This window comes from Eucyclogobius newberryi, unplaced genomic scaffold (genome assembly GCF_026437365.1).
Source record: "Eucyclogobius newberryi isolate DKJ021-1_F unplaced genomic scaffold, fEucNew1.0.hap1 SCAF_37, whole genome shotgun sequence".
Lineage (NCBI taxonomy): Eukaryota > Metazoa > Chordata > Actinopteri > Gobiiformes > Gobiidae > Eucyclogobius > Eucyclogobius newberryi.
Window position 1 is genome coordinate 506765 of NW_027316023.1, and position 61362 is coordinate 568126.

At 41.9% G+C, this 61362-nt stretch overlaps 12 protein-coding genes and 1 long non-coding RNA gene across 13 annotated transcripts; 2 read left to right on the forward strand and 11 right to left on the reverse strand.

Moving 5' to 3' along the window:
• Positions 1-8380: 8380 nt before the first annotated feature.
• Positions 8381-8713, reverse strand: LOC140376616 (histone H4). The gene has a single exon (XM_072462100.1). It carries the CDS (start codon positions 8707-8709, stop codon positions 8398-8400), a length of 312 nt encoding a protein of 103 aa, XP_072318201.1. The 5' UTR covers positions 8710-8713; the 3' UTR covers positions 8381-8397.
• Positions 8714-9396: 683 nt separating this feature from the next.
• On the reverse strand, positions 9397-9844 carry LOC140376578 (histone H2B 1/2). The gene has a single exon (XM_072462056.1). The coding sequence runs from the start codon at positions 9825-9827 to the stop codon at positions 9453-9455; it is 375 nt and encodes a 124-aa protein (XP_072318157.1). The 5' UTR covers positions 9828-9844; the 3' UTR covers positions 9397-9452.
• Positions 9845-12357: 2513 nt separating this feature from the next.
• LOC140376575 (histone H2A-like) lies at positions 12358-12842 on the reverse strand. Its single transcript, XM_072462052.1, has one exon. It carries the CDS (start codon positions 12809-12811, stop codon positions 12434-12436), a length of 378 nt encoding a protein of 125 aa, XP_072318153.1. The 5' UTR covers positions 12812-12842; the 3' UTR covers positions 12358-12433.
• A 1174-nt stretch (positions 12843-14016) lies between these two features.
• On the reverse strand, positions 14017-14464 carry LOC140376573 (histone H3). The gene has a single exon (XM_072462051.1). The coding sequence runs from the start codon at positions 14441-14443 to the stop codon at positions 14033-14035; it is 411 nt and encodes a 136-aa protein (XP_072318152.1). The 5' UTR covers positions 14444-14464; the 3' UTR covers positions 14017-14032.
• Positions 14465-15780: 1316 nt separating this feature from the next.
• Positions 15781-16487, reverse strand: LOC140376572 (histone H1-like). Its single transcript, XM_072462050.1, has one exon. The coding sequence runs from the start codon at positions 16393-16395 to the stop codon at positions 15781-15783; it is 615 nt and encodes a 204-aa protein (XP_072318151.1). The 5' UTR covers positions 16396-16487.
• A 2864-nt stretch (positions 16488-19351) lies between these two features.
• Positions 19352-19696, reverse strand: LOC140376608 (histone H4). The gene has a single exon (XM_072462091.1). The coding sequence runs from the start codon at positions 19686-19688 to the stop codon at positions 19377-19379; it is 312 nt and encodes a 103-aa protein (XP_072318192.1). The 5' UTR covers positions 19689-19696; the 3' UTR covers positions 19352-19376.
• A 335-nt stretch (positions 19697-20031) lies between these two features.
• Positions 20032-21634, forward strand: LOC140376633 (uncharacterized). Its single transcript, XM_072462119.1, has 4 exons — positions 20032-20277; positions 20348-20767; positions 20872-21026; positions 21138-21634. Exons 2-4 carry the CDS (start codon positions 20348-20350, stop codon positions 21400-21402), a joined length of 840 nt encoding a protein of 279 aa, XP_072318220.1. The 5' UTR covers positions 20032-20277; the 3' UTR covers positions 21403-21634.
• Positions 21635-41070: 19436 nt separating this feature from the next.
• Positions 41071-41639, reverse strand: LOC140376560 (histone H2B 1/2). The gene has a single exon (XM_072462038.1). The coding sequence runs from the start codon at positions 41620-41622 to the stop codon at positions 41248-41250; it is 375 nt and encodes a 124-aa protein (XP_072318139.1). The 5' UTR covers positions 41623-41639; the 3' UTR covers positions 41071-41247.
• A 2084-nt stretch (positions 41640-43723) lies between these two features.
• Positions 43724-44191, reverse strand: LOC140376559 (histone H2A-like). The gene has a single exon (XM_072462037.1). It carries the CDS (start codon positions 44158-44160, stop codon positions 43783-43785), a length of 378 nt encoding a protein of 125 aa, XP_072318138.1. The 5' UTR covers positions 44161-44191; the 3' UTR covers positions 43724-43782.
• A 1206-nt stretch (positions 44192-45397) lies between these two features.
• Positions 45398-45845, reverse strand: LOC140376557 (histone H3). Its single transcript, XM_072462035.1, has one exon. The coding sequence runs from the start codon at positions 45822-45824 to the stop codon at positions 45414-45416; it is 411 nt and encodes a 136-aa protein (XP_072318136.1). The 5' UTR covers positions 45825-45845; the 3' UTR covers positions 45398-45413.
• A 1294-nt stretch (positions 45846-47139) lies between these two features.
• LOC140376555 (histone H1-like) lies at positions 47140-47836 on the reverse strand. The gene has a single exon (XM_072462032.1). It carries the CDS (start codon positions 47774-47776, stop codon positions 47162-47164), a length of 615 nt encoding a protein of 204 aa, XP_072318133.1. The 5' UTR covers positions 47777-47836; the 3' UTR covers positions 47140-47161.
• Positions 47837-50819: 2983 nt separating this feature from the next.
• Positions 50820-51139, reverse strand: LOC140376617 (histone H4). The gene has a single exon (XM_072462101.1). The coding sequence runs from the start codon at positions 51129-51131 to the stop codon at positions 50820-50822; it is 312 nt and encodes a 103-aa protein (XP_072318202.1). The 5' UTR covers positions 51132-51139.
• Positions 51140-51474: 335 nt separating this feature from the next.
• LOC140376639 (uncharacterized) lies at positions 51475-52874 on the forward strand. Its single transcript, XR_011929837.1, has 3 exons — positions 51475-51720; positions 51791-52210; positions 52411-52874. It is a non-coding gene; the product is annotated as an uncharacterized lncRNA (long non-coding RNA).
• Positions 52875-61362: the final 8488 nt, after the last annotated feature.

Sequence of the window (61362 nt, forward strand, 5' to 3'; positions counted from 1 at the left end):
ACCTGGTTTTGACCTGGTTTAGTCCTGGTTTAGTCCTGGTTTAGACCTGGTTTAGACCTGGTTTAGACCTGGTTTAGTCCTGGTTTAGTCCTGGTTTAGTCCTGGTTTAGACCTGGTTTAGTCCTGGTTTAGACCTGGTTTAGTCCTGGTTTGGACCTGGTTTATACCTGGTTTAGTCCTGGTTTAGTCCTGGTTTAGACCTGCTTTAGTCCTGGTTTAGTCCTGGTTTAGACCTGGTTTAGACCTGGTTTAGACCTGGTTTAGTCCTGGTTTAGACCTGCTTTAGTCCTGGTTTAGTCCTGGTTTAGACCTGGTTTAGACCTGGTTTAGACCTGGTTTAGTCCTGGTTTAGTTCTGGTTTAGTCCTGGTTTAGTCCTGGTTTAGACCTGCTTTAGTCCTGGTTTAGTCCTGGTTTAGTCCTGGTTTAGACCTGGTTTAGTCCTGGTTTAGTCCTGGTTTAGTCCTGGTTTAGTCCTGGTTTAGACCTGGTTTAGAGCTCCTTCTGAACATCACTCACATGGAAGTACAAGGCCTGTGATGTGGCTCTCTGTCATTTTGGACAGAAACTGTTGTAGCACAAATAGAAAAACGCCTGTGGATTTAGCAACTTTTTATTGTAAATAGTTGTTTATTGCTTGTATATATCACAAGAATACTTTTATATGTTCATATTTGCACCTTGTGGTTCACTTTGAACCTTTTTAAACGCTTGGTTGAGCATGTTTGAGGGTTTTATAATGAAAAAAACATAATTTTTCTAGACTTTGTGTTTTCTGTGTGTGTTTAGGTCCAGTATGTTGAAATAGTATGTCAAAGTGAAAAACTAACTGAACATATTGATGAGGTTGTGCTGGAAAAAAGATACCCAACATTGGTCTGGTAAACATTTCTTAATGTAGTATATCAGGGCAAAATTGAAGGTACCCAAGAACGGCCAAAAAAGCTTCGGACCCCGAAGGGTTAAAGTATATTTAGCAACGGTAACTGAAAAAATACACTAAATGTCAGGAAAACTATTTAATGACAACAATGAAGAAGCACTGCAGACATACAAACCGTGTAAGAGAAGGCAGGTAAATAACACAACAGTTATGGTAAAATAACACAACAGTTATGTTAAAACAACACAACAGTTATGTTAAAATAACACAACAGTTATGTTAAAATAACACAACAGTTATGTTAAAATAACACAACAGTTATGTTAAAACAACACAACAGTTATGTTAAAATAACACAACAGTTAAGTTAAAATAACACAACAGTTATGTTAAAATAACACAACAGTTATGTTAAAATAACACAACAGTTATGTTAAAATAACACAACAGTTATGTTAAAATAACACAACAGTTATGTTAAAATAACACAACAGTTATCCTTAACACAGACAATAACAGTAGAGAACAAACCTGGAAGTGTGAGCTAAAGCTGGTACATTCTACATCACAATTATCTCTAACACAGATACTGTACTGCTCTCAGATCTGCTCTCTACGCGTTGAATAGTTGTGTATTTGAAACGCAGATCAAGACAGCTTACAATGATTTACAATTGTGGTGTGAAAAGTTCGAATGAAACTGAAAAACAAACATAAATAAGTCTACATTAGCATCATAAGTGTATCGACAAATACACCAGGAAGTAGCCAGCGCCACAAAATGCTAAACATGATGCTTATTATGTCGTAAATACGTGTGAATAAAGTTATGGTCGGCACCAGATCATCATGCATGGATCTATTATAATATCTGGATAGGGCGTGGCTCGCTGCAGCATGTCGCAGACTCCCCCAGTGGCCATTTTGTATTGTTTTATTTTGTACATAATATTTGGCCCACGATTTGAGAAAGAGTTTGGTTTGATGGAAACTGTGGCTCATGCAAATTATTCTATATTTTCAAGGCCTGAGGCGAAACTTAACCTCCTTAAACGCTCCACGTGTGTTTGTGTTTAATGGTGAGTCAGTTCAGGTGTAAAGAGAACTACAGAGAACTACAGAGAACTACAGAGGACTACAGAGGACTACAGATGACTACAGAGAACTACAGAGAACTACAGAGAACTACAGATGACTACAGAGAACTACAGAGAACTACAGAGAACTACAGATGACTACAGAGAACTACAGAGGACTACAGAGAACTACAGATAACTACAGAGAACTACAGAGGACTACAGAGAACTACAGAGGACTACAGAGAACTACAGAGAACTACAGATGACTACAGAGAACTACAGAGGACTACAGAGGACTACAGATGACTACAGAGAACTACAGAGAACTACAGAGAACTACAGAGAACTACAGAGGAATACAGAGAACTACAGAGAACTACAGAGGACTACAGAGAACTACAGAGGACTACAGAGAACTACAGAGAACTACAGAGGACTACAGAGACCTACAGATAACTACAGAGAACTACAGAGAACTACAGAGGACTACAGAGAACTACAGAGACCTACAGAGAACTACAGAGAACTACAGAGGACTACAGAGACCTACAGAGAACTACAGAGAACTACAGAGAACTACAGAGGACTACAGAGAACTACAGAGACCTACAGAGAACTACAGAAAACTACAGAGAACTACAGAGAACTACAGAGAACTACAGAGAACTACTGAGACCTACAGAGAACTACAGAGAACTACAGAGAACTACAGAGAACTACAGAGAACTAAAGAGGACTACAGAGGACTACAGATGACTACAGAGAACTACAGAGAACTACAGAGAACTACAGAGAACTACAGAGAACTACAGAGGACTACAGATGACTACAGAGAACTATAGATGATACAGAGAACTACAGAGAACTACAGAGGACTACAGATGACTACAGAGAACTACAGAGAACTACAGAGGACTACAGAGAACTACAGAGGACTACAGAGAACTACAGAGAACTACAGATAACTACAGAGGACTACAGAGAACTACAGAGAACTACAGAGAACTACAGAGGACTACAGAGAACTACAGAGAACTACAGAGAACTACAGATGACTACAGAGAACTACAGAGAACTACAGAGAACTACATATGACTACAGAGAACTACAGAGGACTACAGAGAACTACAGAGGACTACAGAGGACTACAGAGAACTACAGAGGACTACAGAGAACTACAGAGAACTACATAGGACTACAGATGACTACAGAGAACTACAGAGGACTACAGAGAACTACAGAGGACTACAGAGAACTACAGAGAACTACAGAGAACTACAGATGACTACAGAGAACTACAGAGGACTAGAGAGAACTACAGAGAACTACAGAGGACTACAGAGAACTACAGAGGACTACAGATGACTACAGAGGACTACAGAGAACTACAGAGAACTACAGAGAACTACAGATGACTACAGAGAACTACAGAGGACTACAGATGACTACAGAGAACTACAGATGACTACAGAGAACTACAGAGAACTACGGAGGACTACAGAGGACTACAGATGACTACAGAGAACTACAGAGGACTACAGATGACTACAGAGAACTACAGAGGACTACAGAGGACTACAGAGGACTACAGAGAACTACAGAGAACTACAGATGACTACAGAGAACTACAGAGAACTACAGATGACTACAGAGAACTACAGAGAACTACAGATGACTACAGAGAACTACAGAGAACTACAGAGAACTACAGAGAACTACAGATGACTACAGAGAACTACAGAGGACTACAGAGGACTACAGAGAACTACAGAGGACTACAGAGAACTACAGATAACTACAGAGAACTACAGAGGACTACAGAGAACTACAGAGGACTACAGAGGACTACAGAGAACTACAGAGAACTACAGATGACTACAGAGAACTACAGAGGACTACAGAGGACTACAGAGGACTACAGAGAACTACAGAGAACTACAGAGAACTACAGAGAACTACAGAGGAATACAGAGAACTACAGAGAACTACAGAGGACTACAGAGAACTACAGAGGACTACAGAGAACTACAGAGAACTACAGAGGACTACAGAGACCTACAGATAACTACAGAGAACTACAGAGAACTACAGAGGACTACAGAGAACTACAGAGACCTACAGAGAACTACAGAGAACTACAGAGGACTACAGATGACTACAGAGAACTACAGAAAACTACAGAGAACTACAGAGAACTACAGAGGACTACAGAGGACTACAGATGACTACAGAGAACTACAGAGAACTACAGAGAACTACAGAGGACTACAGAGAACTACAAAGGACTACAGATGATACAGAGAACTACAGAGAACTACAGAGGACTACAGATGACTACAGAGAACTACAGAGAACTACAGAGGACTACAGAGAACTACAGAGGACTACAGAGAACTACAGAGAACTACAGAGAACTACAGAGGACTACAGAGAACTACAGAGAACTACAGAGAACTACAGAGGACTACAGAGAACTACAGAGAACTACAGATGACTACAGAGAACTACAGAGAACTACAGAGAACTACAGAGAACTACATATGACTACAGAGAACTACAGAGGACTACAGAGAACTACAGAGGACTACAGAGGACTACAGAGAACTGCAGAGGACTACAGAGAACTACAGAGAACTACATAGGACTACAGATGACTACAGAGAACTACAGAGGACTACAGAGAACTACAGAGGACTACAGACAACTACAGAGAACTACAGAGAACTACAGATGACTACAGAGAACTACAGAGAACTACATATGACTACAGAGAACTACAGAGGACTACAGATGACTACAGAGAACTACAGAGAACTACAGAGAACTACAGAGAACTACATATGACTACAGAGAACTACAGAGGACTACAGAGAACTACAGAGGACTACAGAGGACTACAGAGAACTGCAGAGGACTACAGAGAACTACAGAGAACTACATAGGACTACAGATGACTACAGAGAACTACAGAGGACTACAGAGAACTACAGATGACTACAGAGAACTACAGAGAACTACATATGACTACAGAGAACTACAGAGGACTACAGATGACTACAGAGAACTACAGAGGACTACAGAGAACTACAGAGAACTACAGAGAACTACAGATGACTACAGAGAACTACAGAGAACTACATATGACTACAGAGAACTACAGAGGACTACAGATGACTACAGAGAACTACAGAGGACTAGAGAGAACTACAGAGAACTACAGAGAACTACAGAGAACTACAGAGAACTACAGAGGACTACAGAGAACTACAGAGAACTACAGAGAACTACAGAGGACTACAGAGAACTACAGAGAACTACAGAGAACTACAGAGGACTACAGAGAACTACAGAGAACTACAGATGACTACAGAGAACTACAGAGAACTACAGAGAACTACATATGACTACAGAGAACTACAGAGGACTACAGAGAACTACAGAGGACTACAGAGGACTACAGAGAACTGCAGAGGACTACAGAGAACTACAGAGAACTACATAGGACTACAGATGACTACAGAGAACTACAGAGGACTACAGAGAACTACAGAGGACTACAGAGAACTACAGAGAACTACAGAGAACTACAGATGACTACAGAGAACTACAGAGAACTACATATGACTACAGAGAACTACAGAGGACTACAGATGACTACAGAGAACTACAGAGAACTACAGAGAACTACAGAGAACTACATATGACTACAGAGAACTACAGAGGACTACAGAGAACTACAGAGGACTACAGAGGACTACAGAGAACTGCAGAGGACTACAGAGAACTACAGAGAACTACATAGGACTACAGATGACTACAGAGAACTACAGAGGACTACAGAGAACTACAGAGGACTACAGAGAACTACAGAGAACTACAGAGAACTACAGATGACTACAGAGAACTACAGAGAACTACATATGACTACAGAGAACTACAGAGGACTACAGATGACTACAGAGAACTACAGAGGACTAGAGAGAACTACAGAGAACTACAGAGAACTACAGAGAACTACAGAGAACTACAGAGAACTACAGAGAACTACAGATGACTACAGATAACTACAGAGAACTACATATGACTACAGAGAACTACAGAGGACTACAGATGACTACAGAGAACTACAGAGGACTACAGAGAACTACAGAGAACTACAGAGGACTACAGAGAACTACAGAGGACTACAGATGACTACAGAGGACTACAGAGAACTACAGAGAACTACAGATGACTACAGAGAACTACAGAGGACTACAGATGACTACAGAGAACTACAGATGACTACAGAGAACTACAGAGAACTACAGAGGACTACAGAGGACTACAGATGACTACAGAGAACTACAGAGGACTACAGATGACTACAGAGAACTACAGAGGACTACAGAGGACTACAGAGGACTACAGAGGACTACAGATGACTACAGAGAACTACAGAGAACTACAGAGGACTACAGAGGACTACAGAGGACTACAGAGGACTACAGATGACTACAGAGAACTACAGAGAACTACAGAGAACTACAGAGAACTACAGAGGACTACAGATGACTACAGAGAACTACAGATGACTACAGAGAACTACAGATGACTACAGAGAACTACAGAGGACTACAGAGAACTACAGATGACTACAGAGAACTACAGAGAACTACAGAGAACTACAGATGACTACAGAGAACTACAGAGAACTACAGAGAACTACAGAGGACTACAGATGACTACAGAGAACTACAGAGAACTACAGATGACTACAGAGAACTACAGAGGACTACAGATGACTACAGAGAACTACAGAGAACTACAGAGAACTACACAGAAGTGGAAATGTTACTTAGTACTTTTAAAAGTTTTTTTTTAGATCTTGAGAAGTTTATTTTGTTAATTCAAATACAATATTTAACTATATTTAACAATAGACTAAATGTTTATCTCTGTAGATCAACTCTGAAGTTGTGATGCTCATAAACTGAAGCTCAGAGTTGGTGAAATGACACTTGTTTTTCTAAATACATTTCAGTTTATGAGAACAAACGTGTTTGTAATTTCTTTTAATTGATCCAGTAATTGCTTGAAAAACAGCGTAGGCTTTATAAAGCTATTTATTTCTTATATTTTGTATTGTTTTAATTTTTACGTTGTGTTCGGCCCGCGACCCAATTGAGTTTGACCCCCCTGGTCTAGACCAATCAGAGCGCGTGTAGGTGACGTGAACGGGCGAGGTGCCGTGGGTGAGCCCAAATGCCTCGAATAACCTACAGGCGTAAAACTATGATCCATGAGTTTAATAACTGAACATATCATCAAACTGATGACCACCACGGGCCTGAGGGCCGTGGGTCTGAGGGCCTCTGAGGGCCTCTGAGGGCCGTGGGTCTGAGGGCCTCTGAGGGCCGTGGGTCTGAGGGCCTCTGAGGGCCTCTGAGGGCCTCTGAGGGCCGTGGGTCTGAGGGCCGTGGATCTGAGGGCCGTGTAATAAATGCTATGGAAATGGAATGTTTTGCCAGGTATAAACTAATCGATGTTACGTCCCGTGCTCCACACTCTCTGCTCGCCCGTCCTCAGGTCTTTTACTCGGCTCCCTGAGCTTGGACTATACAGGCCTCTAGTGGCCGGTTGTAAACTCTGCATCCTCACAGTCTGCAAACATATAAACATGATCGATTGACGGACTCAGGCCCGTATCCAACGGCCAGTCTCAGGTTCATAACGTTTGGGCGGGTTCATACTTCCCAACTTATTTACCATCCCGGGGGGAGATAATGCATAAAGAAGCAGAAGATTGTTTTGAGCAGAGGGGGTTGTCTGGGCTGTGACAGCTCTGGATGTGGACTAAAGACAACAGAAAGATGTTACAATGTCTTGGACTCATTTTGGGCCCAAGACATCCAGGGACGAAGTTATGATTTTGTTCTAATACATTTAGTTGACCAGTACATTCAATATTACCTCCAAGTGCCCATTTTCAGGTTCACTGCTAAAGTTGGTCTTTTCATTTTGTAAATGTCCAGTTACTTCAGTTCAGTCCATTTCATCCATATAATCACCATATAAATGATAAAGGGCTGTGATTTCAGGTACTCTTGAGTCTTGTTTTGTCTTTATATCCAGAAGTTAAAACTGTCTAAATCCAGTTAAATCCCATATTATCTTCACTCTCTGGTGGTGGATGTGATCACTGGTCATTTATCTGTGAATTTAAGTCACAGATAGAGCTCCCATTTATATATATATATATATATATAAAATACAATATATATCTGAGACAGTTCATAGCCACGCTGTAGATCTAAGGTTTTATTCTACTTTTTCCAGGTTTAATAATTTAGGATCAAACGAGGTGCAACCATGAGAAAAGATAATGCTCTTCTGCACATGTGTGTGGCTCTTAAAAGAGCCGTTGTTGTTGTTGTCGTGTTCAGTCAAGTGTCGTTTAACCTCCGAAGCCGTACAGAGTGCGGCCCTGTCTCTTCAGGGCGTACACCACGTCCATGGCGGTCACGGTCTTCCTCTTGGCGTGCTCGGTGTAGGTGACGGCGTCACGGATCACGTTCTCCAGGAAAACCTTGAGCACTCCGCGGGTCTCCTCGTAGATCAGACCGGAGATACGCTTCACGCCGCCGCGGCGAGCCAGACGGCGGATAGCGGGCTTGGTGATGCCCTGGATGTTGTCACGGAGAACTTTGCGGTGGCGCTTGGCGCCTCCTTTACCGAGTCCTTTTCCTCCTTTGCCGCGTCCACTCATGTTTACTGTTTCTTGGTGGAAGAGTCAGATGTGGCTCTAACGGCCGCTCCAATGGTGTTTATCCTGCTTTTGCGGACGCAGGTGAAGACAGTCTGTGGGCGTGGCCGTTCTTCCACCAATAGGAACGTGCCTCCCAAAGGTCGTTTACGCAGAACAATACTTTTGCTTTTTTTAGTCTTAAAAGAAAAAAACGTACACATTTCTCACGATATTAACAAACTGAAAAACGATGCCCTTTCACTTAAATGAAAATACTGTTCATTCACAGCATACAATTAACTCCACAATAAAGTGCGTAAGTGCTCATCTTTCCACTTTTGAAACATTTCACAAAAATCTAAGTATATACATTATTAATAATATGGGCCTACATTAAATATGCTCATCTACGAGGTTGTAACATTTGTGAATGAATACTTAACATTTCCATTTACAATAGAGTATAACACTCCAGTAACTAACTTTACATATTTAGTTTACTGCTTTATTCAGAGCATGATTCATTTCAAGTCCGTCAAACAATCTTTGAATTTAACTAGACGTTGCAAATTTAGAGCGGTTTAACCAACCTAATTTTACGCTGGGTGGAGACCTTATATATATATATATATAATATATATAATATATATATATATATATTATATAAAAATAAATAAATAAAAGCAAGTGGTAGACGTTAATCTTTGTCAGATGTGGGTGGCCCTGAGAAGGGCCGTTGTTGAAAGGTTGGAGCACACTGGGGTTTACTTGGAGCTGGTGTACTTGGTCACGGCCTTGGTGCCCTCGGACACGGCGTGCTTGGCCAGCTCTCCGGGCAGCAGGAGGCGCACGGCGGTCTGGATCTCTCTGGAGGTGATGGTGGAGCGCTTGTTGTAGTGCGCCAGGCGGGAGGCCTCTCCGCCGATCCTCTCGAAGATGTCGTTGACGAAAGAGTTCATGATGCCCATGGCCTTGGAGGAGATGCCGGTGTCGGGGTGGACCTGCTTCAGCACCTTGTACACGTAGATGGCGTAGCTCTCCTTCCTGGACTTTCTCCTCTTCTTGCCGCCTTTCCCAGCGGTCTTGGTCACGGCTTTCTTGGAGCCCTTCTTGGGCGCGGCCTTGGCGGGTTCAGGCATCGTGAGCTGTTCTGAGGACAGACGGACGAATGACTTGAGAGCGCGCCGCCCCGCGGTTTAAAGCAAGCCTCATGCAGATAAGCTGTGCTGTTCCTCGAAGCTGATTGGTGGATTATAAGAAGTGGTGTTTTCTCTTTTACAATTCCTCTGGGAAATATTGAAATAAAGAACTAAAGGATTTCTAAAATATCTAAATAAAAAAAAAGAAAAGAAAATCTCAGATGAAACTACTAAATTCAGAACTATCATTTAATAAAACCAAAAGTACACATATTGATAATAATGCTCAATTCTTACTAAATCACAAGAAATAATTACAAGGTAAATTCATAGCTTCAATCCAGTTGTTTGTAAATACAAAATATTATGCATTCCCTTTTTCATATATTTTACATTGTATGTTGCACCTTTGATGCCAAAGCATTTCCCAGTCTGTGAATTCTGTAATTGACCCTAACCCTTTCTTAGTTAGAACACGTGTTTATTTTGTTTTCTGATACAGTAAATGTATTTTCAAAGCAGTTGATCTCATCACTGATGGTACTTTACTGTGTATTAAACAACTCAACAAAAATAACTGCAAACCACACAATTAACAAACACAGTTCTTTCACAGAAGTGCTTGTGGGATCTACAAACTTTAACTAATATTATAGTTGTTTTTACTATTGAATAAACACTAAAATCTAAAGTTTAGCCCAATTATCAAAACCTTACAGTCAAGGAGCAAAACTGGGCCTCAGATCTGCACCACTGTAACACAAAAAGTCAGTTCACACTTTGTGCAAAACAACACACACAGTGATTTACAACACTGAACACACTTGTATGTATTTAAGACACAGAAGTTTATCAAAATGTCACTTCTTTGCAATGCTAAAGCACTGACTGTCAAATGACCACACCCATGTGCCAAATGACCACACCCATGAGCCAAATGACCACACCCATCTGGTGTGTAACTGGTGTGTAACTGGTGTGTAACTGGAGTGTATCTGGTGTGTAACTGGAGTGTATCTGGTGTGTAACTGGTGTGTAACTGGTGTGTATCTGGTGTGTAACTGGTGTGTAACTGGTGTGTAACTGGAGTGTATCTGGTGTGTAACTGGTGTGTAACTGGTGTGTAACTGGTGTGTATCTGGAGTGTAACTGGTGTGTAACTGGTGTGTATCTGGTGTGTAACTGGTGTGTAACTGGTGTGTATCTGGTGTGTAACTGGTGTGTAACTGGTGTGTAACTGGTGTGTATCTGGTGTGTAACTGGTGTGTAACTGGAGTGTATCTGGTGTGTAACTGGTGTGTATCTGGAGTGTAACTGGTGTGTATCTGGTGTGTATCTGGTGTGTAACTGGTGTGTAACTGGAGTGTATCTGGTGTGTAACTGGTGTGTATCTGGTGTGTAACTGGTGTGTAACTGGTGTGTAACTGGAGTGTATCTGGTGTGTAACTGGTGTGTAACTGGTGTGTATCTGGTGTGTAACTGGTGTGTAACTGGTGTGTAACTGGAGTGTATCTGGTGTGTAACTGGTGTGTAACTTGTGTGTATCTGGTGTGTATCTGGTGTGTATCTGGTGTGTATCTGGTGTGTATCTGGTGTGTAACTGGTGTGTATCTGGTGTGTATCTGGTGTGTAACTGGTGTGTAACTGGTGTGTATCTGGTGTGTAACTGGTGTGTAACTTGTGTGTATCTGGTGTGTAACTGGTGTGTATCTGGTGTGTATCTGGTGTGTAACTGGTGTGTAACTGGTGTGTATCTGGTGTGTAACTGGTGTGTAACTGGTGTGTATCTGGTGTGTATCTGGTGTGTAACTGGTGTGTAACTGGTGTGTATCTGGTGTGTAACTGGTGTGTAACTGGTGTGTATCTGGTGTGTAACTTGTGTGTAACTTGTGTGTATCTGGTGTGTAACTGGTGTGTAACTGGTGCAAACATAGATAAGTCATATGCAACATGTGTGTTTCATATGGTAAAAAAATATGGTTTTGATCAATTAGTGAAGAGTTTTTACAAGAGTGGTTCATTTTGCAAAGGAGCTAAGGTGTTTTGCTAATTGGGTTTGTGGTTGTGCTAATTGTGTGTAGGGTTTTGCTAAATGAAACAAAACAATCAAAATTGTGTTTATTTAATCGTAAAAAAATGTAATATATATATATATATATATATAAATGGGAGCTTTGTCTGTGACTTGAATACACAGTTAAATGACCGTCAGTGATCAAATCCACCACTAGAGAGCGAAGATAATATGGCATTTAACTGGATTTAGACAAGTTTTAACTTTTGGATAGACAAAGCAAAACAAGACTCAAGAGTACCTGAAATCACAGCACTTTATAATTTATATGGTTTAATTCAATTCGGTTGTTGGAACAGGCTTTTAGTTTTGGGATTTGACCAATTCATCACTGTTAGTTTTGACCAGTGAGACGTTTGACAATTATTTTCTTTGCCATGTTTGACATATTCTCACCCATTTGTAAGTCACTAAAATGTGGACAAGTTGACCTGCAAACAAGTTTCAGTTAGAAATCAGGCAACAGTTTTGTTTCCTTCTCTGGAGTGGGTGGCTCTTAAAAGAGCCGTTGTGTTGTTATCCGGGTCTGGCTTTACTTGGCCTTCTCGGTCTTCTTGGGCAGGAGCACGGCCTGGATGTTGGGCAGCACGCCTCCCTGGGCGATGGTCACTCCTCCCAGCAGCTTGTTCAGCTCCTCGTCGTTGCGGACGGCCAGCTGCAGGTGGCGGGGGATGATCCTGGTCTTCTTGTTGTCTCTGGCGGCGTTACCGGCCAACTCCAGGATCTCAGCGGTCAGGTACTCGAGCACCGCGGCCAGGTAGACGGGAGCTCCGGCTCCGACGCGCTGGGCGTAGTTACCCTTCCTCAGCAGCCTGTGCACACGGCCCACGGGGAACTGCAGCCCGGCTCTGGAGGAGCGGCTCTTTGCCTTTGCTCTGGCTTTACCGGCGCCCTTTCCTCTTCCAGACATGTTTGTAGTATCAGATGATTTCACACGAGGGAGAAACTGTTCTCTGTGGCCGCTCACAGGCGGTATATATAGCAGCAGTGCTGACTTCTGATTGGTCGGCTGAGCGTTAGTTTGATTCTCCAATCAGAGCACGGACATCCTCTCCGCTTTACCAAAGTAACAATACATGAAACAATACATTCAAGTTCACGACTGTACATTTAGGACAAGAGAACTTACAATGGGGAACAACACTGTGGCTATAACACTACTACTAAATTGTAATGTTGATAATTGTATCCTGTAGCAGATTAGAATTGTTTTTCGTTTTGAGTTTATAAAAGTTGTTTTATCATTGTACATTTTTGTTTCATTTATTTTTTTACTTTTGTTAAGAATATAAGGTTTTTCTTTTTTTCCTTTTGTAAGGGCTCCTCTATTTGCACATGAATTGCAATTACTGTGAAATGCATGTGTAGTCTATGTGCTGTCGTGACACATATGCATGTGCAATTACTGTCGTGATCACATGCAATGGTATTTATGTATTTATTTATTTGTCTATGGGAGTTTTTATTTATTTATAGGAGATCTTCTACTGAAAGTGTTTTTCAGACTTCCTATAAGTGATCTGTATCTACCAACGTTGCACCAATGAAATTTCCCCATGTGGGACAATAAAGGAATATCTTAACTATTAAAAGTGTAAGTTATCTGATGTCTCACTTCTGTACCTATGTTGTAACACTGACATTTCCCCACTGTGTGGATTATTAAAGGTTTATCTTAATCTTATGTTCGTGAATTCAGTTCATTGGCAATGGCAAAAAAAAAAAATGTCTTATAAATATATGATATAACATACGTGTTAGGCTGAATTAACTTTAGGAAGTATGAGAAAAAAAACTTCTTATAGAACAAAACTCCTCTCATATCTTAATAGGGAATGGAGGAAAACCATAAATAAAAGTAAAGTAAAACTAGCTAGAATAAGACTAAATACTAATACAGTTACGTACACTCTTATTTACATCAGTTATAGGCACATGAACTTGGCCTTAATTGCTTGAGAGTATAATTGCACATGAACATGACAGTTTCACATAATTGAGTTGGTATTTAATATGTTTTTTAAAGGTGGCCCTATTTAGGATTCCAAGCAATGTTCTGGTCAAGTGTGGCTCTTAGAATGTGTTGGTGGCTCTTAAAAGAGCCGTTGCTTTGGGTTCACTCGGGGTCAGTTTAAGCCCTCTCTCCGCGGATGCGTCGGGCCAGCTGGATGTCCTTGGGCATGATGGTCACTCTCTTGGCGTGGATGGCGCACAGGTTGGTGTCCTCGAACAGACCCACCAGGTAGGCCTCGCTGGCCTCCTGCAGAGCCATGACGGCAGAGCTCTGGAAGCGCAGGTCGGTCTTGAAGTCCTGGGCGATCTCCCTGACGAGGCGCTGGAAGGGCAGCTTGCGGATGAGCAGCTCGGTGGACTTCTGGTAGCGGCGGATCTCCCTCAGGGCCACGGTGCCGGGCCTGTAACGGTGAGGCTTCTTGACGCCGCCGGTGGCCGGGGCGCTCTTGCGGGCCGCCTTGGTGGCGAGCTGCTTCCTGGGAGCCTTTCCTCCGGTGGATTTACGCGCTGTCTGCTTCGTTCTGGCCATTTTCTCTGCTCTTGGGTCAGTGTCAAACCTGAAACTCTTTGCTCTCTCAGCCAGCGGCAGCGGGCTTTATACAACCAGGGCGAAGCCGATTGGCTGAGCTGGGCTCGCGCTCTGAATTCAAACATTAACCACGCCTCTGTCCCACGCGCCCCGTGTTCTGTCCCTTTCATTCTATAACTTCATAAATAACGTGATCAGATTTTAGTTTGAGTTTCTTCAAGGCTTTTGAAACTGTAACAGTTCATTTTGAGTTGTCCTCATCAAACATATTAAACACTTTGTTCGTCAAAAACGTCACAATGCGTCCATGTTTCAGGATCACATAGAATAATATATTGTAGTGATATAAGATCACAAGCCTTTATTTGTCCCACAATGTGGAAATTCCACTGTTGCAACACAAAGTAGGTACAGAAGTGAAAAATAACGGATGAAAACAACTCGAAAAGCTCTTATAAAAAAAGCTCTTATACTATATAATAACAATAGTGACACTCTTATTTACAGCTGTTTCATGGACAGAGAATATTGAAAACATAATAATAAAAAATACAAAATATATACTATTTTTATAAATGTATAAAAACGTGAAACTGATGAAATAAAGCAAGACAACGTGCCTATTGCACTGCCTTGTAAAGTACTATAGTATTGTATTATAATTCTGTTCTTCTGTGGGTGAGTCTCACAGAAGAACCGTTTTGTGTCAATGTTGTGCTATTTACGTTCACAGAAATGACCAGCACAATCAAAAAGGAGCAGAGAAGAAAACAAATATATAAAAACAACAACAAAACAAGATGGTTTTGAACACATTTTGTTTAAGACAACTTGTTTAACGTTTCACATTTACGACATGCCACACTTCAATGGTTCAGTCATTTTTTTTCCCTTTTCAAATTAATATGATTTTGTTGTTGCTTTAAACTGATAAATATAGAGAGCTTAGGTGATGTTTTTGAGTGACAATCCAATGAGTCCCAAAGTTTTACCCGAGCCACAGATATTGTCATTGTGGCGCCCCCTGCAATCCCTGTAATTGTCTTCAATGAATATGGTCTATGGTTTGGAAGTTCTTTTTGAGGTCGATATAAACTGCTAGAGCGCTGTTTATTTTCAATTGCTGTGGTGATATGTTCTGTTTTCTGTGGAAGTGCTAAAGATGTAGGTCGTTCTTTCCTGAAACCAAACTGACTCTCCCAGTAATAAACATAATGTGTTTCATGATTACTGTGATTGTGATTCTGCAACATTGATATTCAAGGGAAGAGCTGCTCTTTAGAGAGAGTGGTGGCTCTTAAAAGAGCCTTTTGAGGGTCGTGGTGGTCGCTGTGACTTTACTTCTTGGCCTTCCTTGCCGGGGCCTTCTTTGCGGGGGCCTTCTTCGCGGGGCTCTTCTTCACTGCCTTGGCGGCCTTCTTGGGCGCAGCTTTCTTGGGGCTCTTGGCGGGCTTCTTGGCTGCCACTTTCTTGGGGCTCTTGGCGGGCTTCTTCGCCGCTTTCTTGGCCGGGGACTTGGCCTTCTTGGCGGGCGCCTTCTTCACCACCTTCTTCTTGGGGGAAGCTGCCTTCTTCGCCGCCGCCGCGGGCTTCTTGGCTTTAACGGGGCTCTTCTTCTTCGCTGCGGTCTTGGACTTGGCCTCCTTCGTGGCCAGTTTGAAGGAGCCGGAGGCCCCCGTGCCCTTGGTCTGGCTCACGGTGCCTGAGGCCACCATCTTCTTCAGAGTGGTGTTGATGCGCTTGTTGGCTTTCGCCACATCGACGCCCTTTGCCGCCAGCGCCTTCTTCACCGCGGCCACGGAAGTGCCCTTGCGCTCCTTGGACTCGGCGATGGCGTCGGTGATCAGCTTCGTGAGGCTGGGGCCCGCGTCCTTCTTCTTGGCCGCGGCCTTCTTCTTGGGGGCCTTGGCTTTGGCCGGAGCCGGGGCTGCTGCGGGAGCGGTCTCTGCCATGATTCGTGTCGGTTAGATCTGTGTCTGGAGCCGGGGCGCGCGCGGAGGATCCTTATAACGGACATGAGAACCGTAGAGACTCAACCCTCTCTGCTGAGCGGCGCCGGCTCCGCTTTGTGTTTTCTCTTCGCAGTTTAGAGTTAAAAATACAGTAACGTGACTAATTTTTTGCAAACTATTTGACACGAATCTTTAGAACAAAGTCACATCTAGTTGTCTAATGCAGTCATAGACTGACAGAGTCTTGTGTTTTTAAGAACGAGCCATCAAACCCTGGCCATGTCCACACCAGCGAGACACTCGGCATCGACTTTTTCCTACATTTAGCTTTAAAGTGGACTAAACTTTGATACATAAGAAACTATTTGTATTTAGACAAACAAAAGAGATGTCAAGGAGTAAATACACAAACTAAACTTGTAGTGTGGCTTCAGTGTTTAGTTGTAATTAACCGAGTTTGTGGCGGTAGTAAACACAAAGCTGAGGAGCCTTTCTGTGTCAGTCTGCGCTGGGGCAATGGTATAATTCTGTTCATGTACATAACTATATGTGTTTACACGAGTGTGATGTGTGGAAACTGTGTGGAGAAAGGTTTTGGAACAAATTAAGGAATATCAGAAATCAACATGTACATTTCAAACCATGGCGACTTGGTTAATTGCTGAATTTGTGTTAGAAGGATATAATGTATTTGATGTACACAGGCATTGTAAGTACAAGCACAATATTGTAGGTAAATCACTGATGGCTCAGTTATACATTAAGTAATGGAACATTTGCCTTAAAAACAGATGACAGTCAAAGTATACGTCCATGCCCGGGCACATTTTATACATGAGTTACCAACGGTGCATGACAAATTAAGTATTAAGATGTAAAGTGAGATGTTCAGTTTTGGATTAAAACCCAAACCAACACAAATAAGTGGAGATTGTGCTATAATATAATAGGATCATATATTTTACAAACAGTTATGATACGACCATAAGTGATCATATGTTAATGATCATTTCCTGGTGTCAAATTGTCAAAATAAAAAAAACAAAAAGTGTTAAAAATATATACCGCTCCATTGTCTAAGGACAGCTGTAACAATCGAGGCCTTTTAAACAGAAGTATTAAATATTGATTGAAGGTGTTTTTGATGATGATCCAAATGAAGCCAACGTGGCTTTTATAATTGTCCAATTCTGGTTTATCATCAAAAAGACAAAGGCATAAGAAAAACTTAGATGACGCTTGAAAGTGAATATAAACTTTAAAAAAACTAAGTTCCTCAATATTAAAAAAGCAGCAACAACTTTATGTGTTCACTGCCATCAGCCTAAGGTCAGGAAACGTATTTAGACGCTTGATTACGTTTGTAGCTCCTCAGAAACAACGCTGCACATGGATCTCGAGATATTTATTAGCCTTTTTGATAGTAAAACGCCGTGAAAATTACAGACAGAACAAAAACAGTACATTTAGACACTCCCCATAATCATTGTTAAACACAGTATAATACAAACAGCTACCTCGTGGCCGCCTGTCACTGCGGAGGTCTTTTACGTGCTGGTACCATATAAGTGCATTTCATGCTGTTTATGACTTGATATAGTTAACATGACACAAATTCGCAATCACATCATTTTTTCATACAAAAGGTTCCTTGATCATTGGGCTGGGCTATTGCTTGTGCTGCCTTCAGCGTGGCACTGGTTCTGCCTTTCCTGCATGTGCGTGATAATCAATCCCATCTATGAAACAAAAATGCATTAACTATTTACTGACAGTTACAACGTTTATAGATGAATTTTTCAGCACCATAAATTGCCTCTATTATTAGTTTGTATAGCATTTCAGAAGTTAAGCCTCTGTAAATCCAGTTTATGTTAATGAGTAAAATCACCATATATAAGTTTGTCCCTGCCCACCATCTTTTTCCAGAGTTTGAGGTTCCCCACCCAAGGAGTTCTTAAAGTTTCATGTCTAAATTAATTAATGTAGAAAAATATTCAGTTGTAGTCATCTAGACTCGGATGAGTCGAAACGTATCAGAGTCAGAACTACAATGGAACACTCCTGGACGAATGAGGGACACACCCACATGTTTCTGATTTTGATGAAATGTACAGATTGAACATAACAAATTAGTTTTGAAAACAAAAATAAAATATAATTATTCTTAATTGCAAAGTTATTTGTCCGTTTTCCCATTTATTAAATAATGTTGTATTGTGTCATTTACAGTTCCTGAGGTCTTTGTTTTCCTCTGATCCAGACGCTTCAGTTTTGAATTTGAAGCATTTTCATAAATAAACTGCAGATAAGCAACAATATTCATATTATAGACTTGTTGGAGGTAATGCAATATTTTACTTAAGACATTAAATTTATAAAGAATTATATACTATGTTTCCCCTGTAAAGCAGGATTAGTGTCTCATTCGGACCAGAAGGTTTCTCTTCATGTTCTGTGTGTGGCTCTTAGATCCATTAATAAGCAGAAGATTTAAGATGAGATAAGATATTCCGTTATTGTCCCACATGGGGAAATTTCATTGATGCAACGCAGGACGATACAGAGGAAGAGAACAGATCACTTATAGGAAGTTTGAAAAGCACTGAAAAAATAAAGATAAAAATAAATACCATTGCATTTGATGTTAGAGAACTGAGATGACTTTTGAAAGTTTACCTTCATCATACACAAGATGGCGACATCAACCAGATCGTCTGCTGACGGTTTTAGTGAATTCAGTAAAGTAGCTTTGTTAAGCACAAAACACTCAGTTTTTGTCAAGTGAGAAACGACTCGCGCGTGATTTAGAGAATGGTTTAATGACACGATTATTTCTAGATTTGCTTTAAGAGATTCGTTTACATTGATGTGACAATTCTGCGGGTGGAAACGCGAAAGTCTAGAAGTTGCTCTTCTGCACATGTGTGTGGCTCTTAAAAGAGCCGTTGTTGTTGTTGTCGTGTTCAGTCAAGTGTCGTTTAACCTCCGAAGCCGTACAGAGTGCGGCCCTGTCTCTTCAGGGCGTACACCACGTCCATGGCGGTCACGGTCTTCCTCTTGGCGTGCTCGGTGTAGGTGACGGCGTCACGGATCACGTTCTCCAGGAAAACCTTGAGCACTCCGCGGGTCTCCTCGTAGATCAGACCGGAGATACGCTTCACGCCGCCGCGGCGAGCCAGACGGCGGATAGCGGGCTTGGTGATGCCCTGGATGTTGTCACGGAGAACTTTGCGGTGGCGCTTGGCGCCTCCTTTACCGAGTCCTTTTCCTCCTTTGCCGCGTCCACTCATGTTTACTGTTTCGTAGTAGAAGAGTCGGATGTGGCACCAGTGGCCGCTCCATGGAATTTAAACTGCTTTTCCGGACGTAGGTGAAGACAGTCTGTGGCGGGGCAGTTCTTCCACCAATAGGAACGGGCGAAGGGGAGATGTCCCGGAAAAAACAATACTTTTGCTTTTTTCGACAATGCTTTTATGACTTTTATGACAATAAAGCTGTATTTATCTAAGTATGCACTGTTCACAGCATAAATATACTCCACATTAATATTAATATGCTGAACTGTGTTACCGGCCTGGCTGACCCTTTAAGAGAGAGCGGGGCATTGTGGGTAACCGGAAGTGTGCTGTTGTTTTTGGTCGTGTTTTTCGGCGCGCGTATTACTATCACAGTGTACGCCTCATTATAAACGTGTTACCTAATTTCCATATGAACTGCTGCAGCGCTTTTGTTATTTTTCGACCAATCAGCTGCACAAAGCGATACACATGGCTACTTATTCTGGCTCACGCTCTGGCTTTAGCACTACTGTAGAAGCATTGAACCGAGTCGCAGAATAATAGTGCAAATGCAGAATCACAACTATATTAGACAGTTACTGTATGAATAAACACAAATGTCTTAATCAAATGTCACATGTCTTAATCTAATCTCTCTCTGTCTTCTACAGATGCACTTTCCCTCAAACCCTCTGCAGCCGGGGCCAATGTATTTCCTGTCTCCACGACAATGTGGCCTTTTTGGTGTCTCCTGTGAAGGGATGCAGAAGCAGGTCAATTTCCTGATCGATGAAGGCATGTCGTCAAGTAAGGGAAGCAATGAAGTCATAAGCTACATGCATCATTTCTTCAACAACTTTGGTGTTGGAGAAAAATACGTGGATCTTCATTGTGACAACTGCAGTGGCCAAAACAAAAACAGTTTCATGTTGTGGTATGCTGCCTGGCGTGTTGGACACAAGCTTCACCACACAATGGACATCCACTTCCCCATTGCTGGACACACCAAATTCTCCCCTGATTGTGGCTTTGGACTTATCAAGCGAGCATACATGAAGACCAGGGTCGACACTCTGGAAGACATCGCTCAGGTTAGTTTATATTATTTGACTACTATAATGTGTAAACATTAGCCTGGCAAAACTTATTTTTCTTCTGTTCTCATTTTTTTTACATTTGTCGCTCTTGTCATCAGGTAGTGGAAAACAGCTCTCCTGAGTCTCACCTCAATATCCCACAGCTTGTTGGAACGGCGGATGGCAAAGTGTTTGTCAAGAACTTGGACTGGCAGAAGCATCTGAGTCCCTTCTTCAGACGGCTTCCAAAGATCAAGAGTTATCAGCACTTCAGGTGTTTATATTGAAACTCTCATATTGTGTTCATATAAAATTAATTGGTTAATGATGGTGTTTTATGATAAATAGTTTGCTATTTCTTAAATGTCCTGTTAATTGTTTACAGCTTTGATGCCGAGAGACCAGGTGTGGTGCTTGCAAAAAGTCACTGTGAAGCAGAACCTGTGGAATTTCAGCTACTGCGCAATTCAGCTGATCTGCCTCCGGTTGACTGTCTTCCTGTCCTGGTCCCACCTGGACTGAACTTTGACAGGCAGACCTATCTGCATGAAAAAATCAGGCCTTTCTGTGCTGACCAGGCTAAAGACATCACATGCCCAGCTCCAAGAGTCACTACAGAGAAGAATATGCGGAAGAGGATGCGGATGTGATCTCTGATGTAATTGGACTCTCCTTCACAACCTCTTGCTTGCTATGTTAGCCCTTATGCACAGCCTCTCCCTCCAACAGCCTGGACTAAATTCACTTTACTCTAGTTCTGACTTATTGTGTTGCCTCCAAAGTCTACTGACTTAAAACTGCACTGTGTATTAATGCATGTTATTCAATCAAAGCATTTCCATTTTAATAAAGTACCTTGTAATTCTGATTCAAGTCCTAATGAAAATAACACTACATCAATATTAACAACACTACAATTCTTGAGTCTTCAGTGACACCTGTAGAGGGAAGAACTACAGATACCAGATGTCAGTGTGACTAATGACAGTAGTCACAGTTTACACTGACTAACTGTTCAAACCTATAATGTACTCACGGTCTTCAGAGGTGGAACAAACTTCTCTGGCCACTAGGAGTTTGAGTCTTTGGTAGTGACTGTGCTTGGATGAATGCCTCTGTATTTGTACTTTATCACCCAGAGAATCACTGGCTCTATCACTGCTGCCCTGGTCCTTTCACCTGCACAGAGCCTTTTGCTTGGAACATGTTGCAGAAAAACTGAACATGGACAGTATTCCTGTCCATTAGAGACGGCCTCGATCATGTCCAGAATATGAATAATCTGTGATCGATCAAATTATTAATTTAAAGTAATCCCAAGGGACCCCTCAAATAAAGATGAAGAAATAGAATAAGAAGCTTTGTGTTACGTGTACGTGGCCCATTCTGAGCAGTATATTTAGAGTCCTGTATATTCTATTTATTCTAGACTTAGTAATTTGAATTGAAAAAAAATAATTCTAGCTATTTTGATCAATTAAACAGTTCTCTAAAAAAACGTCAGTCAAATCCTCTGAGATCACTTTTAAAAGTTTACCTTCATCATTATCAATCTTATACATTCAAGTCTGCAGCGTGTGTGAAACTTACTCTGTTCTGCCACAAGAGGGCGACATCCACCAGACCCTCTGCAAATGTCCTCAATAAGACCACAAAATATGACAATCACCATTTGATTCGGCACAATTATCAAATCGCAAAGGCTGACATTATTTAGATGGAATTTTATCTTCAAACAACAAAATGTCTCAATCTACAGTCAAATCTGAATCTAACTTACTGCAGCGAAACAACAATAGAACAGACATTTCTGATTCAAACCACAAGGAGGCGCAGACAGAAGGTGAAGATGTTTTTGAGGAGCACGATCCAGATCTCATGTTTTAGACCTAAACTGTCTCTTCTGCTGTAAACATATTCTAAATTATATGTGTGAGTGAATTCAGCAAATTCAAAGTCGACAAAAAATATCCCTTTTTCCCTCCAATAAAGGGATAAAACAATCAACTTCATTAAATACATTTTAATTGTTTCGGATTTGAGTGACACTATTGAATCACTGAAAATGTGCAGTATAGAAATAAACACATGGCATAAGAAAAAAAAAAACTTTTTGGCGTACAGCTCCTACCAATAAATCCACCTTTACAAAAATATATATAAAATATAGCCGCAAGCGGCAATGATCGGCCCTCGCCACGCCGCCGCCACACCGCCGCCACGCCGCAAGAGGAGGGGGCGCTAACGCGCCCCAATTGTCCTTTTATTACGCCTACTGCTGAATCTGTGACGCTGTCACATCTTCTCCCCTTTGTTTTACCATCAAAAAGCAATTTTATTTTGAATTCTTGGCAAAATGTGCGGCTTTGCCGCACAGACACCGTGACTCTTTGAATGAAAATGTGGATAACTTTTGATGGTCCACCCCTGAAGATGAGTCTCACCAAATTTCAGGTTAATAGGGCTGACGCCCTGGGAGGAGTTTGTGAAAGTCTAAAGTGTAAACATGTTCTGGCGATTTCCCCATTGGAATAACATGAAAGGTTTCGGTCATCGTTACGGCAACGCCATAACAATTATGACATGGGTCTCATTGACTTTTTTGATGGGGATGCTAAAATTGAGTTGTGTGTCAAATTTCATATAATTTCGCAAAACTAAACATTTAACCTCCATATAAAATCTGTAGGGGGCGCTGTGGCGCCAAATGAATTTATTTCACTTCAAGTAGGTTTAGGGCAAAGAGTTTAACAACTGATTCTAATTTGACGCAATTCGGACTTTATCTGCGCAAACGGCAGAAATTTTAAATATGGGAGATTTCTGAAATTCTAGCTACAGTTTGCGGCTTCGCCGCACAGAGACCGTGAGAGGTATCAATGTAATTTGGATAACTTTTGATGTCCCACTCCTCAGTAGCATTTTCACCAAATTTCAGCTTTTTAGGGCCAACGCCCTGGGAGGAGTTCGTAAAAGTACGACGTTTGGAAAAACTCCGAAGTCATGTTTAGCCATTTTTGAAGCAATATGGCCGACATTTGGTTGGGCGGACGGCGTTGCCGTAATAATATTTTTTACTTCTCTTGTCACCATCTACCTCGGCGCCAAATTTCATGATTCTACGATCAGATTTTTTTTGGGTCATTTCCCATCTCTCAATGCATTTTTGGTACATTTGGGGGCGCTGACGCGCCAATTTTTTTTATTTTAGAAAAGGGAAATAGCCAGAATGTAGAGAGGCACGATTTTTAGAGGTGTGAACATTTTTGTGACTTTTCGTCAATGTTCACTGGGTGAAAAATAGGGGGGTTGGTCCCGAGAAGAAAGAATAATATTCCGATGCGAAAACAATGTTTCCCATTTTTCAAATATCATAAACTATACATTTTCGGAAAGCGCTCGCGCTTTCCTACCTCATGGTGTGGGTCCCTGGTCACTGACGGGTACTTTCGTTAATTTTGAGTGGGCTCCGCCCACTTTGTGTTTTTGGCCCTCTATACAGTAATAATGTTCAATTTTTGCATTACATGCTTATATGCACGGAACATGCAAGAGATGGGGAACGTATTCGTGAGCTACTTAGCGCAAATGAGTGCTTTATATGGGGATGACGACCGCTTCGCGGTCGTCATCTCAATGTAAAGTGCTCGTTTAGTGCGCACTTTTGCACGGGCTTCGCCCGTTTACAACGGTAATGTTCCATTTTCCTACTACTAATTAGTATGCACGGGGCGTGCATGAGTGAAGGAGTGTGTTAGTGAGTGTTTGGAAGTGGGCGAGCGCTTCGCGCTCGATTTCGTGCGCACTACGTGCGCACTTTCGCAGCCGTGCTTCGCACGGCCTTACGAGATTAATAGGCCTCTCGCCAGCTTGTGGCGCTCGGGCCTAACTAGATATTGTGCAATGGTTGAAGCCATTGAGAGTGTCTGCATTCTTGCATAAAAGTACTACATGTGTAGTAAAGACTTTATTCTTGTTCGGCTCGAGCCATGGAATGAGCATTGAGGATGAGGAGGAAGAGGATGTTATAACGTGCTTTGAACTCATGGGCTTTGAAACACCAAAGTAATGGAAGGCGATGTAACGCTTGGAAACCAACCGCCATAAAACAACAACAACAACACAAAGTCTGAGGAATAAAGTCTGGCGGTAATGCAACACTTGGATGCCAACCGCCATAAAACAACAACAACAACATAAACCTTGCTCAACACCCGGTCTGGAGAGACGGGAGATGGCGGAGGAGAGTGGATCGGGGATGGAAGACATTCTGGACGGCGTGGAGGAGCAGCCTTTTCTGCCTGCACGTGCCCGGAAACGTAAAAAGTCCTTTAGCTCGTCCGAGGGTTCTGGGAATGAGCAGCAGGATGAGGCTGAAGCTATTGATATCCGGGGTGAGAGCAGAGACTGTAAGGTGATCATAAAGCTTGCACAGGATAGTGCATCCTTTAAGGAGTGGAATTCAGTGGCATTGTCAAAGAGCCTAACTGTAGCTGTGGGAGTGATCAAGAGTGCGAGTGTCCTTAGAGATGGCTCGCTGCTGGTCGTGTGCAAGGACGCGGCTCAGCAACGGAAGGCGATTGGAACTAAACGTCTGGGTGGAAAGGACATTCTTGTGTCTGATGCTGAAAGAAACACGGTCAGAGGAGTTATCGTAGGTGTCCCTACGGCGACGTCTGTGGATGAAGTTAAGGAGAATTTGACTGGAGTTACGGTGGTGGACGCTAGGCGTTTGAAGGTGACCCGGTTTGGGGTAAGATGTGACAGCTTGTCGGTAATGGTAACACTTGAAGGGAGGTGCCTGCCTAGTAAGGTGTTCATTGGGTACATGTGCTATAGCGTCAGGCCATATGTTCCGCCGCCCCTGCGTTGCTTTAAGTGCCAGCGCTTTGGGCATATTGCAGCGGTCTGTAGAGGGAAGCAAAGATGTGGTAAATGTGCAGGAGATCATGAGTATGGGAAGTGTGACGTGGGTGCAAAACTGAAGTGCTGTAACTGTGGGGAAGAACATAGCTCTGCCTATGGGGGATGCAGGTTTAGCAAAAGAGCTGCTGAGGTGCAGAAAATAAAGGTCTCTCAAGATATATCCTATGCAGATGCAGTCAAGAAAGTTTCAAGTAACGAGTTTAGAGTAAATACAGAGAGAGGAGCCAGCGCTGCTCCCAGCCAGGGCGAAATGAGAAAGGCCAGCGTGGCTCCCAAGAAGTGTGAAGGTTTCAAGAGTGGAGGTCCCAAGTGTGCAGGTTCCAGAATTAATGAGAATACCCTGGTTGTGGATAGAGAGGATTTTGTACTCTTTATGGTGGATGTTGTAAACTGTGCTGCTCAGGCTCAAAGCAGAACTGAAAGGATCAGGATCATTGCTAAAGCTGCAGGAAGATTCCTTGGAACAAAGGAGCTTGATTGGGCAGATATAGAAAACAGGCTAAAGGCGCTAAATGGGAGTCGGAGTGATGGGGGTCTGCTTTTGGGGAGTCAGAGTGATCAGAGTGACGAGATGGGGGTGGGGGTGGTCTCCTGGTTTAGACCTGGTTTGGTCCTGGTTTAGTCCTGGTTTAGTCCTGGTTTAGTCCTGGTTTTGACCTGGTTTAGTCCTGGTTTAGTCCTGGTTTAGAACTGGTTTAGTCCTGGTTTAGTCCTGGTTTAGTCCTGGTTTAGACCTGGTTTAGACCTGGTTTAGTCCTGGTTTAGTCCTGGTTTAGTCCTGGTTTAGACCTGGTTTTGACCTGGTTTAGTCCTGGTTTAGTCCTGGTTTAGTCCTGGTTTAGACCTGGTTTAGACCTGGTTTAGTCCTGGTTTAGTCCTGGTTTAGACCTGGTTTAGTCCTGGTTTAGACCTGGTTTAGTCCTGGTTTAGACCTGGTTTAGTCCTTGTTTAGACCTGGTTTAGTCCTGGTTTAGTCCTGGTTTAGACCTGGTTTAGACCTGGTTTAGACCTGGTTTAGTCCTGGTTTAGTCCTGGTTTAGACCTGGTTTAGTCCTGGTTTAGACCTGGTTTAGTCCTGGTTTAGACCTGGTTTAGACCTGGTTTAGTCCTGGTTTAGTCCTGGTTTAGTCCTGGTTTAGTCCTGGTTTAGACCTGGTTTAGAGCTCCTTCTGAACATCACTCACATGGAAGTACAAGGCCTGTGATGTGGCTCTCTGTCATTTTGGACAGAAACTGTTGTAGCACAAATAGAAAAACGCCTGTGGATTTAGCAACTTTTTATTGTAAATAGTTGTTTATTGCTTGTATATATCACAAGAATACTTTTATATGTTCATATTTGCACCTTGTGGTTCACTTTGAACCTTTTTAAACGCTTGGTTGAGCATGTTTGAGGGTTTTATAATGAAAAAAACATAATTTTTCTAGACTTTGTGTTTTCTGTGTGTGTTTAGGTCCAGTATGTTGAAATAGTATGTCAAAGTGAAAAACTAACTGAACATATTGATGAGGTTGTGCTGGAAAAAAGATACCCAACATTGGTCTGGTAAACATTTCTTAATGTAGTATATCAGGGCAAAATTGAAGGTACCCAAGAACGGCCAAAAAAGCTTCGGACCCCGAAGGGTTAAAGTATATTTAGCAACGGTAACTGAAAAAATACACTAAATGTCAGGAAAACTATTTAATGACAACAATGAAGAAGCACTGCAGACATACAAACCGTGTAAGAGAAGGCAGGTAAATAACACAACAGTTATGGTAAAATAACACAACAGTTATGTTAAAACAACACAACAGTTATGTTAAAATAACACAACAGTTAAGTTAAAATAACACAACAGTTATGTTAAAATAACACAACAGTTATGTTAAAATAACACAACAGTTATGTTAAAATAACACAACAGTTATGTTAAAATAACACAACAGTTATGTTAAAATAACACAACCGTTATGTTAAAATAACACAACAGTTATCCTTAACACAGACAATAACAGTAGAGAACAAACCTGGAAGTGTGAGCTAAAGCTGGTACATTCTACATCACAATTATCTCTAACACAGATACTGTACTGCTCTCAGATCTGCTCTCTACGCGTTGAATAGTTGTGTATTTGAAACGCAGATCAAGACAGCTTACAATGATTTACAATTGTGGTGTGAAAAGTTCGAATGAAACTGAAAAACAAACATAAATAAGTCTACATTAGCATCATAAGTGTATCGACAAATACACCAGGAAGAAGCCAGCGCCACAAAATGCTAAACATGATGCTTATTATGTCGTAAATACGTGTGAATAAAGTTATGGTCGGCACCAGATCATCATGCATGGATCTATTATAATATCTGGATAGGGCGTGGCTCGCTGCAGCATGTCGCAGACTCCCCCAGTGGCCATTTTGTATTGTTTTATTTTGTACATAATATTTGGCCCACGATTTGAGAAAGAGTTTGGTTTGATGGAAACTGTGGCTCATGCAACTTATTCTATATTTTCAAGGCCTGAGGCGAAACTTAACCTCCTTAAACGCTCCACGTGTGTTTGTGTTTAATGGTGAGTCAGTTCAGGTGTAAAGAGAACTACAGAGAACTACAGAGAACTACAGATGACTACAGAGAACTACAGAGAACTACAGAGAACTACAGATGACTACAGAGAACTACAGAGAACTACAGAGAACTACAGAGAACTACAGAGGAATACAGAGAACTACAGAGAACTACAGAGGACTACAGAGAACTACAGAGAACTACAGAGGACTACAGAGACCTACAGATAACTACAGAGAACTACAGAGAACTACAGAGAACTACAGATGACTACAGAGAACTACAGAGAACTACAGATGACTACAGAGAACTACAGAGAACTACAGAGAACTACAGATGACTACAGAGAACTACAGAGAACTACAGATGACTACAGAGAACTACAGAGAACTACAGATGACTACAGAGAACTACAGAGAACTACAGAGAACTACAGATGACTACAGAGAACTACAGAGGACTACAGAGGACTACAGAGAACTACAGAGGACTACAGAGAACTACAGATAACTACAGAGAACTACAGAGGACTACAGAGAACTACAGAGGACTACAGAGGACTACAGAGAACTACAGAGAACTACAGATGACTACAGAGAACTACAGAGGACTACAGAGGACTACAGATGACTACAGAGAACTACAGAGAACTACAGAGAACTACAGAGAACTACAGAGGAATACAGAGAACTACAGAGAACTACAGAGGACTACAGAGAACTACAGAGAACAACAGAGGACTACAGAGACCTACAGATAACTACAGAGAACTACAGAGAACTACAGAGGACTACAGAGAACTACAGAGACCTACAGAGAACTACAGAGAACTACAGAGGACTACAGATGACTACAGAAAACTACAGAGAACTACAGAGAACTACAGAGACCTACAGAGAACTACAGAGAACTACAGAGACCTACAGAGAACTACAGAGAACTACAGAGGACTACAGAGGACTACAGATGACTACAGAGAACTAGAGAGAACTACAGAGAACTACAGAGAACTACAGAGGACTACAGATGACTACAGAGAACTACAGAGGACTACAGAGAACTACAGAGAACTACAGAGGACTACAGAGAACTACAAAGGACTACAGATGATACAGAGAACTACAGAGAACTACAGAGGACTACAGATGACTACAGAGAACTACAGAGAACTACAGAGGACTACAGAGAACTACAGAGGACTACAGAGAACTACAGAGAACTACAGAGAACTACAGAGAACTACAGAGAACTACAGAGAACTACAGAGGACTACAGAGAACTACAGAGAACTAAATATGACTACAGAGAACTACAGAGGACTACAGAGAACTACAGAGGACTACAGAGGACTACAGAGAACTACAGAGGACTACAGAGAACTACAGAGAACTACATAGGACTACAGATGACTACAGAGAACTACAGATGACTACAGAGAACTACAGAGGACTACAGAGAACTACAGAGAACTACAGAGAACTACAGATGACTACAGAGAACTACAGAGAACTACATATGACTACAGAGAACTACAGAGGACTACAGATGACTACAGAGAACTACAGAGGACTAGAGAGAACTACAGAGAACTACAGAGAACTACAGAGAACTACAGAGGACTACAGAGAACTACAGAGAACTACAGAGAACTACAGATGACTACAGATAACTACAGAGAACTACATATGACTACAGAGAACTACAGAGGACTACAGATGACTACAGAGAACTACAGAGGACTACAGAGAACTACAGTGAACTACAGAGGACTACAGAGAACTACAGAGGACTACAGATGACTACAGAGGACTACAGAGAACTACAGAGAACTACAGATGACTACAGAGAACTACAGAGGACTACAGATGACTACAGAGAACTACAGATGACTACAGAGAACTACAGAGAACTACAGAGGACTACAGAGGACTACAGATGACTACAGAGAACTACAGAGGACTACAGATGACTACAGAGAACTACAGAGGACTACAGAGGACTACAGATGACTACAGAGAACTACAGAGAACTACAGATGACTACAGAGAACTACAGAGGACTACAGATGACTACAGAGAACTACAGATGACTACAGAGAACTACAGAGAACTACAGATGACTACAGAGAACTACAGAGGACTACAGATGACTACAGAGAACTACAGAGAACTACAGAGAACTACAGAGGACTACAGAGGACTACAGATGACTACAGAGAACTACAGAGAACTACAGAGAACTACAGAGAACTACAGAGAACTACAGAGGACTACAGAGAACTACAGAGAACTACAGATGACTACAGAGAACTACAGAGAACTACAGAGAACTACAGAGAACTACAGATGACTACAGAGAACTACAGAGGACTACAGATGACTACAGAGAACTACAGAGGACTACAGAGAACTACAGATAACTACAGAGAACTACAGAGGACTACAGAGAACTACAGAGGACTACAGAGAACTACAGAGAACTACAGATGACTACAGAGAACTACAGAGGACTACAGAGGACTACAGATGACTACAGAGAACTACAGAGAACTACAGAGAACTACAGAGAACTACAGAGGAATACAGAGAACTACAGAGAACTACAGAGGACTACAGAGAACTACAGAGGACTACAGAGAACTACAGAGAACTACAGAGGACTACAGAGACCTACAGATAACTACAGAGAACTACAGAGAACTACAGAGGACTACAGAGAACTACAGAGACCTACAGAGAACTACAGAGAACTACAGAGGACTACAGATGACTACAGAGAACTACAGAAAACTACAGAGAACTACAGAGAACTACAGAGAACTACAGAGAACTACTGAGACCTACAGAGAACTACAGAGAACTACAGAGAACTACAGAGAACTACAGAGAACTACAGAGGACTACAGAGGACTACAGAGAACTACAGAGAACTACAGAGAACTACAGAGGACTACAGATGACTACAGAGAACTATAGATGATACAGAGAACTACAGAGAACTACAGAGGACTACAGATGACTACAGAGAACTACAGAGAACTACAGAGGACTACAGAGAACTACAGAGGACTACAGAGAACTACAGAGAACTACAGATAACTACAGAGGACTACAGAGAACTACAGAGAACTACAGAGAACTACAGAGGACTACAGAGAACTACAGAGAACTACAGAGAACTACAGATGACTACAGAGAACTACAGAGAACTACAGAGAACTACATATGACTACAGAGAACTACAGAGGACTACAGAGAACTACAGAGGACTACAGAGGACTACAGAGAACTACAGAGGACTACAGAGAACTACAGAGAACTACATAGGACTACAGATGACTACAGAGAACTACAGAGGACTACAGAGAACTACAGAGGACTACAGAGAACTACAGAGAACTACAGAGAACTACAGATGACTACAGAGAACTACAGAGAACTACATATGACTACAGAGAACTACAGAGGACTACAGATGACTACAGAGAACTACAGAGGACTAGAGAGAACTACAGAGAACTACAGAGGACTACAGAGAACTACAGAGGACTACAGATGACTACAGAGGACTACAGAGAACTACAGAGAACTACAGAGAACTACAGATGACTACAGAGAACTACAGAGGACTACAGATGACTACAGAGAACTACAGATGACTACAGAGAACTACAGAGAACTACAGAGGACTACAGAGGACTACAGATGACTACAGAGAACTACAGAGGACTACAGATGACTACAGAGAACTACAGAGGACTACAGAGGACTACAGAGGACTACAGAGGACTACAGAGGACTACAGAGAACTACAGAGAACTACAGATGACTACAGAGAACTACAGAGGACTACAGATGACTACAGAGAACTACAGATGACTACAGAGAACTACAGAGAACTACAGATGACTACAGAGAACTACAGAGGACTACAGATGACTACAGAGAACTACAGAGAACTACAGAGAACTACAGATGACTACAGAGAACTACAGAGAACTACAGATGACTACAGAGAACTACAGAGGACTACAGATGACTACAGAGAACTACAGAAAACTACAGAGAACTACAGAGAACTACAGAGAACTACAGAGACCTACAGAGAACTACAGAGAACTACAGAGAACTACGGAGAACTACAGAGAACTACAGAGGACTACAGAGGACTACAGATGACTACAGAGAACTACAGAGAACTACAGAGAACTACAGAGAACTACAGAGGACTACAGATGACTACAGAGAACTACAGAGGACTACAGAGAACTACAGAGAACTACAGAGGACTACAGAGAACTACAAAGGACTACAGATGATACAGATAACTACAGAGAACTACAGAGGACTACAGATGACTACAGAGAACTACAGAGAACTACAGAGGACTACAGAGAACTACAGAGGACTACAGAGAACTACAGAGAACTACAGAGAACTACAGAGGACTACAGAGAACTACAGAGAACTACAGAGAACTACAGAGGACTACAGAGAACTACAGAGAACTACAGATGACTACAGAGAACTACAGAGAACTACAGAGAACTACATATGACTACAGAGAACTACAGAGGACTACAGAGAACTACAGAGGACTACAGAGGACTACAGAGAACTACAGAGGACTACAGAGAACTACATAGGACTACAGATGACTACAGCGAACTACAGAGGACTACAGAGAACTACAGAGGACTACAGAGAACTACAGAGAACTACAGAGAACTACAGATGACTACAGATAACTACAGAGAACTACATATGACTACAGAGAACTACAGAGGACTACAGATGACTACAGAGAACTACAGAGGACTACAGAGAACTACAGAGAACTACAGAGGACTACAGAGAACTACAGAGGACTACAGATGACTACAGAGGACTACAGAGAACTACAGAGAACTACAGATGACTACAGAGAACTACAGAGGACTACAGATGACTACAGAGAACTACAGATGACTACAGAGAACTACAGAGAACTACAGAGGACTACAGAGGACTACAGATGACTACAGAGAACTACAGAGGACTACAGATGACTACAGAGAACTACAGAGGACTAGAGAGGACTACAGATGACTACAGAGAACTACAGAGAACTACAGATGACTACAGAGAACTACAGAGGACTACAGATGACTACAGAGAACTACAGATGACTACAGAGAACTACAGAGAACTACAGATGACTACAGAGAACTACAGAGAACTACAGAGAACTACAGAGGACTACAGAGGACTACAGATGACTACAGAGAACTACAGAGAACTACAGAGGACTACAGAGAACTACAGAGAACTACAGATGACTACAGAGAACTACAGAGAACTACAGAGAACTACACAGAAGTGGAAATGTTACTTAGTACTTTTAAAAGGTTTTTTTAGATCTTGAGAAGTTTATTTTGTTAATTCAAATACAATATTTAACTATATTTAACAATAGACTAAATGTTTATCTCTGTAGATCAACTCTGAAGTTGTGATGCTCATAAACTGAAGCTCAGAGTTGGTGAAATGACACTTGTTTTTCTAAATACATTTCAGTTTATGAGAACAAACGTGTTTGTAATTTCTTTTAATTGATCCAGTAATTGCTTGAAAAACAGCGTAGGCTTTATAAAGCTATTTATTTCTTATATTTTGTATTGTTTTATTTTTTACGTTGTGTTCGGCCCGCGACCCAATTGAGTTTGACCCCCCTGGTCTAGACCAATCAGAGCGCGTGTAGGTGACGTGAACGGGCGAGGTGCCGTGGGTGAGCCCAAATGCCTCGAATAACCTACAGGCGTAAAACTATGATCCATGAGTTTAATAACTGAACATATCATCAAACTGATGACCACCACGGGCCTGAGGGCCGTGGGTCTGAGGGCCTCTGAGGGCCGTGGGTCTGAGGGCCGTGGGTCTGAGGGCCGTGGGTCTGAGGGCCTCTGAGGGCCGTGGGTCTGAGGGCCTCTGAGGGCCTCTGAGGGCCGTGGATCTGAGGGCCGTGGGTCTGAGGGCCTCTGAGGGCCGTGGGTCTGAGGGCCGTGGATCTGAGGGCCGTGGGTCTGAGGGCCGTGTAATAAATGCTATGGAAATGGAATGTTTTGCCAGGTATAAACTAATCGATGTTACGTCCCGTGCTCCACACTCTCTGCTCGCCCGTCCTCAGGTCTTTTACTCGGCTCCCTGAGCTTGGACTATACAGGCCTCTAGTGGCCGGTTGTAAACTCTGCATCCTCACAGTCTGCAAACATATAAACATGATCGATTGACGGACTCAGGCCCATATCCAACGGCCAGTCTCAGGTTCATAACGTTTGGGCGGGTTCATACTTCCCAACTTATTTACCATCCCGGGGGGAGATAATGCATAAAGAAGCAGAAGATTGTTTTGAGCAGAGGGGGTTGTCTGGGCTGTGACAGCTCTGGATGTGGACTAAAGACAACAGAAAGATGTTACAATGTCTTGGACTCATTTTGGGCCCAAAATCAAGTTATGATTTTGTTCTAATACATTTAGTTGACCAGTACATTCAATATTACCTCCAAGTGCCCATTTTCAGGTTCACTGCTAAAGTTGGTCTTTTCATTTTGTAAATGTCCAGTTACTTCAGTTCAGTCCATTTCATCCATATAATCACCATATAAATGATAAAGGGCTGTGATTTCAGGTACTCTTGAGTCTTGTTTTGTCTTTATATCCAGAAGTTAAAACTGTCTAAATCCAGTTAAATCCCATATTATCTTCACTCTCTGGTGGTGGATGTGATCACTGGTCATTTATCTGTGAATTTAAGTCACAGATAGAGCTCCCATTTATATATATATATATATATATATATAAAATACAATATATATCTGAGACAGTTCATAGCCACGCTGTAGATCTAAGGTTTTATTCTACTTTTTCCAGTTTTAATAATTTAGGATCAAACGAGGTGTAACCATGAGAAAAGATAATGCTCTTCTGCACATGTGTGTGGCTCTTAAAAGAGCCGTTGTTGTTGTTGTCGTGTTCAGTCAAGTGTCGTTTAACCTCCGAAGCCGTACAGAGTGCGGCCCTGTCTCTTCAGGGCGTACACCACGTCCATGGCGGTCACGGTCTTCCTCTTGGCGTGCTCGGTGTAGGTGACGGCGTCACGGATCACGTTCTCCAGGAAAACCTTGAGCACTCCGCGGGTCTCCTCGTAGATCAGACCGGAGATACGCTTCACGCCGCCGCGGCGAGCCAGACGGCGGATAGCGGGCTTGGTGATGCCCTGGATGTTGTCACGGAGAACTTTGCGGTGGCGCTTGGCGCCTCCTTTACCGAGTCCTTTTCCTCCTTTGCGTTTTTAAACAACTTTATTAAAGTTTCACATGTTTACATAAATTTACAGTGTATACAAAATTTCAGAAGTACATATCTATGTACAAATACAAATACAATTATAAATTCAAGATGTCCCAGGAAAAGGACGTGTTGAGTGTCCTTCGTCTCTTGAGTTCAGTGATTATCTGTCTGAATACAGTTGAACTGTTAATAAAAGTTTGTTGAAAGATACACTTTGTCCGTGTTTTCCAGATCTGAATTGTACAGATGGAGATGATGAGCTGAAAAAGTTCTGTTCGCTTTGGGGTGAAGGATTCCTGTAAGTGAGCGTACACCACGGAGCAGTAATTCAAGTGGAAATTGAGTCCTATTGTTTTTAGACGGTCCCATATTTCCTTAGTTCTATAACAGTCCATGAGAAGGTGCTCCAGAGTCTCTTCCTCTTCACAATTGGGCATGGGACATAATTTAGTTGTCACATAACAGCTCCACGACACAACAGCTCGCACAGGGAGTCTGTTCACTGCCATTAGCCACCTTTTGTCTCTGATGCTTTGTTCAGAGCATTTATTTAATCGTTTTATTACATTTATAGATTGATTTTCTGTTAATTGTTTAAAAATCAGCATGTCCCCATAAAGTGTTTCTATTATTAAATTGTACAGCATTTTAGAAGTTAATCCATTAAAATCCAGTTTATGTTTGTCAGTAAAATCACCGTATAGAAGTTTGTAAGCGGGGCCTTTACGTGCCCTCCCAAACCGCCTTTTCCACAGTTTGAGGTCCCCCACCCAAGGAGCACCTCGGGCAATGGCCAGGGAAGTGTTTTTTATGAAGGTTATTGTAAATTTAACTTCCAAATTAGTTGCTCCTAAACCGCCGACACTTTTATCTTTAAATAATAAATGTCGTTTTGTCACTTCACGAGTCGTGCCCCAGATGAAGTTTACACACAGTTTAGTTAGATGTTGTACAGTTTGTTTTGGAGGAGGAAAGATTGTAGCTAGGAATATTAGTTTTGAGAGAATAAACATTTTAATTATATTTATTCTTAGTTGGTAAGTCGTCTTTTTGTTTTCCCATTTTTTAAATTCTTCTTTCGTTTGATCAGTTTTTAGTTTCCAGTTTCTGTCAGAGCTGTTGTTGCATATGATTAGTCCTAATACTCTGATTTCTTCTTGAGGGTTTATGTTTATAATGACTTTTCTGTTTTCCTCTCCGATCCAGACGGCTTCAGTTTTATTGAGATTTAGTTTCGCGCCTGAAGCATTTTCATAGATTTTAAGAATTGAGTTTAAGTGTTCTACTTCCGTTTGGTTTTGAATAATCACAGTGATGTCATCTGCATAGGCCATGGCTTTAACTTTAAACGAGTCATGAAGATCTATTCCTTCGATATTTGTACATTTATTGATAGTGGATATTAGTGGATTAATGGCTATAACGTAAAGTGCTGCACTCAGAGGACATCCTTGTTTTACCCCACGACACACATTGAACGATTTAGTTAAAACACCATTTACATTAACACATACAGTGGATTTAAAGTACAAACATTTGATCATATTAATAAATTCTGTAGGAAAACCATATCTAGACAATACGTGCCATAAATATTCCTGTGACACAAAATCAAAGGCTTTTTTTTGGTCTAGGCCTAAAACATAAAAATTCTGGTCTTCCTTATTTAAATTCAAAACTTCTCTTAAAGTGCATAGATTGTCCCACATGACCCGCCCTTTAATCGCACACGTTTGTTCCTTTTCAATTATTTCTTCGAGTAAATCGTTCATTCTATTTACAATAATTTTTGCCAGTATTTTATAATCAGTATTCATGATTGTTAAGTGCCTGTAGTTATTGATGTCACATTTGTCTCCTTTTTTATACAGTAAATTCATGACCCCTTCGTAGAGAGTGTCCCCCAAACAGTCCCGGGACAGACCCTCATTATACACACGAGTTAAAAGTTCACTTATATCATTTACAAATAATTGATATAATTCAGAGGAAAGTCCATCTGGACCAGGACATTTTCCTCGATTTAGTTGTAAAATTGCCTGTTTGACTTCTGACTCTTGTATTTCTTGAGTGAGCGGGTTGAAGTCCAGGTGGCTGTACGTGGGGACGTCTCTTAATATTGTTTGAACATCGAAATATTTTGGGTTTATTCTTTTGTAGTTTTCTGCACATATTAGTTTTATTGTTTCACGTTTTTCTTTCTCTTCAGAAATAATGGAGCCATTTGGGGCTTGGACAGAAGCAATAAATTTATCTTTTAATTCTTTGGTGTAATTTAAAACAGCTTGATCAATATTTCCGTTATTGTCAATATTTGTTGTTTTAGTTATGTTAAATAATAATTCAGAATTAATATGTTTAATCTGAGATTTTATTTCTTTGATCTTAGTTATATCATCATCATTATTATCAGGATTGTGTTTCAGATTTATGTACTCAGTAATTAAATTTTCATAATATGCATTTTTTATTTTGTTTAATTCTTTACTTTGATTTTTAAGAAAACGTTTAATTCTTGATTTAAACATTTCCCAGAGAGAGATGTAAGAGTTGGTTAAACATTTTAAAGAGATTATTCTATGGATTTCTAGTTTTATTTCATTTATTGCATGTAGATTTTGAAAACATTGATTAACTTTCCAGTATCCTTTCTGTTCAGACGGGCCGTGAGTGAGTGACGTCTGGACGATCAAGTGGTCAGAGAATTCAGTTAATATTGTTTTGTAGTTAAAGGCTTTAATATTTGAAGAAGTATAAATACGATCAATTCGAGTTTTGGTTTTGGTGTCGAAACGTGTAAAATCAATATTATTGGGGTACAGTGCTCTGTAAACATCAATTAAATCTTCAGTGACATCTTTTAAAAGTTTTCCCTCTTTGGTCATTTGTGTTGGAGTGTTTGCTATTCTGTCTTTCACGTCTGTCACAGTATTAAAATCACCACATAAAATTACATTATAACTAACAAGTAAACATTCTTTTAACTTCCGGAATAATGTACATTTGCTATGTCTTGCCTGTGCAGTGTAAACATTGATAATTCTATATTTGTTATTTCTATAAAAACAGTCTACCAACAGGAGCCTTCCAGGCATTAGGACCCTTTGTTTTATCATTTCAACATCATCATTTTTAAAAAATATCCCAACACCATCAGCACTTTCCTCCCCAATGGACACAACAGATTTCCCTTTTTTCCAAAGATTATTGACATCTTCCACGTCATTTGGAGTTTTTAGGCGCAACTCTTGTAAACACAATACATCATAGTTTGTTTTTAACAGGAAGTCTATTTTGGGTTGTCTACATTTGGTCGACTGGATCCCTCTCAGGTTCCATGTGGCCACAGTTAGAGTTGTCATTGGGGTTTAATGTCAGGGGAGACTTTATTATCAACTTTCTTATTGTTACTGTTTCTGGATCTTTTCTTCTTACGTTTCCCGTTCACCAGGATAAAATCAGTGGGGGGATAAATACCTTCTGGGGTGACAGAGGAGTCGGATTGAACCCTCTCAGGGGGCAGAGGAGAGCTGCTGCTCTGGATCTCTGAGGCAGAGCTAATCTCAGAGCTCGGGCTCTCACTCGCACTCTCGTATTGCTGCTCATGATCACTTTCAGAGATACTTAGTGAAGACTCCTCACCTTCACCCTGGGGGTCGTGGGAGTCGTCTGAGGATGGTAACGGGGGCATATTTGAGTGCGTAGAGTCGGACTCATCAATTATTAGTGGTTCGGAGTGTAAATCCTGCTCCGGACAGTTGGAGGGCGGGTCAGGAGGCCGGGCACAGATCTCTGGTGTCGGCTTGGAGATGGTTATATTTACGTTGGCTCCAGGAGGGAGCTTAGTAGAAGCGGGTCGAGAGCTGGTCTCCGGCGGCTTGGTTTTACCAGGCTGCGCACTGATCACAGGCGGCGGTTTTTTAGGCCGGGCACTGCGTTCAGGCGAATTCCCGGTGCCACTGGTCGCAGTCGGCGGCTGTTCGGACCGGTCACTGTGCTCAGTGGAGGCGCCTCGAGAGATCCCTGGCTGGCGCTGCACCTCCGAGCCTCTAGAGGGCGGCAGAGGCGGGCGGGGGTCAGGATGCTCAGATGTGGAGCTGGGCCTAGGTCTGGGTTGTTTGCTGTGGAGTGGCTTTGTAACAGGCTGCTCTGTGGTCAGATTGGATGGCTGGACTGTTGCGGCTTGTGCATAAGACATCCGGGTGTTATCAGTGTCTGCTTGTGTATTTGTGGGAGGTGCTTTGGACTTATTGTAGTGTGAGCTGGGGCAGGTGAAATATGTGTGACCATGTTCCCCACACAGGGAGCACAGAGCTTCAGACTCACAGTCCTTGGCCTTGTGTCCATTATTCCCACATCTCCAGCACTTCACCAGTGGACATTGTCTCACCTGATGGTCGAGGGACTGACAGATGAAGCAGGAGTTGATCTGTCCGGGGTAGATGATGCGGCCGTTGTAGGGACCGAGTGAGATGGAGTTAGGAATATTAACATAATGTCCATTAGAGTCTTTCAACAGTTTAACTTTATATTTCCGTATTCCGTACCAAATGCCAAATTTATCCACTGGTTTGGACATTTGGATTATATTGCAGAATCTGCGCAGGTACAGCGCGATGTCCTGATCCGCGATGCGGCCGGTCCAGAATTTCACTATAATGTTAGTTGTGTCAATCTGAATTGAGGACTCCACAGTCCAGTCTTTCCATTTTTGTTCTTTATGTTTAGCGGTGTATATTTCCAGGAATCGCCTGAGCGGCGTCTCATCGTAGAAGCAGATTTCAAAGTCCTTTTTGTTGGGAAGAGCAATGAAAGAATAAACGTTTGCTGCATTGATCCAGCAGGATTCGAGCAACAGCGTCTCTCCTACATAATCGCGGCTTGGAGGAGCCCCTCCGCCGCAGAATTTTAAGCGCACCCAGAGCTGTCCAGGGTTCAGACTAAACATTTCCTCCTTTGCCGCGTCCACTCATGTTTACTGTTTCTTGGTGGAAGAGTCAGATGTGGCTCTAACGGCCGCTCCAATGGTGTTTATCCTGCTTTTGCGGACGCAGGTGAAGACAGTCTGTGGGCGTGGCCGTTCTTCCACCAATAGGAACGTGCCTCCCAAAGGTCGTTTACGCAGAACAATACTTTTGCTTTTTTTAGTCTTAAAAGAAAAAAACGTACACATTTCTCACGATATTAACAAACTGAAAAACGATGCCCTTTCACTTAAATGAAAATACTGTTCATTCACAGCATACAATTAACTCCACAATAAAGTGCGTAAGTGCTCATCTTTCCACTTTTGAAACATTTCACAAAAATCTAAGTATATACATTATTAATAATATGGGCCTACATTAAATATGCTCATCTACGAGGTTGTAACATTTGTGAATGAATACTTAACATTTCCATTTACAATAGAGTATAACACTCCAGTAACTAACTTTACATATTTAGTTTACTGCTTTATTCAGAGCATGATTCATTTCAAGTCCGTCAAACAATCTTTGAATTTAACCAGACGTTGCAAATTTAGAGCGGTTTAACCAACCTAATTTTACTCTGGGTGGAGACCTCTTATCTAATTATATATATATACACATATATAAAAGCAAGTGGTAGACGTTCATCTTTGTCAGATGTGGGTGGCCCTGAGAAGGGCCGTTGTTGAAAGGTTGGAGCACACTGGGGTTTACTTGGAGCTGGTGTACTTGGTCACGGCCTTGGTGCCCTCGGACACGGCGTGCTTGGCCAGCTCTCCGGGCAGCAGGAGGCGCACGGCGGTCTGGATCTCTCTGGAGGTGATGGTGGAGCGCTTGTTGTAGTGCGCCAGGCGGGAGGCCTCTCCGCCGATCCTCTCGAAGATGTCGTTGACGAAAGAGTTCATGATGCCCATGGCCTTGGAGGAGATGCCGGTGTCGGGGTGGACCTGCTTCAGCACCTTGTACACGTAGATGGCGTAGCTCTCCTTCCTGGACTTTCTCCTCTTCTTGCCGCCTTTCCCAGCGGTCTTGGTCACGGCTTTCTTGGAGCCCTTCTTGGGCGCGGCCTTGGCGGGTTCAGGCATCGTGAGCTGTTCTGAGGACAGACGGACGAATGACTTGAGAGCGCGCCGCCCCGCGGTTTAAAGCAAGCCTCATGCAGATAAGCTGTGCTGTTCCTCGAAGCTGATTGGTGGATTATAAGAAGTGGTGTTTTCTCTTTTACAATTCCTCTGGGAAATATTGAAATAAAGAACTAAAGGATTTCTAAAATATCTAAATAAAAAAAAAGAAAAGAAAATCTCAGATGAAACTACTAAATTCAGAACTATCATTTAATAAAACCAAAAGTACACATATTGATAATAATGCTCAATTCTTACTAAATCACAAGAAATAATTACAAGGTAAATTCATAGCTTCAATCCAGTTGTTTGTAAATACAAAATATTATGCATTCCCTTTTTCATATATTTTACATTGTATGTTGCACCTTTGATGCCAAAGCATTTCCCAGTCTGTGAATTCTGTAATTGACCCTAACCCTTTCTTAGTTAGAACACGTGTTTATTTTGTTTTCTGATACAGTAAATGTATTTTCAAAGCAGTTGATCTCATCACTGATGGTACTTTACTGTGTATTAAACAACTCAACAAAAATAACTGCAAACCACACAATTAACAAACACAGTTCTTTCACAGAAGTGCCTGTGGGATCTACAAACTTTAACTAATATTATAGTTGTTTTTACTATTGAATAAACACTAAAATCTAAAGTTTAGCCCAATTATCAAAACCTTACAGTCAAGGAGCAAAACTGGGCCTCAGATCTGCACCACTGTAACACAATAAGTCAGTTCACACTTTGTGCAAAACAACACACACAGTGATTTACAACACTGAACACACTTGTATGTATTTAAGACACAGAAGTTTATCAAAATGTCACTTCTTTGCAATGCTAAAGCACTGACTGTCAAATGACCACACCCATGTGCCAAATGACCACACCCATGAGCCAAATGACCACACCCATCTGGTGTGTAACTGGTGTGTAACTGGTGTGTATCTGGTGTGTAACTGGTGTGTAACTGGAGTGTATCTGGTGTGTAACTGGTGTGTATCTGGAGTGTAACTGGTGTGTAACTGGTGTGTATCTGGTGTGTAACTGGTGTGTAACTGGTGTGTATCTGGTGTGTAACTGGTGTGTAACTGGTGTGTAACTGGAGTGTATCTGGTGTGTAACTGGTGTGTAACTTGTGTGTATCTGGTGTGTAACTGGTGTGTATCTGGTGTGTAACTGGTGTGTAACTGGAGTGTATCTGGTGTGTAACTGGTGTGTAACTTGTGTGTATCTGGTGTGTAACTGGTGTGTATCTGGTGTGTAACTGGTGTGTAACTGGAGTGTATCTGGTGTGTAACTGGTGTGTAACTTGTGTGTATCTGGTGTGTATCTGGTGTGTAACTGGAGTGTATCTGGTGTGTAACTGGTGTGTAACTTGTGTGTATCTGGTGTGTAACTTGTGTGTATCTGGTGTGTAACTGGTGTGTAACTGGTGCAAACATAGATAAGTCATATGCAACATGTGTGTTTCATATGGTAAAAAAATATGGTTTTGATCAATTAGTGAAGAGTTTTTACAAGAGTGGTTCATTTTGCAAAGGAGCTAAGGTGTTTTGCTAATTGGGTTTGTGGTTGTGCTAATTGTGTGTAGGGTTTTGCTAAATGAAACAAAACAATCAAAATTGTGTTTATTTAATCGTAAAAAAATGTAATATATATATATATATATATAAATGGGAGCTTTGTCTGTGACTTGAATTCACAGTTAAATGACCGTCAGTGATCAAATCCACCACTAGAGAGCGAAGATAATATGGCATTTAACTGGATTTAGACAAGTTTTAACTTTTGGATAGACAAAGCAAAACAAGACTCAAGAGTACCTGAAATCACAGCACTTTATAATTTATATGGTTTAATTCAATTCGGTTGTTGGAATATTTAACAGGCTTTTAGTTTTGGGATTTGACCAATTCATCACTGTTAGTTTTGACCAGTGAGACGTTTGACAATTATTTTCTTTGCCATGTTTGACATATTCTCACCCATTTGTAAGTCACTAAAATGTGGACAAGTTGACCTGCAAACAAGTTTCAGTTAGAAATCAGGCAACAGTTTTGTTTCCTTCTCTGGAGTGGGTGGCTCTTAAAAGAGCCGTTGTGTTGTTATCCGGGTCTGGCTTTACTTGGCCTTCTCGGTCTTCTTGGGCAGGAGCACGGCCTGGATGTTGGGCAGCACGCCTCCCTGGGCGATGGTCACTCCTCCCAGCAGCTTGTTCAGCTCCTCGTCGTTGCGGACGGCCAGCTGCAGGTGGCGGGGGATGATCCTGGTCTTCTTGTTGTCTCTGGCGGCGTTACCGGCCAACTCCAGGATCTCAGCGGTCAGGTACTCGAGCACCGCGGCCAGGTAGACGGGAGCTCCGGCTCCGACGCGCTGGGCGTAGTTACCCTTCCTCAGCAGCCTGTGCACACGGCCCACGGGGAACTGCAGCCCGGCTCTGGAGGAGCGGCTCTTTGCCTTTGCTCTGGCTTTACCGGCGCCCTTTCCTCTTCCAGACATGTTTGTAGTATCAGATGATTTCACACGAGGGAGAAACTGTTCTCTGTGGCCGCTCACAGGCGGTATATATAGCAGCAGTGCTGACTTCTGATTGGTCGGCTGAGCGTTAGTTTGATTCTCCAATCAGAGCACGGACATCCTCTCCGCTTTACCAAAGTAACAATACATGAAACAATACATTCAAGTTCACGACTGTACATTTAGGACAAGAGAACTTACAATGGGGAACAACACTGTGGCTATAACACTACTACTAAATTGTAATGTTGATAATTGTATCCTGTAGCAGATTAGAATTGTTTTTCGTTTTGAGTTTATAAAAGTTGTTTTATCATTGTACATTTTTGTTTCATTTATTTTTTTACTTTTGTTAAGAATATAAGGTTTTTCTTTTTTTCCTTTTGTAAGGGCTCCTCTATTTGCACATGAATTGCAATTACTGTGAAATGCATGTGCAGTCTATGTGCTGTCGTGACACATATGCATGTGCAATTACTGTCGTGATCACATGCAATGGTATTTATGTATTTATTTATTTGTCTATGGGAGTTTTTATTTATTTATAGGAGATCTTCTACTGAAAGTGTTTTTCAGACTTCCTATAAGTGATCTGTATCTACCAACGTTGCACCAATGAAATTTCCCCATGTGGGACAATAAAGGAATATCTTAACTATTAAAAGTGTAAGTTATCTGATGTCTCACTTCTGTACCTATGTTGTAACACTGACATTTCCCCACTGTGTGGATTATTAAAGGTTTATCTTAATCTTATGTTCGTGAATTCAGTTCATTGGCAATGGCAAAAAAAAAAAACACTTTTGACTCCGGTTCTACAGCAAGTGACATGTCTTATAAATATATGATATAACATACGTGTTAGGCTGAATTAACTTTAGGAAGTATGAGAAAAAAAACTTCTTATAGAACAAAACTCCTCTCATATCTTAATAGGGAATGGAGGAAAACCATAAATAAAAGTAAAGTAAAACTAGCTAGAATAAGACTAAATACTAATACAGTTACGTACACTCTTATTTACATCAGTTATAGGCACATGAACTTGGCCTTAATTGCTTGAGAGTATAATTGCACATGAACATGACAGTTTCACATAATTGAGTTGGTATTTAATATGTTTTTTAAAGGTGGCCCTATTTAGGATTCCAAGCAATGTTCTGGTCAAGTGTGGCTCTTAGAATGTGTTGGTGGCTCTTAAAAGAGCCGTTGCTTTGGGTTCACTCGGGGTCAGTTTAAGCCCTCTCTCCGCGGATGCGTCGGGCCAGCTGGATGTCCTTGGGCATGATGGTCACTCTCTTGGCGTGGATGGCGCACAGGTTGGTGTCCTCGAACAGACCCACCAGGTAGGCCTCGCTGGCCTCCTGCAGAGCCATGACGGCAGAGCTCTGGAAGCGCAGGTCGGTCTTGAAGTCCTGGGCGATCTCCCTGACGAGGCGCTGGAAGGGCAGCTTGCGGATGAGCAGCTCGGTGGACTTCTGGTAGCGGCGGATCTCCCTCAGGGCCACGGTGCCGGGCCTGTAACGGTGAGGCTTCTTGACGCCGCCGGTGGCCGGGGCGCTCTTGCGGGCCGCCTTGGTGGCGAGCTGCTTCCTGGGAGCCTTTCCTCCGGTGGATTTACGCGCTGTCTGCTTCGTTCTGGCCATTTTCTCTGCTCTTGGGTCAGTGTCAAACCTGAAACTCTTTGCTCTCTCAGCCAGCGGCAGCGGGCTTTATACAACCAGGGCGAAGCCGATTGGCTGAGCTGGGCTCGCGCTCTGAATTCAAACATTAACCACGCCTCTGTCCCACGCGCCCCGTGTTCTGTCCCTTTCATTCTATAACTTCATAAATAACGTGATCAGATTTTAGTTTGAGTTTCTTCAAGGCTTTTGAAACTGTAACAGTTCATTTTGAGTTGTCCTCATCAAACATATTAAACACTTTGTTCGTCAAAAACGTCACAATGCGTCCATGTTTCAGGATCACATAGAATAATATATTGTAGTGATATAAGATCACAAGCCTTTATTTGTCCCACAATGTGGAAATTCCACTGTTGCAACACAAAGTAGGTACAGAAGTGAAAAATAACGGATGAAAACAACTCGAAAAGCTCTTATAAAAAAAGCTCTTATACTATATAATAACAATAGTGACACTCTTATTTACAGCTGTTTCATGGACAGAGAATATTGAAAACATAATAATAAAAAATACAAAATATATACTATTTTTATAAATGTATAAAAACGTGAAACTGATGAAATAAAGCAAGACAACGTGCCTATTGCACTGCCTTGTAAAGTACTATAGTATTGTATTATAATTCTGTTCTTCTGTGGGTGAGTCTCACAGAAGAACCGTTTTGTGTCAATGTTGTGCTATTTACGTTCACAGAAATGACCAGCACAATCAAAAAGGAGCAGAGAAGAAAACAAATATATAAAAACAACAACAAAACAAGATGGTTTTGAACACATTTTGTTTAAGACAACTTGTTTAACGTTTCTCATTTACGACATGCCACACTTCAATGGTTCAGTCATTTTTTTTCCCTTTTCAAATTAATATGATTTTGTTGTTGCTTTAAACTGATAAATATAGAGAGCTTAGGTGATGTTTTTGAGTGACAATCCAATGAGTCCCAAAGTTTTACCCGAGCCACAGATATTGTCATTGTGGCGCCCCCTGCAATCCCTGTAATTGTCTTCAATGAATATGGTCTATGGTTTGGAAGTTCTTTTTGAGGTCGATATAAAGTGCTAGAGCGCTGTTTATTTTCAATTGCTGTGGTGATATGTTCTGTTTTCTGTGGAAGTGCTAAAGATGTAGGTCGTTCTTTCCTGAAACCAAACTGACTCTCCCAGTAATAAACAAAATGTGTTTCATGATTACTGTGATTGTGATTCTGCAACATTGATATTCAAGGGAAGAGCTGCTCTTTAGAGAGAGTGGTGGCTCTTAAAAGAGCCTTTTGAGGGTCGTGGTGGTCGCTGTGACTTTACTTCTTGGCCTTCCTTGCCGGGGCCTTCTTTGCGGGGGCCTTCTTCGCGGGGCTCTTCTTCACTGCCTTGGCGGCCTTCTTGGGCGCAGCTTTCTTGGGGCTCTTGGCGGGCTTCTTGGCTGCCACTTTCTTGGGGCTCTTGGCGGGCTTCTTCGCCGCTTTCTTGGCCGGGGACTTGGCCTTCTTGGCGGGCGCCTTCTTCACCACCTTCTTCTTGGGGGAAGCTGCCTTCTTCGCCGCCGCCGCGGGCTTCTTGGCTTTAACGGGGCTCTTCTTCTTCGCTGCGGTCTTGGGCTTGGCCTCCTTCGTGGCCAGTTTGAAGGAGCCGGAGGCCCCCGTGCCCTTGGTCTGGCTCACGGTGCCTGAGGCCACCATCTTCTTCAGAGTGGTGTTGATGCGCTTGTTGGCTTTCGCCACATCGACGCCCTTTGCCGCCAGCGCCTTCTTCACCGCGGCCACGGAAGTGCCCTTGCGCTCCTTGGACTCGGCGATGGCGTCGGTGATCAGCTTCGTGAGGCTGGGGCCCGCGTCCTTCTTCTTGGCCGCGGCCTTCTTCTTGGGGGCCTTGGCTTTGGCCGGAGCCGGGGCTGCTGCGGGAGCGGTCTCTGCCATGATTCGTGTCGGTTAGATCTGTGTCTGGAGCCGGGGCGCGCGCGGAGGATCCTTATAACGGACATGAGAACCGTAGAGACTCAACCCTCTCTGCTGAGCGGCGCCGGCTCCGCTTTGTGTTTTCTCTTCGCAGTTTAGAGTTAAAAATACAGTAACGTGACTAATTTTTTGCAAACTATTTGACACGAATCTTTAGAACAAAGTCACATCTAGTTGTCTAATGCAGTCATAGACTGACAGAGTCTTGTGTTTTTAAGAACGAGCCATCAAACCCTGGCCATGTCCACACCAGCGAGACACTCGGCATCGACTTTTTCCTACATTTAGCTTTAAAGTGGACTAAACTTTGATACATAAGAAACTATTTGTATTTAGACAAACAAAAGAGATGTCAAGGAGTAAATACACAAACTAAACTTGTAGTGTGGCTTCAGTGTTTAGTTGTAATTAACCGAGTTTGTGGCGGTAGTAAACACAAAGCTGAGGAGCCTTTCTGTGTCAGTCTGCGCTGGGGCAATGGTATAATTCTGTTCATGTACATAACTATATGTGTTTACACGAGTGTGATGTGTGGAAACTGTGTGGAGAAAGGTTTTGGAACAAATTAAGGAATATCAGAAATCAACATGTACATTTCAAACCATGGCGACTTGGTTAATTGCTGAATTTGTGTTAGAAGGATATAATGTATTTGATGTACACAGGCATTGTAAGTACAAGCACAATATTGTAGGTAAATCACTGATGGCTCAGTTATACATTAAGTAATGGAACATTTGCCTTAAAAACAGATGACAGTCAAAGTATACGTCCATGCCCGGGCACATTTTATACATGAGTTACCAACGGTGCATGACAAATTAAGTATTAAGATGTAAAGTGAGATGTTCAGTTTTGGATTAAAACCCAAACCAACACAAATAAGTGGAGATTGTGCTATAATATAATAGGATCATATATTTTACAAACAGTTATGATACGACCATAAGTGATCATATGTTAATGATCATTTCCTGGTGTCAAATTGTCAAAATAAAAAAAAACAAAAAGTGTTAAAAATATATACCGCTCCATTGTCTAAGGACAGCTGTAACAATCGAGGCCTTTTAAACAGAAGTATTAAATATTGATTGAAGGTGTTTTTGATGATGATCCAAATGAAGCCAACGTGGCTTTTATAATTGTCCAATTCTGGTTTATCATCAAAAAGACAAAGGCATAAGAAAAACTTAGATGACGCTTGAAAGTGAATATAAACTTTAAAAAACTAAGTTCCTCAATATTAAAAAAAGCAGCAACAACTTTATGTGTTCACTGCCATCAGCCTAAGGTCAGGAAACGTATTTAGACGCTTGATTACGTTTGTAGCTCCTCAGAAACAACGCTGCACATGGATCTCGAGATATTTATTAGCCTTTTTGATAGTAAAACGCCGTGAAAATTACAGACAGAACAAAAACAGTACATTTAGACACTCCCCATAATCATTGTTAAACACAGTATAATACAAACAGCTACCTCGTGGCCGCCTGTCACTGCGGAGGTCTTTTACTTGCTGGTACCATATAAGTGCATTTCATGCTGTTTATGACTTGATATAGTTAACATGACACAAATTCGCAATCACATCATTTTTTCATACAAAAGGTTCCTTGATCATTGGGCTGGGCTATTGCTTGTGCTGCCTTCAGCGTGGCACTGGTTCTGCCTTTCCTGCATGTGCGTGATAATCAATCCCATCTATGAAACAAAAATGCATTAACTATTTACTGACAGTTACAACGTTTATAGATGAATTTTTCAGCACCATAAATTGCCTCTATTATTAGTTTGTATAGCATTTCAGAAGTTAAGCCTCTGTAAATCAAGTTTATGTTAATGAGTAAAATCACCATATATAAGTTTGTCCCTGCCCACCATCTTTTTTCCAGAGTTTGAGGTTCCCCACCCAAGGAGTTCTTAAAGTTTCATGTCTAAATTAATTAATGTAGAAAAATATTCAGTTGTAGTCATCTAGACTCGGATGAGTCGAAACGTATCAGAGTCAGAACTACAATGGAACACTCCTGGACGAATGAGGGACACACCCACATGTTTCTGATTTTGATGAAATGTACAGCCACATTTTGCTTGTTTTGGCAGAGGACGGATTGAACATAACAAATTAGTTTTGAAAACAAAAATAAAATATAATTATTCTTAATTGCAAAGTTATTTGTCCGTTTTCCCATTTATTAAATAATGTTGTATTGTGTCATTTACAGTTCCTGAGGTCTTTGTTTTCCTCTGATCCAGACGCTTCAGTTTTGAATTTGAAGCATTTTCATAAATAAACTGCAGATAAGCAACAATATTCATATTATAGACTTGTTGGAGGTAATGCAATATTTTACTTTGTCTGGAACTGTAGGTCCTCTTGGTTCCTTAAGACATTAAATTTATAAAGAATTATATACTATGTTTCCCCTGTAAAGCAGGATTAGTGTCTCATTCGGACCAGAAGGTTTCTCTTCATGTTCTGTGTGTGGCTCTTAGATCCATTAATAAGCAGAAGATTTAAGATGAGATAAGATATTCCGTTATTGTCCCACATGGGGAAATTTCATTGATGCAACGCAGGACGATACAGAGGAAGAGAACAGATCACTTATAGGAAGTGTGAAAAGCACTGAAAAAATAAAGATAAAAATAAATACCATTGCATTTGATGTTAGAGAACTGAGATGACTTTTGAAAGTTTACCTTCATCATACACAAGATGGCGACATCAACCAGATCGTCTGCTGACGGTTTTAGTGAATTCAGTAAAGTAGCTTTGTTAAGCACAAAACACTCAGTTTTTGTCAAGTGAGAAACGACTCGCGCGTGATTTAGAGAATGGTTTAATGACACGATTATTTCTAGATTTGCTTTAAGAGATTCGTTTACATTGATGTGACAATTCTGCGGGTGGAAACGCGAAAGTCTAGAAGTTGCTCTTCTGCACATGTGTGTGGCTCTTAAAAGAGCCGTTGTTGTTGCTGTCGTGTTCAGTCAATGTCGTTTAACCTCCGAAGCCGTACAGAGTGCGGCCCTGTCTCTTCAGGGCGTACACCACGTCCATGGCGGTCACGGTCTTCCTCTTGGCGTGCTCGGTGTAGGTGACGGCGTCACGGATCACGTTCTCCAGGAAAACCTTGAGCACTCCGCGGGTCTCCTCGTAGATCAGACCGGAGATACGCTTCACGCCGCCGCGGCGAGCCAGACGGCGGATAGCGGGCTTGGTGATGCCCTGGATGTTGTCACGGAGAACTTTGCGGTGGCGCTTGGCGCCTCCTTTACCGAGTCCTTTTCCTCCTTTGCCGCGTCCACTCATGTTTACTGTTTCGTAGTAGAAGAGTCGGATGTGGCACCATTGGCCGCTCCATGGAATTTAAACTGCTTTTCCGGACGTAGGTGAAGACAGTCTGTGGCGGGGCAGTTCTTCCACCAATAGGAACGGGCGAAGGGGAGATGTCCCGGAACAAACAATACTTTTGCTTTTTTCGACAATGCTTTTATGACTTTTATGACAATACAGCTGTATTTATCTAAGTATGCACTGTTCACAGCATAAATTAACTTCACATTAATATTAATATGCTGAACTGTGTTACCGGCCTGGCTGACCCTTTAAGAGAGAGCGGGGCATTGTGGGTAACCGGAAGTGTGCTGTTGTTTTTGGTCGTGTTTTTCGGCGCGCGTATTACTATCACAGTGTACGCCTCATTATAAACGTGTTACCTAATTTCCATATGAACTGCTGCAGCGCTTTTGTTATTTTTCGACCAATCAGCTGCACAAAGCGATACACATGGCTACTTATTCTGGCTCACGCTCTGGCTTTAGCACTACTATAGAAGCATTGAACCGAGTCGCAGAATAATAGTGCAAATGCAGAATCACAACTATATTAGACAGTTACTGTATGAATAAACACAAATGTCTTAATCAAATGTCACATGTCTTAATCTAATCTCTCTCTGTCTTCTACAGATGCACTTTCCCTCAAACCCTCTGCAGCCGGGGCCAATGTATTTCCTGTCTCCACGACAATGTGGCCTTTTTGGTGTCTCCTGTGAAGGGATGCAGAAGCAGGTCAATTTCCTGATCGATGAAGGCATGTCGTCAAGTAAGGGAAGCAATGAAGTCATAAGCTACATGCATCATTTCTTCAACAACTTTGGTGTTGGAGAAAAATACGTGGATCTTCATTGTGACAACTGCAGTGGCCAAAACAAAAACAGTTTCATGTTGTGGTATGCTGCCTGGCGTGTTGGACACAAGCTTCACCACACAATGGACATCCACTTCCCCATTGCTGGACACACCAAATTCTCCCCTGATTGTGGCTTTGGACTTATCAAGCGAGCATACATGAAGACCAGGGTCGACACTCTGGAAGACATCGCTCAGGTTAGTTTATATTATTTGACTACTATAATGTGTAAACATTAGCCTGGCAAAACTTATTTTTCTTCTGTTCTCATTTTTTTTACATTTGTCGCTCTTGTCATCAGGTAGTGGAAAACAGCTCTCCTGAGTTAATTGGTTAATGATGGTGTTTTATGATAAATAGTTTGCTATTTCTTAAATGTCCTGTTAATTGTTTACAGCTTTGATGCCGAGAGACCAGGTGTGGTGCTTGCAAAAAGTCACTGTGAAGCAGAACCTGTGGAATTTCAGCTACTGCGCAATTCAGCTGATCTGCCTCCGGTTGACTGTCTTCCTGTCCTGGTCCCACCTGGACTGAACTTTGACAGGCAGACCTATCTGCATGAAAAAATCAGGCCTTTCTGTGCTGACCAGGCTAAAGACATCACATGCCCAGCTCCAAGAGTCACTACAGAGAAGAATATGCGGAAGAGGATGCGGATGTGATCTCTGATGTAATTGGACTCTCCTTCACAACCTCTTGCTTGCTATGTTAGCCCTTTTGCACAGCCTCTCCCTCCAACAGCCTGGACTAAATTCACTTTACTCTAGTTCTGACTTATTGTGTTGCCTCCAAAGTCTACTGACTTAAAACTGCACTGTGTATTAATGCATGTTATTCAATCAAAGCATTTCCATTTTAATAAAGTACCTTGTAATTCTGATTCAAGTCCTAATGAAAATAACACTACATCAATATTAACAACACTACAATTCTTGAGTCTTCAGTGACACCTGTAGAGGGAAGAACTACAGATACCAGATGTCAGTGTGACTAATGACAGTAGTCACAGTTTACACTGACTAACTGTTCAAACCTATAATGTACTCACGGTCTTCAGAGGTGGAACAAACTTCTCTGGCCACTAGGAGTTTGAGTCTTTGGTAGTGACTGTGCTTGGATGAATGCCTCTGTATTTGTACTTTATCACCCAGAGAATCACTGGCTCTATCACTGCTGCCCTGGTCCTTTCACCTGCACAGAGCCTTTTGCTTGGAACATGTTGCAGAAAAACTGAACATGGACAGTATTCCTGTCCATTAGAGACGGCCTCGATCATGTCCAGAATATGAATAATCTGTGATCGATCAAATTATTAATTTAAAGTAATCCCAAGGGACCCCTCAAATAAAGATGAAGAAATAGAATAAGAAGCTTTGTGTTACGTGTACGTGGCCCATTCTGAGCAGTATATTTAGAGTCCTGTATATTCTATTTATTCTAGACTTAGTAATTTGAATTGAAAAAAAATAATTCTAGCTATTTTGATCAATTAAACAGTTCTCTAAAAAAACGTCAGTCAAATCCTCTGAGATCACTTTTAAAAGTTTACCTTCATCATTATCAATCTTATACATTCAAGTCTGCAGCGTGTGTGAAACTTACTCTGTTCTGCCACAAGAGGGCGACATCCACCAGACCCTCTGCAAATGTCCTCAATAAGACCACAAAATATGACAATCACCATTTGATTCGGCACAATTATCAAATCGCAAAGGCTGACATTATTTAGATGGAATTTTATCTTCAAACAACAAAATGTCTCAATCTACAGTCAAATCTGAATCTAACTTACTGCAGCGAAACAACAATAGAACAGACATTTCTGATTCAAACCACAAGGAGGCGCAGACAGAAGGTGAAGATGTTTTTGAGGAGCACGATCCAGATCTCATGTTTTAGACCTAAACTGTCTCTTCTGCTGTAAACATATTCTAAATTATATGTGTGAGTGAATTCAGCAAATTCAAAGTCGACAAAAAATATCCCTTTTTCCCTCCAATAAAGGGATAAAACAATCAACTTCATTAAATACATTTTAATTGTTTCGGATTTGAGTGACACTATTGAATCACTGAAAATGTGCAGTATAGAAATAAACACATGGCATAAGAAAAAAAAAAACTTTTTGGCGTACAGCTCCTACCAATAAATCCACCTTTACAAAAATATATATAAAATATAGCCGCAAGCGGCAATGATCGGCCCTCGCCACGCCGCCGCCACACCGCCGCCACGCCGCAAGAGGAGGGGGCGCTAACGCGCCCCAATTGTCCTTTTATTACGCCTACTGCTGAATCTGTGACGCTGTCACATCTTCTCCCCTTTGTTTTACCATCAAAAAGCAATTTTATTTTGAATTCTTGGCAAAATGTGCGGCTTTGCCGCACAGACACCGTGACTCTTTGAATGAAAATGTGGATAACTTTTGATGGTCCACCCCTGAAGATGAGTCTCACCAAATTTCAGGTTAATAGGGCTGACGCCCTGGGAGGAGTTTGTGAAAGTCTAAAGTGTAAACATGTTCTGGCGATTTCCCCATTGGAATAACATGAAAGGTTTCGGTCATCGTTACGGCAACGCCATAACAATTATGACATGGGTCTCATTGACTTTTTTGATGGGGATGCTAAAATTGAGTTGTGTGTCAAATTTCATATAATTTCGCAAAACTAAACATTTAACCTCCATATAAAATCTGTAGGGGGCGCTGTGGCGCCAAATGAATTTATTTCACTTCAAGTAGGTTTAGGGCAAAGAGTTTAACAACTGATTCTAATTTGACGCAATTCGGACTTTATCTGCGCAAACGGCAGAAATTTTAAATATGGGAGATTTCTGAAATTCTAGCTACAGTTTGCGGCTTCGCCGCACAGAGACCGTGAGAGGTATCAATGTAATTTGGATAACTTTTGATGTCCCACTCCTCAGTAGCATTTTCACCAAATTTCAGCTTTTTAGGGCCAACGCCCTGGGAGGAGTTCGTAAAAGTACGACGTTTGGAAAAACTCCGAAGTCATGTTTAGCCATTTTTGAAGCAATATGGCCGACATTTGGTTGGGCGGACGGCGTTGCCGTAATAATATTTTTTACTTCTCTTGTCACCATCTACCTCGGCGCCAAATTTCATGATTCTACGATCAGATTTTTTTTGGGTCATTTCCCATCTCTCAATGCATTTTTGGTACATTTGGGGGCGCTGACGCGCCAATTTTTTTTATTTTAGAAAAGGGAAATAGCCAGAATGTAGAGAGGCACGATTTTTAGAGGTGTGAACATTTTTGTGACTTTTCGTCAATGTTCACTGGGTGAAAAATAGGGGGGTTGGTCCCGAGAAGAAAGAATAATATTCCGATGCGAAAACAATGTTTCCCATTTTTCAAATATCATAAACTATACATTTTCGGAAAGCGCTCGCGCTTTCCTACCTCATGGTGTGGGTCCCTGGTCACTGACGGGTACTTTCGTTAATTTTGAGTGGGCTCCGCCCACTTTGTGTTTTTGGCCCTCTATACAGTAATAATGTTCAATTTTTGCATTACATGCTTATATGCACGGAACATGCAAGAGATGGGGAACGTATTCGTGAGCTACTTAGCGCAAATGAGTGCTTTATATGGGGATGACGACCGCTTCGCGGTCGTCATCTCAATGTAAAGTGCTCGTTTAGTGCGCACTTTTGCACGGGCTTCGCCCGTTTACAACGGTAATGTTCCATTTTCCTACTACTAATTAGTATGCACGGGGCGTGCATGAGTGAAGGAGTGTGTTAGTGAGTGTTTGGAAGTGGGCGAGCGCTTCGCGCTCGATTTCGTGCGCACTACGTGCGCACTTTCGCAGCCGTGCTTCGCACGGCCTTACGAGATTAATAGGCCTCTCGCCAGCTTGTGGCGCTCGGGCCTAACTAGATATTGTGCAATGGTTGAAGCCATTGAGAGTGTCTGCATTCTTGCATAAAAGTACTACATGTGTAGTAAAGACTTTATTCTTGTTCGGCTCGAGCCATGGAATGAGCATTGAGGATGAGGAGGAAGAGGATGTTATAACGTGCTTTGAACTCATGGGCTTTGAAACACCAAAGTAATGGAAGGCGATGTAACGCTTGGAAACCAACCGCCATAAAACAACAACAACAACACAAAGTCTGAGGAATAAAGTCTGGCGGTAATGCAACACTTGGATGCCAACCGCCATAAAACAACAACAACAACATAAACCTTGCTCAACACCCGGTCTGGAGAGACGGGAGATGGCGGAGGAGAGTGGATCGGGGATGGAAGACATTCTGGACGGCGTGGAGGAGCAGCCTTTTCTGCCTGCACGTGCCCGGAAACGTAAAAAGTCCCTTAGCTCGTCCGAGGGTTCTGGGAATGAGCAGCAGGATGAGGCTGAAGCTATTGATATCCGGGGTGAGAGCAGAGACTGTAAGGTGATCATAAAGCTTGCACAGGATAGTGCATCCTTTAAGGAGTGGAATTCAGTGGCATTGTCAAAGAGCCTAACTGTAGCTGTGGGAGTGATCAAGAGTGCGAGTGTCCTTAGAGATGGCTCGCCCACCAACTCACTCATGAACATGCTCCGCCCATCAACTCACACTCATGAACATGCTCCGCCCACCAACTCACACTCATGAACATGCTCCGCCCACCAACTCACACTCATGAACATGCTCCGCCCATCAACTCACACTCATGAACATGCTCCGCCCACCAACTCACACTCATGAACATGCTCCGCCCACCAACTCACACTCATGAACATGCTCCGCCCACCAACTCACACTCATGAACATGCTACGTCTGAGTAAAGTTTTGTGTAAATCCACCTAATAAAACCGAAGTAATGATCATTTCAATTCCATTAAAAATGTGCGGAAAAATATGCGCTCTTTTATGCGCGCGTTGCATTTATTATAATAACTTTGTCGTCTTTTGTGATAAAAAGGATCTGAAAAAAACGTTAGCTTGTGCTAACCCGGATGTTCAGGACGCACACGAGTAATGTAAACATTAGTCACATGACAAATAGTCCTGGTTTAGACCTGGTTTAGTCCTGGTTTAGTCCTGGTTTAGTCCTGGTTTAGACCTGGTTTAGTCCTGGTTTAGTCCTGGTTTAGAACTGGTTTAGTCTTGGTTTAGACCTGGTTTGGTCCTGGTTTAGTCCTGGTTTAGTCCTGGTTTAGTCCTGGTTTTGACCTGGTTTAGTCCTGGTTTAGTCCTGGTTTAGAACTGGTTTAGTCCTGGTTTAGTCCTGGTTTAGTCCTGGTTTAGACCTGGTTTAGACCTGGTTTAGTCCTGGTTTAGTCCTGGTTTAGTCCTGGTTTAGACCTGGTTTTGACCTGGTTTAGTCCTGGTTTAGTCCTGGTTTAGTCCTGGTTTAGACCTGGTTTACACCTGGTTTAGTCCTGGTTTAGTCCTGGTTTAGTCCTGGTTTAGTCCTGGTTTAGACCTGGTTTGGTCCTGGTTTAGTCCTGGTTTAGTCCTGGTTTAGTCCTGGTTTTGACCTGGTTTAGTCCTGGTTTAGTCCTGGTTTAGAACTGGTTTAGTCCTGGTTTAGTCCTGGTTTAGTCCTGGTTTAGACCTGGTTTAGACCTGGTTTAGTCCTGGTTTAGTCCTGGTTTAGTCCTGGTTTAGACCTGGTTTTGACCTGGTTTAGTCCTGGTTTAGTCCTGGTTTAGTCCTGGTTTAGACCTGGTTTACACCTGGTTTAGTCCTGGTTTAGTCCTGGTTTAGTCCTGGTTTAGTCCTGGTTTAGACCTGGTTTAGTCCTGGTTTAGACCTGGTTTAGTCCTGGTTTAGACCTGGTTTAGTCCTTGTTTAGACCTGGTTTAGTCCTGGTTTAGTCCTGGTTTAGACCTGGTTTAGACCTGGTTTAGACCTGGTTTAGTCCTGGTTTAGACCTGGTTTAGTCCTGGTTTAGTCCTGGTTTAGTCCTGGTTTAGACCTGGTTTAGTCCTGGTTTAGTCCTGGTTTAGAACTGGTTTAGTCTTGGTTTAGTCCTGGTTTAGTCCTGGTTTAGTCCTGGTTTAGACCTGGTTTGGTCCTGGTTTAGTCCTGGTTTAGTCCTGGTTTAGTCCTGGTTTTGACCTGGTTTAGTCCTGGTTTAGTCCTGGTTTAGAACTGGTTTAGTCCTGGTTTAGTCCTGGTTTAGTCCTGGTTTAGACCTGGTTTAGACCTGGTTTAGTCCTGGTTTAGTCCTGGTTTAGTCCTGGTTTAGACCTGGTTTTGACCTGGTTTAGTCCTGGTTTAGTCCTGGTTTAGTCCTGGTTTAGACCTGGTTTAGACCTGGTTTAGTCCTGGTTTAGTCCTGGTTTAGACCTGGTTTAGTCCTGGTTTAGACCTGGTTTAGTCCTGGTTTAGACCTGGTTTAGTCCTTGTTTAGACCTGGTTTAGTCCTGGTTTAGTCCTGGTTTAGACCTGGTTTAGACCTGGTTTAGACCTGGTTTAGTCCTGGTTTAGTCCTGGTTTAGACCTGGTTTAGTCCTGGTTTAGACCTGGTTTAGTCCTGGTTTAGACCTGGTTTAGACCTGGTTTAGTCCTGGTTTAGTCCTGGTTTAGTCCTGGTTTAGTCCTGGTTTAGACCTGGTTTAGAGCTCCTTCTGAACATCACTCACATGGAAGTACAAGGCCTGTGATGTGGCTCTCTGTCATTTTGGACAGAAACTGTTGTAGCACAAATAGAAAAACGCCTGTGGATTTAGCAACTTTTTATTGTAAATAGTTGTTTATTGCTTGTATATATCACAAGAATACTTTTATATGTTCATATTTGCACCTTGTGGTTCACTTTGAACCTTTTTAAACGCTTGGTTGAGCATGTTTGAGGGTTTTATAATGAAAAAAACATAATTTTTCTAGACTTTGTGTTTTCTGTGTGTGTTTAGGTCCAGTATGTTGAAATAGTATGTCAAAGTGAAAAACTAACTGAACATATTGATGAGGTTGTGCTGGAAAAAAGATACCCAACATTGGTCTGGTAAACATTTCTTAATGTAGTATATCAGGGCAAAATTGAAGGTACCCAAGAACGGCCAAAAAAGCTTCGGACCCCGAAGGGTTAAAGTATATTTAGCAACGGTAACTGAAAAAATACACTAAATGTCAGGAAAACTATTTAATGACAACAATGAAGAAGCACTGCAGACATACAAACCGTGTAAGAGAAGGCAGGTAAATAACACAACAGTTATGGTAAAATAACACAACAGTTATGTTAAAACAACACAACAGTTATGTTAAAATAACACAACAGTTAAGTTAAAATAACACAACAGTTATGTTAAAATAACACAACAGTTATGTTAAAATAACACAACAGTTATGTTAAAATAACACAACAGTTATGTTAAAATAACACAACAGTTATGTTAAAATAACACAACCGTTATGTTAAAATAACACAACAGTTATCCTTAACACAGACAATAACAGTAGAGAACAAACCTGGAAGTGTGAGCTAAAGCTGGTACATTCTACATCACAATTATCTCTAACACAGATACTGTACTGCTCTCAGATCTGCTCTCTACGCGTTGAATAGTTGTGTATTTGAAACGCAGATCAAGACAGCTTACAATGATTTACAATTGTGGTGTGAAAAGTTCGAATGAAACTGAAAAACAAACATAAATAAGTCTACATTAGCATCATAAGTGTATCGACAAATACACCAGGAAGAAGCCAGCGCCACAAAATGCTAAACATGATGCTTATTATGTCGTAAATACGTGTGAATAAAGTTATGGTCGGCACCAGATCATCATGCATGGATCTATTATAATATCTGGATAGGGCGTGGCTCGCTGCAGCATGTCGCAGACTCCCCCAGTGGCCATTTTGTATTGTTTTATTTTGTACATAATATTTGGCCCACGATTTGAGAAAGAGTTTGGTTTGATGGAAACTGTGGCTCATGCAACTTATTCTATATTTTCAAGGCCTGAGGCGAAACTTAACCTCCTTAAACGCTCCACGTGTGTTTGTGTTTAATGGTGAGTCAGTTCAGGTGTAAAGAGAACTACAGAGAACTACAGAGAACTACAGATGACTACAGAGAACTACAGAGAACTACAGAGAACTACAGATGACTACAGAGAACTACAGAGAACTACAGAGAACTACAGAGAACTACAGAGGAATACAGAGAACTACAGAGAACTACAGAGGACTACAGAGAACTACAGAGAACTACAGAGGACTACAGAGACCTACAGATAACTACAGAGAACTACAGAGAACTACAGAGAACTACAGATGACTACAGAGAACTACAGAGAACTACAGATGACTACAGAGAACTACAGAGAACTACAGAGAACTACAGATGACTACAGAGAACTACAGAGAACTACAGATGACTACAGAGAACTACAGAGGACTACAGAGAACTACAGATGACTACAGAGAACTACAGAGAACTACAGAGAACTACAGATGACTACAGAGAACTACAGAGGACTACAGAGGACTACAGAGAACTACAGAGGACTACAGAGAACTACAGATAACTACAGAGAACTACAGAGGACTACAGAGAACTACAGAGGACTACAGAGGACTACAGAGAACTACAGAGAACTACAGATGACTACAGAGAACTACAGAGGACTACAGAGGACTACAGATGACTACAGAGAACTACAGAGAACTACAGAGAACTACAGAGAACTACAGAGGAATACAGAGAACTACAGAGAACTACAGAGGACTACAGAGAACTACAGAGAACAACAGAGGACTACAGAGACCTACAGATAACTACAGAGAACTACAGAGAACTACAGAGGACTACAGAGAACTACAGAGACCTACAGAGAACTACAGAGAACTACAGAGGACTACAGATGACTACAGAAAACTACAGAGAACTACAGAGAACTACAGAGACCTACAGAGAACTACAGAGAACTACAGAGACCTACAGAGAACTACAGAAAACTACAGAGGACTACAGAGGACTACAGATGACTACAGAGAACTAGAGAGAACTACAGAGAACTACAGAGAACTACAGAGGACTACAGATGACTACAGAGAACTACAGAGGACTACAGAGAACTACAGAGAACTACAGAGGACTACAGAGAACTACAAAGGACTACAGATGATACAGAGAACTACAGAGAACTACAGAGGACTACAGATGACTACAGAGAACTACAGAGAACTACAGAGGACTACAGAGAACTACAGAGGACTACAGAGAACTACAGAGAACTACAGAGAACTACAGAGAACTACAGAGAACTACAGAGGACTACAGAGAACTACAGAGAACTAAATATGACTACAGAGAACTACAGAGGACTACAGAGAACTACAGAGGACTACAGAGGACTACAGAGAACTACAGA

Bases quoted from the DNA above. Each gene is read 5' to 3' on its own strand.
- LOC140376616 (XM_072462100.1), bottom strand. From the start codon at position 8,709: ATGAGTGGACGCGGCAAAGGAGGAAAAGGACTCGGTAAAGGAGGCGCC.
- LOC140376578 (XM_072462056.1), bottom strand. From the start codon at position 9,827: ATGCCTGAACCCGCCAAGGCCGCGCCCAAGAAGGGCTCCAAGAAAGCC.
- LOC140376575 (XM_072462052.1), bottom strand. From the start codon at position 12,811: ATGTCTGGAAGAGGAAAGGGCGCCGGTAAAGCCAGAGCAAAGGCAAAG.
- LOC140376573 (XM_072462051.1), bottom strand. From the start codon at position 14,443: ATGGCCAGAACGAAGCAGACAGCGCGTAAATCCACCGGAGGAAAGGCT.
- LOC140376572 (XM_072462050.1), bottom strand. From the start codon at position 16,395: ATGGCAGAGACCGCTCCCGCAGCAGCCCCGGCTCCGGCCAAAGCCAAG.
- LOC140376608 (XM_072462091.1), bottom strand. From the start codon at position 19,688: ATGAGTGGACGCGGCAAAGGAGGAAAAGGACTCGGTAAAGGAGGCGCC.
- LOC140376633 (XM_072462119.1), top strand. From the start codon at position 20,348: ATGCACTTTCCCTCAAACCCTCTGCAGCCGGGGCCAATGTATTTCCTG. The intron at 20,768-20,871 runs GTTAGTTTATAT...TCTTGTCATCAG, and splicing joins CTCTGGAAGACATCGCTCAG to GTAGTGGAAAACAGCTCTCC. The intron at 21,027-21,137 runs GTGTTTATATTG...AATTGTTTACAG, and splicing joins AAGAGTTATCAGCACTTCAG to CTTTGATGCCGAGAGACCAG.
- LOC140376560 (XM_072462038.1), bottom strand. From the start codon at position 41,622: ATGCCTGAACCCGCCAAGGCCGCGCCCAAGAAGGGCTCCAAGAAAGCC.
- LOC140376559 (XM_072462037.1), bottom strand. From the start codon at position 44,160: ATGTCTGGAAGAGGAAAGGGCGCCGGTAAAGCCAGAGCAAAGGCAAAG.
- LOC140376557 (XM_072462035.1), bottom strand. From the start codon at position 45,824: ATGGCCAGAACGAAGCAGACAGCGCGTAAATCCACCGGAGGAAAGGCT.
- LOC140376555 (XM_072462032.1), bottom strand. From the start codon at position 47,776: ATGGCAGAGACCGCTCCCGCAGCAGCCCCGGCTCCGGCCAAAGCCAAG.
- LOC140376617 (XM_072462101.1), bottom strand. From the start codon at position 51,131: ATGAGTGGACGCGGCAAAGGAGGAAAAGGACTCGGTAAAGGAGGCGCC.